The sequence below is a fragment of the Dipodomys spectabilis genome, unplaced genomic scaffold (genome assembly GCF_019054845.1).
Source record: "Dipodomys spectabilis isolate Male_0828 unplaced genomic scaffold, ASM1905484v1 ptg000727l, whole genome shotgun sequence".
Lineage (NCBI taxonomy): Eukaryota > Metazoa > Chordata > Mammalia > Rodentia > Heteromyidae > Dipodomys > Dipodomys spectabilis.
The window spans coordinates 602485-674573 of record NW_024871404.1 but is presented as its reverse complement, the minus strand read 5'-3'; the positions used below and the strand labels follow the sequence as shown (position 1 = coordinate 674573).

The window sequence follows — 72089 nt, the reverse complement described above, 5'->3', positions numbered from 1 at the left end:
CTCCCACCAACAATGAATTAAGGTTCCCTTCTGTCTACATCCCCTCCAGCATCTGTTATTATTAGACTTCTTGATTTTAGCCATTCTAACTCTAGTGTGGTGGTATCTCAATGTTGTTTTGATTTGCATTTCTTTTTGGGGGAGGTGGTCTGGTCGTGGGGCCTGAACTCTGGGCCTGGGAACTGTCCCTCAGCTCTTCAGCTCAAGGCTTGCGTTCTACCACTTGAGCCACAGCACCACCTCTGGCTTTTTTTTTCTTTTTGCTTATGTGGTGATGAGGAATCGAACTCAGGGCCTCATACATGCAAGGCAAGCGCTCTACCACTGAGCAACCTTCCCAGCTCCTGCATTTCTTTATGGCTAGGGAGGTTAAGCATTTCTTCATATGTCTATTGGCCATCCTTCTTTCCTCTTCAGAGAAGTTTCTCTTTAAGTCTTTAGCCCACTTGTTTCTTTGAAGATTTGTTGTTGGGGGATTTAATTTTTTTGAGTTCAAGGTATGTTTTAAATATGAGACCCTTGTCCGATGTATGGCTAGTGAAGATTTCTCCCAATCCGTCGGTATTCTATTGATCTTGCTAGCTATGTCCTTTGCCATGGAGAAGCTCTGCAATTTCATGCAATCCCATTTGTCCAACCTTTCTTTGATTTGTTGTGTTTCTGGGTCTCTATTAAAAAAATTTCGGCCTGTGTCACTGAGACCTAGGGTTTATTTCTACTCCATCCTGTAATGTTTTCAGAGTGTCTGCTTTGACTCCAATGTCTTTGATGGGATCTTGATTTTAATCTATTAGATATATATCCAAATGTAGAATTACTAATCATATAGAAGTTTTATGAGGCATCTTCATACTGGTTTCCATAGTTATTGCACCATTTTGAATTACCATCCAGAGAGCACAAAGGTTCTGAGATCTAGGTTCTGAATTCTCTATCTGATTGACAATAGTTGTTTTTACTCCTCTTATCTGTTTTCTTATCTTTTTTATAATAGCCATCTTAACAGCAATAATATCTTAAGATAATTTTAGTTGCCTTTACCTGATAATGATGGCGAACATACTCTCAAAGACTAATGATGATGATTTGTATGACTTCTTTGGATAAACATCTGTTTAAACTGACATTAAAAACAGTTCACACATATAGATTGCTTCTTTTTATTTTTCTTACAGGGAATATTTAAAGCAGAATAATTTGAGACTCAGGAGAGTCATAAAAGTTTACATTGCCATCCTGGACTCTGAAATTGGGGAAATACTACCAATTTTGCGTAAAAATCCCTTGAGTTTTTCTTTGTCCCCAAAATAGTAAGTGAAAAGAATTTCAACAGCATGTTGGTAAGAGCTATGAGTCAATTATGAATGGTATACATAATGGATAATAGCTTTTCCTGAAAACCCATGTAATGGTCATGGACAATATTAGAACAAAGCAAGTGAAAACCTTTGGATACTGTAAATCATTCGGAGCAAAGCCTCAGTGATGTTCTCATTTATTTATTTTATTTTTCTTAGGTTTCTATGGGAAACTTTACCAAAAGAGAATATTTTGTTTCATTTTAAAATAGAATGTTAACCATTCGTTTATCTATGCAAACCAAAAATGTTTGATAGATTTCTGAACCCTGAATAAAATATAATTTTATCATTATTCATCTCCTTAAAAAGTCAAAATCACTAGAGACAACATTCCAAAAGCTTTTGCAAATGTGCATTTGAGAAGAAAATTATTTCTCATTTCTCAAATAAAAAGGCTTAAATTATTTATTTTAGAAGGGAAATCCTAGGCAATTCCCATCTTAAGGCATTTAATATTTCAGAAAGTCTGGCTAAAATTTTAATTCAACAAAGTTTTATTTTTATATGTTTCATGGTTTTTCTTAAAACAGAATATTTAAAAACATACAAAACACAAAAACATGCATAGACTTATCAGGTAGCCACTGACTCATGTCTCATGCCTGTGATTGTAACTATTCAAGAGGCTGAGATCTGAGCATCACAATTTGAAGACAGCCAGGACAGAGAAGACTTTATCTCCAGCTAACTAGGAGAAGTTATATTTGGAACTTCTAGAGCACCAGCCTTGAGCAATAAGCTTATGGGGTAGAACCCTGGGCTTGAGTTCAAGTCCCAGTGCCCAGTGACAACAGCGCGTGCGCACACACACACACACACACACACACACACACACACACACACACACACAGATCATCTATGAATCAGCCACCTATAAAAAAATTAATTTTCCAGAAAACAGCTTTTATTTCTATTTCATTTATGCAAATCTTTGTTGCCCATTCCAATTCCTATGATAATTTGTTTTCCATATATCCCATATTCCTCTTCAGAGAACTACAATGAACTACAGTTACTCTTTATGGCTATATACACTTGTTTATTTCAACTTATTAAATATATATGCAACAATAGTGGCTGCCTTTAGTTAAATATTTTATCCTCACTGTTAACCCTACCATCTTGCTCCATGAGGCCCATCTGTCTTTCTTTCATCATTTTCTTTGATAAGAATTGGCTTTATGGAAACAGCCACTTTTTCACTCATTTGTTTTTATCATATCATGTCATTTTAGTTTGCTTTCTTGGCAGGCGCGTCTTGTCTGGACCAATTCTGTAGTCAGACTTCCAGCTACCATGGCAGTGCTTCATGAGCTGTACCTCTGAATAATGTAAATTGTCACCATCCTTTGTAACCTCACAGCATATAATAATAAAGAATCAAAATACAATATAACCTCCTCCTCTGTTCTGCAATATATAGCCTCGAAATTGTTTCTAATGCTTTCTTTTCATAAAATTTAAAGACAACATGTCATCAGGCAGAGCTAACTATTGTTCCCATAGCTAAAAATATGTTCTTCAAATTAGATTGAAAATTGAGAAAATGGATTTCCTTTTTCACTTGGATAGTTGACTTTTCTAAGACATAACTAGTTCTAAAAGTTGTAGGCTTAAAACCTAAAATGGGAGATTGAAATTCTTTATACAATCATTTTATTATGAGCACCCAACAGCCCAATAGCTTACCTTGGAGTATATGAAAAAGCTGAACCTTCAAAATAAATTATTGTTTTGTAATACCACACTTTCATCATTTGAAATTCTTTACTTCAAAAAGGTTCTAGAAAACCAGTTGCCTGTAAATTTAAGATATTCCTGTATACACATCCACCACTCTAACAAGGATGATAAAGGATGACAAATTTTAAGCTTATTTTATTTGGAAGCATTGTTAATTGAAGGCACTGAGAAACAATGACAATTACCAAGCAACAAATTAGCATAACTCTTTTAGATCTAGACGTTATTTTATAAAGCAAAGGTCAGACATTTGTTCAAGAGCTGAAAAGAACCAATCATTTTTTCTCTTTTCTTCCTTTTCCTTTGCTTGAGACATTTAAAACTACAGGGCTATCAAATGAAAATCTAGCTTCTGGCTTCTCCTCAGGAAAACAAAACCAAACGAAACAAAAGAACAAAACGCAGAAGATCTAGCAAGTCATATTTCCATGGGCAACAAGCAGCTTGGGATTGAGTAGCTGAGTCTTTCGGGTAAATTATGATTTGTGCCGTACTGCACAACAACCCAAACAAATCCAATCCCTGAAATTACTTTATCATTTGGTTTAGGGTCTGCTCTAAATTCACATGTTGTCTCACTAAGATCCTTTATTGACTACATTTCCAAAGAGCCTATGTTTAAATGAGATCATACTCCCAGGTACGCAAAGATAATAGAAGGGTCAGACTTTGTACCTATTTTTGAAGGTCACAATTTAAACCATTAAATATTTATTTATCTTTTTTACGGATGTAAGTAAATCTGTGTCCTATTTTTGTTTTAACTATTTAAGCTTATTTTCTAATTTAAAAGCAAGTACTGAATAAACTCGGGCTGTAACTGTGAAGTTTTACTTTGATTCTGAATCTAGGATCAGTGCTTGATTATCAACAGTTGAAGCCAATAAGCCACCTGTTAACCATAGAGTAAAGTGCACTGAAGGAACTCTTACCATCTAAGCCACATATTTTAGTTCTGAAATGACAGAGTAACTGTTATTTTTCTATCTTGGCCAATGTTTTTGAAGAGGAGTTTCATAGTATAATAGTCGGCTGGAAGGCTAATGCATCTTTGACTTTACAAAAATCCGTGACAAAGTACTTAGAAATTTAAAATGGCTTAACTTTTGAATAGCTTAAAATAGCCCATTATGGGAGTATTTACAGCACAAAATTTGGCAAATGCTGCAAATCAAGGTCCTTCCTCCCCAGAGTCACTACTAACTTCGGGTTATCAAATAATCTGTTGGTAGTTTGGAAATTTCAGAGAAAAGGTAATTAAAAACTTAATTTTTCTCAGGTACATTTCATTAATGTAAAATGCAAGAGCAGTTATTTTAGTCCCCAAACTAGTACTTCCTATTATTTTTCCTTAAGTGATGCTTAAGATCACTGAAGATAGGTATAAACTTAAAAAGATGAATTGATCTCAGAGAATAAATTTTTAAATCATTTGCCGGAGACTGGACTTGTTACCACACTGTTATTGACTACAGAAATAATGACCCAATTTCAGAAATTATTCATACTTTTCTGATGAACATGGCAATAGAAATATCACTATTCATCAGACATATAAACAATATTCCAGTGTAAAGTTTGAAATTCAATGTGCATAGGTTTATTTGCAAGCAAAAATAAAACAAACAGAATTAGATTTCCAATGCCTGTAATTCTAGCTACTCAGGAGGATGAGATCTGAGGATCATGGTTTGAAGCCAGCCTGAACAAGAAAGTTGTGTGATTGTTATTTCCAATTAGTCACCAAAACCTTGGAGTGGAGCTATCAAGTGATATAGCAGTAGCCTTGAGCACAAAAGTTCAGGGATAGTTCAGTCCCTGAGTTCAAGCCCAGAACCAATACACACACACACACACACACACACACACACACACACACACACAACCCATAGGCTGGGAATGTGGCTTAGTGGTAGAATGCTTGCATGAAGTTCTGGGTTCAATTCCTCATTGAAGGCCAGAAGTGTTGCTGTAGCTCAAGTGGTAGAGTGCTATCCTTGAGCAATAGAAGCTCAGGGACATTGCACAGGACTTGAGTTCAAGAGTTAGGACATGCAAAAAATAATCCACAATTAGAAATATTTACAAAATAGATTGTTGAGCAAGAAATATAGAAAAATCTATCCCTGAGAGTTCTGGGAAGATGGCGGAGGAGAAGCTGGAATTTGAACAAGCTCTCGCATAGAAAGCAATTTTAGAGTTCCAGTGAACAGTCCTAAGCCAGAGAATCACACCAAGTGTGCCATCACAGGACAGAGAGTTAGGCAAGAAAGCCAAGAGAGTTAGGGAAAGCCAAGGCAAGGAGACACATCTGAGCGCTTGCCAGCAGCAGGGTCACAGCGGAGACCACAGGGCACCCATACCTGAGCCACAGAGAGTCCGGGACGGAGGAGCCAGACCCAGTGGGTGAGCGGATTCTACTCAACACCAGCAAGAACCGACAAAGAGTGGACATCTTCATCCTGCAGTATGCAGACCAGAGACGACCCAGGAACCAAGACTTGGCGTGAGTAGAAGCCTGACGTCCTCACTCCTTCTCAGGGAGCAGAGGAGGGAAGGCCACACCTCCCCCCCAGCACCGGTGATCTCCATCTTGGATACCGACAAAGCTCGGAGGAGCTGCTAGCTCCAGCTCAGGCCTTGGAATAAAACGAGTCATTTAGCAGGTCACAAGAACTTAACAGTGAAGTGACCTGCCAGACTCAGCTCCATCCAGGGAAGTCACCAGCTCAGGCGCCAGCCATAGGAGAGGCTTTCTTCACTGGGTAACCAGAGCCAGAGGCTGCCCCTCCCTCTAGCAGCCTCCACAATCAATTGAAAAACAGAAACCCTGAGAATGGCTCCAGGCTAGGCTCTGTGAGTTTTTCACAAAATAGCCAGAGGGAAAAGCTACTGTTTGTTGAAAGGCCTCAACTCTACCCAGAAACTAGCCTCATCACTGCATCCCCCTCTTTTGTGATTCTCAAAGCAGATCACCGTCCCGTTAAACTAACCTGGGAGGAGGAATCTCAAAATCTTAGGTAAAGCAGAGCATTTTTCTGCCTGTTCGAACAAACTGACTTAAGAAACCAATCAAGCCACAGGACCTCAAGCAGACCAGAGACTCCAACAAGAGGTTGGTTACAGACACAAGGGAGATACAGGATTCTTCCCACCCCTCCCGAAAAAATTAAAAAAAAATCAAAGAACTTTTTTTTTCTTCTTCCTCTATTTTTTTGATATCTTATATATATATATATATATATATATATATATATATATATTTCTTTTCTAAAACATTTCAATTTTTAATTTTCACCTTTTTTGAAAAAAAAATTGTTTTCCAGTAACTTTTTTTTCCTCTTATAATTTCCACTTCATTCCCACCTAGTATTAGAATGCCTAGCTACAGCAATAAGACAAGATGCAGACATAAAGGGGATCCAAACAGGGAAATGAGAAATAAAACTCTCCCTCTTTGCAGAGGACATGATATTTTATTTAAAGAATCCCATAGACTACACTCCCAAATTACTCAAGCTGATTCAAAACTTTGGCAAAGTAGCAGGTTATAGAATTAACCCCAAAAATCAATGGCTTTTCTGTATGCCAACAATGAGAAAAGTGTGGCTGACATTAGCAAAGCAATTCCTTTTTTAATAGCCCCACAAAAAATAAAATACGTAGGAATTAACTTAAGCAAAGAAGTGAAGGACCTCTATGATGAAAACTTTAAAATCTTGAAAAAGGAAATCAACACAGAACTTAAAAAATGACAAAACCTCCCATGCTCCTGGATTGGAAAGATTAACATCGTGAAAATGGCAATACTTCCCAAGGCTATCTACAAATTCAACGCAATTCCTATCAAAATTCCACCCTCATTCTTCAAGGAAATAGAAGAGGTAATCCAAAAATTCATATGGAACAATAAAAGACCCCGAATAGCAAAAACCCTCCTCAACGGAAAGAACACTGCTGGAGGAATATCAATACCAAATTTCAAACTCTACTATAAAACCATAGTAATCAAAAGAGCTTGGTATTGGCATATGAACAGACCTCAGGACCAATGGAATAGAATTGAAAACCCAGAAATGAACCAACAGACCTATAGCCATCTAATCTTCGATAAGGGAGCTAAAACAGTAGAATGGAAGAAAGACAGCCTCTACAGTAAATGGTGCTGGCAAAATTGGTTAACTACATGTCGAAAACTAAAGCTAGATCCTTATATATCACCCTGCACCAGAATCAACTCCAAATTGATCAAAGACCTTGAAGTCAAAGTAGACACTCTGAAAACATTACAGGATGGAATAGGAGAAACCTTAGGTCTCCTTGGCTCAGGCAGAAATTTTCTGAATAGAGACCCGGAAACACAACAAATCAAAGAAAGGTTGGACAAATGGGATTGCATGAAGTTGCAGAGCTTCTGCATGGCAAATGACATAGCTAGAAAGATCAATAGAAAGCCCACGGATTGGGATAAGATCTTTATTAGCCATACAATGGACAAGGGTCTCATATCTAAAATATACTTGCAACTCAAACAATTAAACCCCCCAGCAACAAATCCTCAAAGAAACTACTGCTCAATAAATAAGTGGGTGAAAGACTTAAAGAGAAACTTCTCTGAAGAAGAAAGAAGGATGGCCAATAGGCACATGAAAAAATGTTCAACATCCCTAGCCATAAAAGAAATGCAAATCAAAACAACATTGAGATATCACCTCACTCCAGTTAGAACGGCAAAAATCGAGAGCTCTAACAACAACAGATGCTGGAGGGGATGTGTACAGAAAGGAACCTTACTTCATTGTTGGTGGGAATGAAAACTTGTTCAACCACTTTGGAAAGCAGTATGGAGGTTCCTCAAAAGACTTCACATAGAACTCCCCTATGACCCAGCAATCCCACTTTTGGGCATTTACCCTAATGTTTACAAACAAGACCACACTAAAGCTACCAGCACAACTATGTTTATTGCAGCATTATTTACCATAGCTAAGATATGGAACCAACCCAGATGCCCCTCAGTAGAGGAATGGATCAAGAAAATGTGGTATATATACACAATGGAATTCTCTGCCTCCATCAAAAAGAATGACATTGCCCCATTTTTTAGGAATTGGAAAAAATTATATTAAGTGATGTAATCCAGGCCCAAAGAAACATAGGTCCCATGGTTTCCCTTATTTGCAATATCTAGTATATATATGAGTCAAGCGGAAAAGGCCAGATAATGTGATGTCAGGAAAATGAACCCTTAGATATGTATTTTAATGCTTTTTTCTTTCATGCACGTGTTTCTAACGCATTTATAAGATTATCTCTTTGTGGCTTTGTATGTCCCTCCCCCACAGTATAACCCCTGCTTTCACTATATTGGATGTCAGTATAACTTGTGGAGGAGATGGGGAAAAACCAGTTGTTTAAGGATAAAGGTGGACCTGTTGCAACAATGAGAAGTACAAGTTGTCATGTCCAAAACGAGCTTTACAACGTCGGTGCGGGGGGAGAGGGGAAGGGGTGGGGAAAGGAGAAGAATTGGGATTGTGGGGGGGGGAGGAGGGAGGCTGGGAAGGGATGTGAAGGGTAAACAAAGGAGGAGGCTGCAATGCTTGGTAAGAAATGTACGCATTATTCTGCCCATGTAATTGTAAGCCCTCTGTACAGTATGTTCACAAATAAAATTAAATTAAATTAAAAAAAAGAAAAAGAAAAATCTATCCCTTTGTGTGGGTTTGCTCCTGAGAGGACCTAGCACCACAAAGCTCTTCCATTTTCAAAAAATACATAGCCACATTTCTGGCAAACCAACTACAGTTTAGCAGAATAAGTTCAAAATAATGATTCCATCATAAAATTGATTAAGTCAATCAATATAAGGATACAGGCCTGCCTGGTATCATTCCCCATTGCACCTTTCACAGGAAAAAAAATGTAGAGGTTTGGTTGTCACTGAGATGCTTGTTAAATTTGCTACAAAGTTAACAAGTACCATGCTCACAGGGAAACACAAAAATATCAATTATGTAATGATACTATTAAATGGACTTTATATTACAATCCCATGACAGAGCAATGGCTGTGGCATGCTCACAATGTGTGCTGGCATCAGGGTTGATGTGTGTGTGTATAGAAAGGTGTATCATTAGACATGTAGAGAAATCACACCCAAAGGCCTTCTCTGTGGAAGTGCTGTAAATTATCATCCTGATTTTTTTATCTTAACTCAGTATTGAAGGAAATGATTGAGATAGAAAAGATGATTTATATTTTATTATATCTGCCAGGTACTGGATTTAGTGAAGTAGGGATAGGTGACTGATGAAGCAGATAAAATGTCTTGTTCTAATGTTGGACCATGTGGAAGTAAACATAGAAACCAAACAAGAGCTTCTACCCTAAGGGAATCACAATTTCCTATAGTTAAGCTTGTTATTTTAGAAGACAGTAAGTAGTGTGGAAAAAATGAAGACTGTGAGCAGAGAGACAGAAATAGGGGTTATAGAAGGGTCTAGGGACAAGGTAGTAAGAGGTAAGGGAAGATTTCTCTGGGACGATTGCTTAGGTGCTGTGGAGGAAAATTGGTATATAACAGAGTACTGCTACCTGTTCCAAGGGCAGGTGATCACAGAGGTTTTGAAAAGTTAAAAATATTTGTTATAGGAGGGTGCCAGCGGCTCAGTCCTGTATTCTAAGCGGCTCAGGAAGCTGCGATCTGAGGATCACAGTTCAAAGTGAGCCTAGGTAGGCAAATCCAAGAGACTCTTATCTCCAATTAACCCACAAGAAGTCAGAAGTGGAGCTGTGGTTCAAGTGGGAGATCACCAGCCTTGAGAGAAGAATCCAAGCAAGAGTACAAGGCTCTGAGTTCAAGTCTCAAAGCTAGCAAAAAAAGTTGTCATAAATTCAAAATGCCAAAATACATGGCTTATGAATATAAGCATCAAAGATACGTCCATTAACTTTGATAGATGAAACCCATTGTTACAGGGTCCAGGAATATACTCCTGGTTCCATAGGTCCAGTCGGAGCATATATTTTCTTCTTTTTTATGTTTTTTATTGTAAAAATAGAATACAGCGGGACAGTTACATGAGTAAGGTAATGAATACATTTCCTTTCGAACATTGTTTCCTCCTCCTTTGTTTTTCCTCTACCATACCTTCCCTCCTCACCTCCCCAGCTCCTTCCTTCCCCCTCCCAAGTTGAGTACACATTTTCTTTAGCTTGATAGAGGAGGAAAAAGCAGTGGCAGGAGAGAAATGCATATTTTTTGTTTTTGTTGTTTTGTTTTTTGTTCTACTCTTAGGGCTTGAACTCAGGGCCTGGATGCTCTCCTTTAGCTTTTTTAGTCAAGCTAGCACTCTACCACTTGTGCCACAGCTCCACTTTGGGCTTTTCAGGGGTACCTAATTGGAGATAAATATCACTGACTTTCCTGCCTTGGCTGGCTTTGAATCAGGATCTTCAGATCTCAGCCTGCTGAGTAGCTAGGATTACAGGTGTGAGACACCAGCATCCAATAACAAATGTATAATTTAAGTCCCAGTCACACACGTGTTCATGTGGTGAGAGGTGGAAGGCAGTACTCATAGAGAGCCAGGCAGTTCATCATCTCAGGTTTTCTCAGCTGGAACCTGGATACAGTAAGTCATTGGTCTGGTAGGTGGATATAAAGTGGAATCTGAGATGCCAAGCTTTTATACTGCTTTTGGTTAATCTCTGAGCCCAAATGATAGTGCCCCTCAGACAAAGGGCCTTCAGACCTGTTACATTATTATGCTCAAAATGGCACAAAATATTAAGATTGGGGAACTCCAGGTTTCTTTTTGGTAGACGAAGAAGTGAGACAAGTATTTGACTTGCTAAGGTTTTGGATAATCGACAATGGTTATTAGAGAATCTCAGAAATTGGACTTTATTTTAAGCAAAATGCAAATCCTACAAACAGAATATGGGTTATGCTTTCAAAATTGATTATTACATAAAAATAGATTGGAAAGTAATTTGACATATCTCCCAATTGAAGCTTTCAGAGTTTGCAGTGTGTGCTAAATTATCTAGACCAGTGGAAAATTGCTTCATAATGCTGGGTCCATATATAGTCTAAAAGTCTGAAACAATAGGACAGAGTAAAAAAATAATCACTGCCCTTTCTAAGACCTAAAATTACAGCAGAGGAAATAAAAACAAAGCTATGGAACCCATAGTAAATGCTATAGAATTCAAAGTGAAATAGAAATCCAGGTAGGGAATTATAAATGCATCCTATCTCACAGTAGTGGCACAGAGAGGAGTACACTGCACTAAGGCACAAGCACCAAATTCTGGTTTGAACCCCCGGTCTGCCATTTAACCCGCCTCATAGAACTGAACAATTTACTTTGCATCCATTTCTTTCTGGAAAATTTGTAGTTATACCGACCTCAAAGCATAATGTAACTATCACACAGGTTAATAATACATGGAAAAATAACTAGAATAGCACCTAGTATAAAAAGGGATAAATAAGTAATAAGATTTCACAGTCTTTGTGATAACTTGATAGACTTGAAGTCATTAAAAATACATTAAGATGGACAGGTTCTGGTTCTCACACCTGTAATCCTAGCTATTCACTTTTTTTCAATTGATTCAGACTTATCCTGCTTGATTTTCTTCTTGTGTAAGTTTTGACAGATATTTTGGAAGAAATTGGTCTATTACATTTAGATTATCAAATTTGTGGCATAGGATTGTTCACAATATTCCTATATTCCTTTGTTATCTTTATTATCCTTTAACATCATTGAAATCATCAGAGATCTCTTTTATTTCTCATATTGTTAATTTATCTTATCCTCATCTTAAGTAGTATCTTACTGATTTTCTTGATCTTTTCAAAGAATTACTTTTGAATTTATCGTTGCAGGTTTCGGTGTATGGATTTTCTACAAGTTTCATTTATTTTTTCTGGGTGGTGGTAGTGGTATTAGAGATTGAACTCAGGAATTTTTCTAGTTAACTAAAATAGAAACTTGGTTTAATAACTTGAGATCTACCTCCTACTGTATGCATTCAGTGCTAGAAGTTTCTTTCAAAGCACTGCTTCTGATGCATTTCACAGTTTGAGATATATTTGTTCGTTTCTTTGTTTAGGTGACACTGGAGTTTGACTCAGGCCCTCACATTTGCTAGTCAGGTGTCATACTGCTGATCCATATCTCCAGTCTTTTCAGCATTGGTTATATACTTCTGAGATGTGTCTCACCTCCTTCCCATATGGATTTTCATCATAGATGAGATGACTGGTGCATACCATCTTCATTCCATTAAATGAAGTTTTGAAGACTTTTGTTTTCCACCCCGGCTAGCCTGGAGCATCAATCTGCCTAGTCTCAGCCTTTCACATAGCTAAGACAACAGATATGTACCCTGGACACCTAGCTGTGTTTAATCTTTAAGTATCTTTCTATTGTTAATTTATATTATGGATTACAAATTTAATTCTATTTGGTCCAAGAACAGGTATTATATTATTTCTATTGTTTTCATTTATCTTCTGACCTGGAATTTTCTCTGTCTCAATGAAAGCTCATGTGTGACCTTTTTTTTTTCATGTGTGAACTTGAATACAATCCCTTCTAATGTAGATGTCAATTATATTTATCTGACTGATGAAGAATAATTTCATGGGCTCAGAATTCCAGGTTAGTGATTTTTGTTTTTAGTAGAGTTTAAGTATTTCACTTCATATTCTTACTTGTTTGGCTTCTAAAAAAGAAATTCTTGTCTTTGTTCGTCCATAGAAAAATATATTATAATCCTTCTGTACAGTATTTTCACAATAAAAAAAGTAAAAAAAAGGAAAAGCATATTAGATAATCTATATCATGATTGGACTCTCTTACATGTATAAATTGATTATATATTTTAAATTATAGCTGCACATATTATATATGTATATAATATAAAATTATAAATCTTGAGCCCCTTCTAATAGTCAAAAACTTTCCTTTAGCAGTATTCTTTTTTATTTTTTATATTTTTATGCTCCCCTCCCCCCCCCCATAGCAGTATTCTTTTAGTTTGTTTTTCTGTGTGCCGGAATTGAGACTTGAACTCGGGGCCTTGGATTCTCTCTCTATTTATTTGAGATTTGAGGCTAGTATGCTACCACTTGAGACATACCTCTGGCTATTTGCTGGTTAATTGGAGATAAGATTTTCTGGTATTTTTCTGCCCAGTCTGACTTCTTTGACCTGCCATCCTAGGATCTCAGCCTCTTGAGTAGCTATAATTACAGGTATGAACCACTCGCAGTGTTACAATGTAGAAAATAGAAGCAGGTCCAGGGCATGTATATGGTCAGTAGTCAGCTGACTAACTTTGAGAATTCCATTTTCAGAGTTTAGGAATGCTTCCCATTTTCTTATTCTTATATTGAGTTATCAGTTCTTTCTTTCATAAATGCACTTTAAGCAGATTTTGCAGGAGTAAGCTTCATTTTAAGATTCATATAGCGTATAAGTAGTGTAATGACTTTGTCATCAGGGAAAATAAGGTATTTCAGACTCATTGTCATAGGAACCTCGTAATCCTCTAGAAAGTTCTGCTCTCATGGGGTCAAGGAAGGTTTCCCTCTGATTGTCATAGACATCAGGAAAGTGTCCAGGGACTTGTCATCACCTGTCATTGTACTACAGTTCTGCAAGATGCTTAGACCTTTTGGCTATTTTTAATTTATAACCATGAACTATTACAGCATACCACATATAACTGTTTGTGTGAGGATTTTTTCTTCTTTTGGGGGCCTTTATTGTTGTTTGCAGAATTCATTCTGGTAACTTGCTGTTTCCAGAGTTTCTCCTGAAAGTGTAGCTCATACCTGACATTAATTTGGGGAAAGTTCTGTCATTATTATTTCAAATACTTTTTCTATTTCTTTTCCTTTACTCCTTATGATATTCCCATCAACCATATGTAACGGCTTTTGCAGTTATCCCATATTCCTTTGGTATCTTTTTTTCATTCTTTGAAATGAAAAGGTATTTTACTATTTTAGGTTATACTATAAATCCTTTGTAAAATGATAATTTTTTATTAATATATTTTATAAAAAATAATTCATACTTTCATAAAATATAATTAAATCAAGATTATCTGCAACAGCTTACAGGCGCCAGGACGGTTCCTCGGGTCTTTTTTGGTAAAGATTGTATCGGTGGATGCAGCGATCTAGAAACTATGCAACAGAATGGGGAACTTTTCTCCAGGCTGAAGGATATGGGAGCTCTGCAGTAATTACAGAGCAGACTTCTTGCTGAAATCCCCCTGGAGAGCTGGACTACATCACAGAGGATGACAGCATTTCCTGGTGGATGGGAATTGAAGCAAAACCAACTTTGTTTTCCTTTTTTTTCTCAGTGTTAAAAATTGGACCAACTTGCTCCTACCCACAAACCAAGAAGGTTGACAGATTAGTTGGTTTTCTCACATATTGGCCCCTTGGGTTCCAAAAGACCATGTCAAGTTCTGGTTTAGAATTTGTCCTCTGATCCGAAAAGTGCTCTTTCTCTCTGCCACATGTTTCTTCTTAACCTTTTCTATGTGCCAGCATGCCTCTACCCCCAATCATGTTTATCCAGAAATCCGTCCTCCTACCTCCCCCCACACCAAGAATGAATTTATGGTTGATTTTCTCCTACTGGCCATCAGCTGAAATTATTTTGCTAAAATTGACTCCATGCAGTTTATATTATGAAATTGATGGATATTATGATTTATTTTTCTCAAAGTATACACATGCATCTTCCTCATCTCACCTTGAGAATTACTTCTCTGAGCTAATGTTCTCAATCTTACCATCTCTAGCTATCATTTGAGATAGCATTTGAGGAACCAGTTTGAGAAACTGTATGTAGAAGTAAAGCGTGATTGGTCCTCCACCACTGGAGATATGTGGACAAACATGATAGAGCATATGCATAGCAATATTGTGGATAGAGGATGGCTGTATAAATAATTCTGAAAAACAGTATGAATTCATTTAGAATACCAGAAAAATTAAAATATGAAATGTAAGGTTATCAAAATATCCTTGTAGGACTTTCCCCAGAAGTATATCTGGAAAAGGAAGCAAATTTGAGAAATACTGTCAGAATTCCCCAAATTCCCTTTGAAATCTAATCTCTTACTGTGAATTTGTCCTAGAATTGAAAGTTAATTTCCTTTTGTACTCTCTAATGAGTACAGTTAATACCTTTCTAATAAAAAAGTACCTATTGTGAAAAAAAAAAAATAATTCATACTTTCATAAAATATAATTGACTATATTTTCATTCTTCCATATTTTCAGTTTTGAATTGTCTTGTTTGTGAAATCCTCTCTCAGAAGTTTTTTCTAGGTGAGTTCTATATTCTCAGATCCTTTTATTTTTTTCCTGTCCAGACACTAACCTTAAATCATTTTCAACTTACTTAGACACTCATTAACCTGTGTGTCTAACAATTATGTTGCTTTCATCAATTTTAAGTGTATATATATAAATCAGCAAGAGAACCAAAATATTCTGGCAATCTATGTGATGAATTCCTCTTCATTAACAAATGATTAAACAATTAAACAGCTTTACTCAATGTTTCTACTAAAAATGTGCCATGAAAATTATTGCTACAGTACAATGACTATCAGTAAATAAATTATTCAATATGTGATTATAAGAGACTTCTGTAAAATCAAACTAAATGAATTCCAACTCACATTCTCCTTAGTTAATCTCAAAATAGTCCTAGCCACTCTAGAAAGTATGACAGACCTGAAGTGGAACAGACTAGAAGGCGAAGAAATGAATACAAGAACCCACAGCTATCTGATAAAATGTATGGTGGGAAAACACAGCCTCTTCAACAAATGGTGCTGGGAAAACCAAATGTCCATATATATGACCTCTCTCACACCTTAAATTAATATCAATTCAGAGTGGATCAAAAACCTCAATGTAAGATTTGAAACTTTACTACAGGAAAGAGTAAACATTAGAATGTATTGACATAGGCAGAAACTCCCTAAATATAACTCCAGGAACTTAGAAAATAGAAAAGAGACTTGGCAAATAGGATTGTATCAAGCTAAAAAGCTTCTGCACAGCAAAGGACATGGTTACTAACCTAAAAATACAGCCTGTAGAAGACCTCTAGCCAAAAAAGAAATGCAAATCAAAACAGAATCAAGATTCCATCTCATTCTAGACATAATGGCCATCATCAATAATACAAACAGCAACAAATGCTGGCAAGAATGGAGTAGGAGGGGAGAAGGAACCTTAATTTTTGGTGGGAATATAAATTAGTACAACTTTGAACAATAGTTTAACAAAAAGAATACTAAGGAGCTGAAACATGAATGAGAGGGATGGGAAATAAGGAGAAGTGAGTAGACAAATAGAGGGATGAATGGTGGGCAAATATAGTCATAATAGTCAATGTGCAGATGTGGAAATGGAACTCAGACATATTAGAAAATAGGCAAGGAAATGGATAGGTGGAGGAGAGAACGATGGAAGCAGTAACTGATCAAAATGCACTGTACATGTAAAGGGACACATTTAGTTGAAACTCCTTTGTACAACTATCTAAAAATAATTAAAAAGGGAAGAAAGCATGCCAAATGGCACAGGAGATATTGGATTAGAAAGATATACTAGTTCTATCCATTTGAATTTATATGTCTCAAAATGTATCAAAATTTTTGACTGGGTGACCACAGCTTTTTCCTCTTCCAGGATCTTGTAGGGCTCCCAAGAGGATAAGCTTAACCTTCATTAGATTCGTACAAACCTATCTCTGCAGATTTAAGTCACTTGACCCTCAAAATTATCTCTTAGCTTAGTGTTTTCAGAAGCCTGGGCAGCTCTGGAAAAATGTTTAGTGACTTAATGAAAGTGGTCAAATTTTAATCAATACAATGAGCGGGAAGTCCATCAGAGGTGTGGTAAAAACAATGTACAGAAGGGGATTTTTAATACACTAAATCAAGCAGTATTATAGTGTAAATGGTGTGTTAAGTCCTGTGGGTTCTAAAACAGAATTCCTGGCTGCCTCTTCTAAAATATCATCTGACCTTTCCCATGACTCAGTTTCCTCATCTGGAAAATAAAATAGTATATATAATTCTAGTGACTTTTCGTGTGTTACTATAGGTATTAGTTAACACAATCATTTTTGTGAGAAGTAAAATTATTAATACCTGTAAAGCTTAAAATTTCATGCCAAGTGTTTTATTGTGTGTGTGTGTGTGTGTGTGTGTGTGTGTGTGTGTGTGTGTGTGTGTGTGCGTGTGTGTGTGTGTGTGTGCGGTAAAATGGGGCTTGTTCACATGCTTGCTTGGTTTTTACTCAAGGATGGTGCTCTGCCACTTGAGCCATATCTTGGCTTCCAAGAGCTTCAATACAGAGTAAATATTTTAAAGGGTAACTATCTTTATTTTTCAAACAGAACATTCCCTCCTTTTCACAAATATTTTAAGGAAAACAAAAATAAACTATAATTCTTAAAATTAAAATGAAATTGATACTTGGAGTGAATTAAGTGATTCATAAACTAAAGATAAAAAACTTGATAAGAGCTGGTGTATGGATGAAGTGGTAGAATGCCACCCTGAGTTCAAACCTCAGTCAAACAAAAAAATGAGTTAATTTTACATTGAACACGGTGGCATATTTATAATCCTAGCTATTCTGGAGGTGGAGATAGGGAAGATTGCATTTTTTAATTGTGAAAGTACCCTATAGAGAGGTTACAATTACATGAGCAAGGTAATGAGTACATTTCTTATCAAGCATTGTTGCCTCCTTCTTTGTTCCCATCCCTTACCCCACATGCGCCCTCCGTCCCCCACTAAAGTTGTAAAGTTCGTTTTTCGACATAACGTCTTGTACATCTCATTGCTGTAATGGATCCACATGTATACCTATTAAACAATTTGTTTATTCCCTTCCCCTCCACAAATTATACCAACATCAAATACAGTGAAAACAGTGGTTATACTGTGGGGGAGGGACATACAAAGCAAGAAAGAAATCACCTTATAAATATGTTAGAAATAATCACAAGAAAGGGGCTGGGAAAGTGGCTCAGTGGTAGATCACTTGCTTGCATGCATGAGGCCCTGGGTTCTATTCCCCAGCACCACATAAGCAAAAAGAAAAAAGCCAGAAACGGTGCTGTGGCTCAAGTGATAGAGCACTAACCTTGAGCTGAAGAGCTGAAGGACAGTGCCCAGGCCCAGAGTTCAGGCCCCACAACCAGACCCCCCCCCCCAAAAAAAAAGAAAGAATCACAAGAAAGAAAAAAAAAAACATTTGAGTCCTTATCTTAGGGTTCATTTTGCCTAACATCAATTTATCTGACCGTTTTTGCTTGTCTCAGACATATACTGGTTATTGCAAATAAGGGAAACCATGGGACCTATGTTTCTTTGGGCCTGACTTACTTCACTTAATATAATTTGTACCAACCTTTCCATTTCTTAACAAATGGGGCAATGTCATTTTTTCTGATGGAAGCAGAGAATTTCATTGTGTATATATAGCACATTTTCTTGATCCATTCATCTATGAAGGGGCAGCTGAGTTGGTTCCATATCTTAGCTATGGTAAACAATGCTGCAATAAACGTAGTCGTGATGGTAGCTTTAGTGTGGCCTTGTTTGTGATCATTTGGGTAAATGCCCAAAAGTGGTATTGCTGGGTCATAGTGGAGCTCTATATGGAGTCTTCTGAGGAACCTCCATACTACTTTCCAAAGTAGCTGATATGGAATAATAAAATACCCCGAATAGCAAACACGATCCTAAACAGAAAGAATAGTGCTGGAGGAATATCAATACCAAATTTCAAACTTTACTACCAAGCCATATTAATGATACCAGCTTGGTACTGGCACAAGAACAGACTTCAGGACTAATGGGATAGAATTGAGAACCCAGAAATGACCTATAGCCATCTAATCTTCGATAAGGGAGCTAAAAAAATAGAAAGGAGGAAAGACAGCCTCTTCAGTAAATGGTGCTGGCAAAATTCGTTAATCACTTATAGGAAACTAAAGCTAGATCCTTATATATCACCCTGTACCAGAATCAACTCCAAATGGATCAAAGACCTGGGTGTCAAAGCAGACACCCTGAAAACATTACAAGATAAAAAAGGAGAAACCCTAGGTCTCCTTGGCACAGGCAGAAATTTTTGTAAAAGAGATCCAGAAACACAACAAATCAAAGAAAGGTTGGACAAATGGGAGTGCATGAAATTGCAGAGTTTCTGCAAGACAAAGGTCATAGCTGGCAAGATCAATAGGAAGTCCACTGATTGGGAGAACATCTTCACTAGCCATACAACGGACAAATGTCTCATATCTACAATATACCTGGAACTCAATTAAATCCCCCAACAACAAATCCTCAAAGAAACAACTGCCCAATAAATAAGTGGGCTAAAGAATTAAAGAGAAATTTCTCGGAAGAGGAAAGAAGGATGGCCAATGAAGAAATAAATGCTCAACCTCCCTAGCCATAAAAGAAATGCAAATCAAAACAACATTGAGATTCCACCTCACCCCAGTTAGATTGGCTATAATTAAGAACTCTATTAACAACAGATGCTGAATGGGATGTGGACAGAAGGGAACCTTACTGCATTGTTGGTGGGAGTATAAACTTGTTCAAACACTTTGGAAAGTAGTATAGAATATTGCATTTTGAAGCCAGCTTGGGTAAAATGTGAGTTTCCAGATCAACCAACAAGCAGGGATAATGGTACACATTATAATTTGATCTATGAAGGATGAGTATGTAGATGATTGTGATCCGAGGCTGACCCCTGGCAACAACAGAAATGGATACCTAAACCTAACATGCTCAACGTTATCTTTTGCAAAATGTGGAAGAGAAGCCCTTTAAGGCATGTGTGTGTGTGTGTGTGTGTGTGTGTGGTCTATCTGAATGCCAAGGGTTGAAGTGTTGAAGTAGCATGGAAAACAAAAACATGGACCTCTTCTTGTAGAACTGAGCAGCATAACGTAACTTCTTCTATGAACTCAGGAATGCAGCTCAGCTGAATCCCAGCTTTGAGATATTGTAATGACAGACTTTCATCAATTTGTCCTGCTACTGGAAAAAAGATACTAAAGAAATATTAGTGCTTAAGTCCCAAACACCTCTCTTTCTCATCCACTTCAGACTTTACATGATGGAGAATGATCAAGTTTTCCTAGGGGGACAATGCTCACCAATATGGGGCAGGATTTATCAGGCAAGTGCTGACTAATATCTGAGAAAGCAAGATTGGAATAAAGGGGATATTTGGGGGTTTTCTCTTGGGTGGTATTTTTTGTTTGGTTTCGTTGTGTTTTTGCTAATCCTGGGGCATGAACTCAGGGCTAGGGTCCTGTACTTGAACATTTCTGCTCAAGGCTAGTACTTTACCACGTAAGCCACAGCCCTATTTCTGGCTTTCTTTGGTGGTTAATTGGAGATAAATTTCTCAGGAAGTTTTCTTCCTGGCCTTTCAACTGCAATCCTCAGATCTCATCCTCAGCTGAGATAACTTGTGTGAGCCACCAGCAACCAGCTGGAATACTTGGATTTTCTTGCTCTTTTTTATCCTGTGGGGCAAGCCAGACAAAATGTAACATTTTCTTTTACCAAATAAGAAAGAGAAACTTTTAAATCCAACTGTATGTGATCTGTTAGAATGAAGAGTTTTAAATTTTATAAAAACTTCATATATTCATTGTGCTAATGCACAGAATCTTCAAAATCCAGAAAATATTGGTTCTGATTATTATTATTATTTTATGGTCTCAAAAAGAAATTGAAGCATTCCTAAATGGTCATGTTATTCTTTCCCATACTCTCTTTTAAAAGGTCTTTGATGTGCCTCTAAATGTTACTGGTTTCTGCAAGATAAAAGAAATTCCCTAGTACCACTTGAAATGTAATGCTCTCCGTTAGAGTTTATGAGAAATTTCTAACTTCCACATCAATTATCACTTCAGTTAACTCTATTAGTGTAAATTGTGTCTCTCTTAGGAGCCACAGATTTGCTAAACATTAGTCAAAGAAATAATAGAAGCCATTCTTATAGGAAATGATCAGTTAAAACAATACTTTTGTTTCTGAGTATGTGTGTTGTGATTTGGAGTTTTTTCATAGAAGTAGTGGGGATGGAGCACAGGGTCTTGTGCACACTTCACAAGATCACTACCACTGAGCTGCATCCCTATCCCCTCGTGTGCTGTTTTGAAATCATGATGTCACAAGCCTGTAATAGGAATCAGTATAGCAATTCTGGGATTTGCCATGCATTTATGGAAACGCTGAGGAAAGATGAATTTATAAATGTTCCTGGATGTGGTTTTCATATCCTAACATTAGGGAAACATTGATAAAGAACAAAAAGTTAGTAGGTTTCTTGAGTGCTGAGAACAACCATTATCATTTGGGTTTTTTTTGTTGTTGTTGTTCTTTTGTGCTAGTAATGGGGCTTGAGCTCAAGTCCCTTAGCCCTTTTCACACAAGGCTGGCTCTCTACCATGTGAGTCACAGCTACAATTCTAGTTTTTTTTTGTATATAATTGGAGATAAAAGTCCTGACTGGATTAGCTGCAAATTGTAATCCTCAGGTCACAGCCTCCTGAGTAGCAAGGATTACAAGCATGAGCCACTCATGTTGAGCTGTCATTTTGGTTTTTATCAGCCCATGAAACACATCTTTAATACTAATTTTCATGTTTTGACATTTTAAATTGTGGTGAATTATAAATAACCAAATTTCCAATATATAAGTGTTTAAGTTACATTGCTCATATTCATAGTGTTGTGCAACCACAACCAGTATTTAAATTTTTTATTGCTTCAAACAGAAACTGTAGAGCACATGGGCAGCAAAGATGGCGCTGGGAGAGAGTAGAGTGGGCAGAGCCCAATTGACCTTCTGATCAGTGCCTAACCAGTCCGTGAAGGCCTAGGTGATGATAGGGTATGATCTTGACAGTGATTGGTTCTTCTTCCTCCCTTGCCATGCTACCCGCCCTTTTTGTCTTTAAAAAGTGCTGCTCTCTGTTAATAAATGAGTTTTCTACCTGCTGGATTTGGCTCCCCCCCTGTGTCTGATTGTTTCCAGGGCTGAGGGAGGCTGGGGAACGGGTGAGCGCCGCACTTACCTTTCCTCAGACCCCGTCAGTCTTTCGTGGGACGGACGAAGACCCAACAGAAACTGTATTATCATTAATCAATAAATTGTCACTCATCTCTTCCTCCCTCTAACTATGGACAATCTCTAATCTGCTATCAGTTTCTGTTGTATATTCTAGATATTTCTTATAAGTACAATCCTACATGAGCTATGCTTTTGTGTCTGGTTTGAAATACTTAGTTTTATAATGTTTTTCAAGGTTGGTGCAGTCCATGTTACAGCATGTACAGAGTGTCATTTATTTCTTGTGGCACATTAATTTCCACACTATGAGATGCCATATTTTGTTTATTCATTCACCTATAAATGAACATTAGGAAGGTTTCTATCCAGTATTTATAAATAAGGCTATAATGAAAACTGGCATCCATGTAAGTTCTATTGTCCATTGTTTGTTTGTATCTTTACAAATAGAATTGTTGAGTCATATTGTAATTCTATGTTAGACTCTTTGAAGATTCACCAACCTGTTTTCTATGTGGTTGTAACATTCTACATTCTCATTAGCTTAGCTGTGCCAAAAGAGTTCAACTCCTCCTCTTTTCTCCTAGTCCTGGGGCTTGAACTCAGGGTCTGGACACTCTTCCTGAGCTTCTTTTGCTCTACCACTTGAGCAACAGCATCAGTTCCAGCTCTTTCATTTTATGTGGTACTGAGGAATTGAACCCAGGGCTTCATGCATGCTAGGCAGCACTCTACAACTAAGCCACATTCCCAGCCCATTTCTGTATTTTTTTAAAAGTCACAATCATTGTAGAAGGCATGAAGCAGTATCTTCCTGTGATTTTGATGGCATTTTCCTAGCAACATTGGGGTTGCTTAGTGGTGATTTAACTCTCTGCTTTGAAGAAATGTTTGTTCAAGTTCCACAACTATTTTAAAGTGAATTTCCTTTTGTGTTACTTGATTGAGTTCTTCATATTTTCTCTGAGGTTAAAATCTATAATATATAGTTATTTTCTCACATTATTTAGGTTTACTTTTAGCTTTCTTGGTAATGAAACTTGGTCTGTTTAAGAATAGTATCTAATTTTTTTCTTTGGATAAAAAGGGATACAAAAGTTCTTAAAATAATAATAACAGCCATAATTAAAAATGCCATGATTTTTTTCTCTCAGAGGATCATTGTTCTTAGTGTATAATAGATTAATTAACCTCTTTTCTCGTGTGTGTAAATGAAAGCTGCTTTTAGTTAGGATCTCTAGAGTTTTTCAGAGGTTAAAAAATGATAAAATTTGAGAAAACTAAGTATTTATTTCACTTATAGAACAACTTTCTCTCCTCAACCTGAGTAATTATTTATACTATACTATTGGAGTTAGCTAATATTAATTAGAGGAAGGACTTTTGTACCAAAGGAAGGGATTGCATAAGTTGTGGGAATACAAGTTGTATTGAGGAATACTTACAAGCTTCTGATATATTTTAGAAAAAAAATTAAATTTAAGAGTATCTTCATCAGGCTGGGAAGTTGGCTCAGGGGTAGAGTGCTTGCCTGGCATGCCTGAGGCCCTGGGTTCAATTCCTCAGCATCACATAAGCAAAGAGAAAAAAGCCAGAATTGGCGCTGTGGCTCAAGTGGTAGAATGCTAGCCTTGAGCTGAAGAGCTGAGGGACAGTGCCCAGGCCGAGTTCAGGCCCTACAACCACATCCCCCCCCCCCCTCAAAAAAGGAGTATCTTCATCATAGGATCTACAGAAGTTAAATGAGTCGTGAACAAAGTTGAAATTTGTCCAAACGCACAGAGTACAGAGATGAGACCAAAGTGGGTAAGTACTATCTGGATCTCCTCTCTGTGAAATATCCTCCACATATTAATGGGATAAATGGAACTTTTCCCAAGCACACACAATTCATACACTCAGGATAGAAGCGATTCCATTCAAGTATAGGCTTTGGAGGAATTTAACATTCAAAAATAATTTCAAGAGATTCTTGATTATAGTTGACAAAAAGGATTATATTGACCTTTCAGTCGCAAAGCTTTATCCCTATTAGAAAATCTTCAAAAAATGATTTTGTGACTTTGGAGAAATAATTAACTATAAAGCTTCATAAATTATATTAGGAAAATAAGTTCATAAAATGAAGAGTTGATGCAGAGTTATGAAAGACTTCATACTATTATTCAAAGTCTCTTGGAATCAAAATCTCTTCTCAGTAAGTTTTGAGAAAGTAGAAATGTATCTAGTGTTAGAATCATGGATACCTAAAACATTGAGTCATCCCAAAATTCATTGTATCCCTGAAAAGTACATAGAGTTCTAGTATCTTAATGGCACTCTCATGTGGAACCCAACTATTTGTCTTGGCATTTAAAACTGGGGAAGTGTTTTCCAGGGAATGAACCTTTAAAATATTCTTTTCTAAATAAAACAAAGGAAAAAATCCTTCTTAAATAATTCTTTAAAAGGATTCATCAGCTGCAGAGATCTGACCTTATGGGTATCCGGGATGTGCAGGTACAGCAGTGCCCTTGTGGAAGGGCTCTGGGAAAGTGGGGCCACACTGAGCTCCTGGCTAGAATATGCTGCCAACTACAGGCAGAGCCCTGTGCAGTCAGGTGACCTATTGAAGTCTTCATTTATTTATTTGTTATTGAAGGCAACTTTGAGATAGTGGTGCAGGCCCTGAAATCAGCAGGTATGGCTGCTCTGCAGATGCACTGCCCCTCACTCAGGGACGACAGCTTGAGCCCTGGGTAGCTCCTGCAGGTGTTAAGCCTAGCCAGGACAGGTTAGCTGTGCAAGCTGGAAGTGGCCCACAATGTGCGGCTACATGCTGGCATGTGCAGCAGTTGTTAGCCCAGGTGGGATTCCCTCATCTGACTTCACTCATCCTCCCCATCAAGGCCTTTGACACACCCTTCACTTCTGTCCCAACTTCTAAGGGTGAAGACTGCCTCCTTGGCTCCATCTCCTGAGAGCTCAGTCACATGACTTACCTGATAGAGCTGAGTGTGGCCCTCTCCATGCTGACAGTGAAGATCCAGATTCTCCTAGGGTGAGTCTCAGAGACTGAAAGGAAGAGGGATGGGTCAAGCACTCTGGTCCTTGGCTTCACAGGCTGTAGGGGCACTGAGTGATATGTAGAAGAACAGCTTATTCACAAAGCCCCAAGCTCAATGCTCTCTGGAGCTGCACATAAGAGAGCACAAAATAGAAATAAAGAAGTTAGAGGACCAGGAGTGATCCAGAATAGTGAGGGACCTCAGGGGACTGCTTCTAGTTAGAAAGAGACAATGTGTAAGGTAGACATCAAAACCAGGCTTGCAATCCCAACACTCAGAAGCCTGAGGAAGAAGGAAAGTGAGTTCAAGTCCAGCCTGGATAACATAGGGAGACTGCCTCAAAAAACAAGGTCTGGGGGTTGAAGGTGTAGCTCAAATATTAGAGTACCAGCCAGTGAGCAAAAGCATCAGATACTGAGTTTGAATGGGGTCTTGGTCTTCAAAATAAGTAAAGAAAGAGAGAAAGAGACAGACAAAGACAGAGAGAGAGAGAGAGAGAGAGAGGAAGAAAGAAAGAAAGAAAGAAAGAAAGAAAGAAAGAAAGAAAGAAAGAAAGAAAGAAAGAAAGAAAGAAAGAAAGAAAGAAAGAAAGAAAGAAAGAAAGAAAGAAAGAAAGAAAGAAAGAAAAATAAGGGCTAAAATGTGCCTTGATGCTACAGTGTTTGACTAGCACATGAAAAACCCTGGCTGTAATTCCTAGCATAGATAGGAGGAAGAGTGGGGGAAAGCAAGAAGAGCAGGACAGAGAGGGAAAGCGGGAGGGGGAAGGGAGAGGGAGAGGTCTCTGTGAAAAGAACATGCTAACTAATGGGTCTAGAATGTTGCTTTATAAGGGAGAGCTAACTATAGTGACTCCTGTAGTTGTCTATTGTGGTGCAAAAAAAGTTCCCAACACTGTGTGACTGGCATTATCTCAGGTCAGGTATAGAAATCTGGCTCAGCTGGTTGACATGAGGTTGTTGTCAGCTGACTGTGGGACTGCAGTATCACCCTGGCCTTTCTGAGCAGATATTAACCCAAGATCATTAATGGGAATTGGGGGAATGCCTGGCCTCCTCCACAAGCAGGATTCTCATAAGGACTTAGCTAATAGTTTCACCCATTTGCAGCTATGATATCAAGAGGGGTATGCACAAACAGACAGTGAGGGACTCAGTCAGAGACAGGGTCCAGCTGCCCCTTTGCTGATGCTTGCTGCCAACACTGTCTAAATCAGAATTATTGGATTGTGGATATGGTGCCTCAGTTGGGGATATCTGGCTTTCCCTTCGGGGCTCTACAGTAATGGATTCTTCTATTGTTAGAATAATGGCTCTTTTTTCTTACTAATGCCTCATTTCCCCTGTAGCAAGCTCTCAGAGTGAATGTTCTCTCCAAGATCATGTACATAACTCCTTTCATATGAAAATGGTTGTTGATAAAATCTGCCATTTAGGTGAGATGAAGACAAAGGTTTCATTGGTTCAGGATAATTCTGAACCACACAGCAAGCCCAGCAGCTGTAGACTGTGTGAAAGCAAGGGAGCCAGGCTGCATCCCAGTGAATCATATTTATGGACACAGACATTTGCATTTCATGTAGCACCATTTGTCGAAACTATTTTCACAGACTCCATGCAGTCAGGTAAGAACAAGACTTGCCCTGCAAGTCTTTGTTCTCTGTGACAGACAAGCAGATGGATTGCTCACATCCATTGTTGCTCACATGGAACTCCTCTGATTTGTGCTGATTACTCCATGTTCTACAGCCCCTTCAGGACATGATTGAGAATGCTGGACCTGGCCAATTGTGCTCTGAACCATGTGGACATGAACTTCTTGGAAGACTGTATCCATGCTGCCCAGCTGGATGTGTTGCACCTCAGTAGACACAATCTGCTTCATTTATATCCCTCTACTTTCCTCAAGCTTCGGCAACAGGTTGCCCAGATAGTGCGGGTGTGGACCCCAGTGGAGTGTGCTATTACCCATAGCTATGTGGTCATGATGATCCTGGGCCTATGTTCCTGCCACTATCTCTAGGAGCTCAAGTTCCTTGCTAACCTGCTGTCAGTCTGCACCCTCAATTGCCTCTTCTCTGCACTGTGTAAACTCCCTGAACTTCATTACATGGAGTTCCTGGTGCCTAAGGAATGCTACCTGGAGAGTACCAGGATGAGCTGGCATGTCCACATATGATCAGTAGAAATATGCTTGATTGCAGAAGAGCTGCATGCCGTGCTACTATGGGCCAAGCAGGAAGACATCCCCACCTCCCACCACTCTTCAGGAGTTTTCACCCAATAGTTAATGAGACCAGCAATGACCTTTGTGCTTTCTTTCTTCAAGCTTTGAAAACTGCTTTAGAAAACTTTCCCAGAACACTAAAACAAGTAGAATAGGCCCTTGAATTGTGCTAAGGAAATGTCTTGCATTTCAACCAGCCCTGTTGCCAGAGATCAATCCCTATATCAGATCCTAAGCCTGAGATGTAAGCAACTGTAGTTTCAATGAAAAACCCTTGTTAGAGAAAGCTGTAGATACACATGACAGACAACGTAGGAAGAAAACATGCCTTCTAAATGTGACATCGGAGGCCCTGGGGTTCAAGTCTTTTTCCTTTTTTGTGTCAGTCCTGGGGCTTGAACTCAGGGCCTTTGCACCGCCCCTGAACTTATTTTACTCAAGGCTAGCACTGTACCACTTGAGCCACAGCACCACTTCTGGTGTTTTCTGCTTATGTGTTGCTGAGGAATCGAACCCATGAATTCATGCATGCTAGGGAAGCATTCTATCACTGAGACATATTCCCAGCCTCCTGGGATTCAATTATAGGACTAGGTGAAGCTGTTACAGCAGAGGTCCAGGCATTGTGGTAGAGTGTTCAATTGGACCTAGGGCAGCATGTGTTGGAAGCAGTAACATGGAAAAATCAGATCACTTGTCACAGAATACAAATAAAAGGTAATGGGTACATTTCTTATCAAGCATTGTTGCCTCCCACTTTGTTTCCTCTTACCATCCCTAATAAGAAATGTACTCATTATCTTGCTCATGTACTCATGTAATTGTAACTTCTCTGTAAGGTATTTTCACAAATGTGTGTGTGTGTGTGTGTGTGTGTGTGAATACAAATAAAAGAGATCTCATAGAAAAACAAACAAGAGAAAAAGACTGAAAATGAAAAGTAAAATGGAAAGGGAACCCGACTTTTGGGCCTAGCAGAAACTCAGCAGATCTGGTAGGAATTGTTCTGCATGGTGTGGCAATATTTCCTGGAGAATGTTTGCAGGGAATAGAAGCAGGGCTGGTTTTTGGTTGTTACCAGTGGCTTTGTGCTTGTTTTGCTCTGCATCCAGCTTAGTGTAAGCCTGAATTGAGGGTGAGTGAAAGATTGACTCCTGCCTAATTCCTCCAGCTCAAGCAAGACACCAGGTATAAGTAAACAGGCGTGGCCACATGCCTGTCAGCAGGCAGTTTCCAATCAGTGCCTGGCCAAGGATATAACACTTGGTCCCCAGGGGACAATAGCCCTTCATCCAGAGTAGAACATTCAGCTTGTGGGCCTGGTCAAGGACGTCTCCTTGTGGCCTAAGAGAGCATAAGCCACTTTTTATTTTCTGCTTCCTTGTGAAAACAAGCCCTATATAAGTCCAGCCAAAATATAGTCCCTCGAACAACCTCCAAACCTGAAAGGTCTGTGCACCTTGCTGGCAATAAACAGTCCTCACCTGTTGATCATCGAGTCTGGCCTATTCCTTTTCTGTTTTCCTCCATTTTCCTAACAGTGAGAATGCTGAAATAGGTATGTGGGTTCAGGAGACAATCATTCCCAGGTTGCCAATGGATGTTCATGGCTACTTCTAGATTTTAGGTCTGCTCCTACTCTATTCTTACTTTGAGGTTACCTGAGATATCCTTAAAACAAATTCCCCTCATTAGTGTCTAAGACAACTTAATCACTGTTATTTCAATTCTTACAGGTTCTGAGAATGAGTCCATCAAAGCGGGCTTAGAGATTAAAGAAGTTTGTTAGGTGCTACAGAAGTTGTCCTGCCAGGGACACAGTGTAGACTTGGGAGCTAGCACTATGACCCTAAACATGGACACAGCCTAGGATAATGAAGGCAAAAAACACAAGCTGGTACAAGCTGCAAAGTTCTATTAATATGATAACATCAACTTTTTTTTTTCAAACTAGGGACTTTAACAATAGCAGTTTCCTGTTATTTCATTCCTCAGTTTCAAGCAAGAGATTATTGCATTCCTCAGTTCCCCATAAGAGGTTAATATCCTGACTCAGTGTCCTTGCTTGGTCTTGGAGTCTTTTATCCTAAGGGATCCTTACATTCCCCCTTCTTTTTGTAACTGAGTCAAATTCTTGACTCTTCTTCCTGACTCAGGAGGCTGTACTGGGCCCGAAGGGCCATCAGCTTGACAGTCCCAATTATTTTTTCTATAAGTGATATCAAAGAGTTAACCACACAGGATCCAGTAATAACAAGTAGAAGAAATAGTATAATTGCTGGTGGCTAGGGATACTAGCCACCAGGCCAAAAGGCTTTGAACTTATACTAGAGCTAGTTTAGCGGATGGGTGCTGGTGGAGTCCTTCACACAGTTTATCTAGAACCTTTATGTTTTCTTCTCCAGCCGTGATTCATTTACACAGTATCAGCACTCTTCCCTTAGAAAAACGTAGGTTCCCTCTTTGGAAGCTGTGAGAAGGTCTAGTGCCCTATAATTCTGCAAGGCCACCCCCACTAGAGAGTTCAGTTGTCTTTGTATGCATGCCAGAGACACTGAAGAGGCATGAGTATCCTCATCGACCCTCTCCTCAAATTCCTGAGCTAGTTTTAAACTATGTCTTACAGCACCTCCAGTAAAAGCTGCTCCTCCAACAGAGGTAACCAGACTCACCCCTAACAGTATAGGAATAAAATCTGTCCTGTTGGTTAAGAGGTGGGATAACAATCTCTGAAAATTTTCACTTTTGGTATAAAGATTTAATTGGGGAACTGCTGTTATCAAAATCCAAGAGGCCAAGGTTGGATTAATGTATGACCATAGGCTTCCATTGCACCAGAACATAGTAGGAGAAGGGGTGTGACATCAAGATGCCTGAAGCATTTTGTCATATTCCACAAGTTGAGTTGGTTGGTAAAATTAAATTGCTACAATCAGGGACATTACAATAGCAGAAGTAAGAAAACTGTCCCCTTGTCTCTTTGATTCTAAACTGCCAGTGGTAGTTAACACCGTTTAGAGCACAGAAGCATAAATCAAAAATTATGATGAGATAAGTCTTAGCTTGAGAGGCTTTTCAGGGTCCTTATACACCATCCATTTGCCTTTTCTGGTAGCCGGGCCACCTTAAGTGGTGAAGCGTGGATCCAGGACCAGATCCCATTCACCTTGACAGTGGTTGGAGCTGTTAGGATAGCAGTATAAGGTCCTTTCCACTGAGGAGAGATAGTTTGTTTTTGATGTCATATGACCCACTCAGTGTCTCATGGTCAGTAATTATGGCCAACTACAGGAGCTGCCTGCAGGAGTGCCTGAAATTGGGAATGGAGTTCCTTTTGAACAGTCTGCAGTGCCTGTAAAGACTGGAGCAGTCATCTATGTCAACATTGCAGTTTTTAATCGAGGACACAAGAAGGATGGTCTGCCCAACATCATTTCACAGGGCATAAACCCTTTGGAATAGAGAATGCAATGGGAGCGCAAAAGGGCAAAGGGAAGGAGTCATTCAGTCCTGGTAAATTTAAGAGAATCCCCTCTCACAATGAGTCTACCTGGATGCTCTAATTAGCTAAACCAGCATCTAGATTGAAGTGAGCATATCCTTCCTCCCTACCATATAGATAAACATAAAAAATAGTTCCACATCAGTTCACCCATCCTGACTCTATGTATATGAAAGCTAGCTTAATTTCATACCAACTTACTCATAAGCTTCATTTTTAAGACATACTCCTACCATTTATTACATACTTAAACTTTCTGGGGTTTGTCTTCTTCCCCTTTTCACTGTGACAAACATTTTAAGACAATCCTTATTTTTATATCCTTTTTTTTTTTAATCCAGAGGAGATTTTTTTTTTCAATTCCTTTCTAAGGCTTTCTTTACTACACTCTTTCTTTCCCTGAGTTTCTTTGTGGCTTTTGGGCCCATTTTGTTTCTTTGGCTTGAGGAACCAGATTACCAGAACTGCCTCAAGGCATCCCTTGGGTGGAGAATTTTGTTAGATTTTTATTTCCAATAGCTGGGGTGAGTTTCATTCCTCTTACTACCTCCATTGATAAAGATCTCTCCTTTATAGCCATTTTTGGAAGCGGCCTTTTACCACACCCGAACCAAGCAAGGCTTTGATTGTAGAGTGGATTTCTAGTTTCCTAATCCTTGAAGTGCCTGAGGCAAGCCAGTGATATCATCCTTGCCCTCAATATCTACTGTGGGAATAGAGGGAGTTACTGGATATCACTGAAATAATTTGCCACAGACTCAGTTTCAGCAGATCCAAAGCAGCTTTCCACTGAGAAGCAGTCAGAGGTGATGGAGTCAGGCAGGAGTCCAGTCCACTGTCACTATGGTCAACATGGTCAGGATGACAACATAGATTTCCTTCCATATGACTATCAGGCCGTCCTTGAACTTTATCCAGAAGGGTGGGTAGAAGCAGCAGCAGGGTCCCTCACCGGCTCAAAAGGATTATCACACATTTTTCTGAGCTGCAAATTTCTACTAAGACTGGTTAAAGATATGTGGCATAGGCTTGATAGGCGGGTGTCCAGCTGGTTTTTAAGGCAATATTTGAGGCAGTGGCCCAGGACAATTGACCAGGGTGACAACTTTTATTAATTAGATAGTTCTTTTAATAAGGCTTGTAACCATTTCCAAAATGTGCAGTCTCCACGCTTACACACTGTTAGCACTATGTCCCATGCCTCTTCCTTTTCAGGTAAGGAAAAAATTATTTCCAACCCCTTTTTGTGGTTATCAGTACTTTAATACAAGAACACATACACAAAGACATTAGAGAGGGATATGATACAATTCAAATAACATCTGGAGCTAGATAATATTGTGCAAATGTGAATGTCTTAGAATCAGTAAATGAGAGTGGTTATATAAGATGTTAATAGTATGTTCATAGTAAAAAAGCAGTGAAGTATGTGGGAACTCTCACTACTCTTTGCAACTCTTCTTTGAGTTTAAAATAATTTCAAAACAAGAAGGCTTTCAAGACAAGATATGGCTTAAGTATATCCATCCCATTTTTTTGGTTTTGTTTTTGAGAAAAGTGTTAAATCTTTGAAGAGGAAGCATTCACCCAAAGGGAGACAAAACATTCAAATCCAACTATGACTCCCTAACCTGTGGCATATATCTCTGAATTTTTTATTTCCCTATAACTCCTCAAAGTTCAAGATAGTTCTCAATTTGACACTTCGAGATTTGACTCATGGAGTTAGTTGGCACCAAAGGTGAGCATGTAAGAAGCAACATTAGCCAGGCACCAGTGGTTCACACCTGTAAACCTAGCTACTGAGGAGGCTGATCTGAGGATCACAATTCAAAACCAGCATGGGCAGGAAACTCCCTGCGATTCTTTTTTATTTTGGGGTGGGGGTCGGGTCATGGGGCCTGAATTCTGGGCCTGGGTGCTGTCCCTCAGCTCTTCAGCTCAAGGCTAGCACTCTACTACTTGAGCCACAGCGCCACTTCTGGATTTTTTTCTGCTTATGTGGTGCTGAAGAATCAAACCCAGGGCCTCAAGCATGCAAGGAGAGCTCTCTACCACTGAGCCACCTTCCCAGCCCTCCCTTCGATTCTTATCTCCAAATAATCACCAGAAAACCTCTCGCCCTCAGCTGAAGAGCACAGGGACAGCGCCAATCCCAAAGTTCAAGCCTTACTACCACCAAAAAAAGAGAGAAACAACATTAAACCTGTTTGTTTTTTGGGCTTTGTGTATAAGCTACACATCCCTCAATTGTGAAATCAAACAGTTTGGCATAATCTCCACTTATTTATGATGCATTAGGCTTTGCAGCAATAAATAAGCCCCATGATGAAAGTACCTCATTCTGTTCACAGCTTTGTACCCAATATTCAGGACAACACTTGATATTCACTGAAAAGAAAAGAGGCCATTATAATAAGAGATAATGCCTTGATAAAAGACATAAGGTCTGGGGATATCAACTTCCCACCCCCCCCTACCTCGAGAGCCCTCAAACAAGCCCAGATGAGCTGGTTTCTAAGATGATGTCCAGGTCCAATAGGCACTTTGGGCAGGTGACCTCTCTCCTGGGGACAAAGCAGCCAAAGTTTTGCAAAACTATTGCTGGAAACTTATTTTGGAACTCTTGGGGCAAAGGAACACTGAGAATTGCTTTGATGTGCTGATGTTTTCATCATTTTCTTGGTACTTCAAAGACATAATAGTCGAGAAGCCAGCAGCAACAGCTAGCTCTGCTCAAAGCTTCAGGGTAGTCCGTTTGTATGACACTTCTAGCTCCACTAGGATTAAGGTGCACTCCCATCCATAGATGTTGAATTTGCCAACACAATGCTACAAATGACCAGACTTCGTTTCTTTAGACAGCCTAAGAAGTTTGTGTGTACGTAATAGGTAGCTACCTCTTACTGTCCCCTCCAATGTCCAGGGAAACATCAGCTTTTGATGTCACATTGGCAATATAGGAATTGTCTACATGACCAAGGGTGGAGCCACAAAGAGGGCACTCCAGCCCAGGAATGCTAGCTAGTGAATGGAGAGGCCTCATGGAGGGAAGACCATATTCCAAGCAATTTCCAATCTATGACTCTTTCTCTAAGCTCTTTAGGGAGGTCTTCCATTTCACTGTTGTCATTTTCATTCATTCCATATTAGCTGCAGCTCTGAGTGCCCAGTCAAAATCCTGGCAGATGGGATTGGGCAGAAACCTGAGTTACTGCCCAAAGAGGTATTATGTCTCATTCTCCCTGGAGACAGAATGCATCTTCCAAGAAAGCTTGCTCAGCCTCTTGGAGAGGAGTACACATGAGCTGAATCCTGACAACAGGAGGAAGAAAACAGAGGAGGTTTCAGGAGCCAGGGGGCAGAAAAGTCTTTTTTGTTTGTTTGTTTTATTATTAATGTTTTATTGTTAAAATATTGTACAGAGGGGTTACAATTACATGAGCAAGGTAATGAGTACATTTCTTATTAAGTATTGTTGCCTCCTTTTCTCTTTTTTTTCCCTTACCATCCCTACCAGCCCAACGCGCCCCTCCCCCCCCCCCCCCCCCCGCTGAAAAGTCTTTACGTTACAAGGGACAGTCACTTCCATAGGAAGTGTCTAAAGACTAGAAGTACCCGTGGACAGTGTCAGCTGGCAAAGGCAGACTCAACCATCAGTTGATTTCATTCAGGCATAACATCCCAGTACTTGTAATATTCAGTTGTTGAAACTCAGAGGTTTGAGGACAACACAGGACTTACATCCAAGTTCACTGTAGAAAAAGCAACTGAAATGTGCTCTTTCCTAAGGTTGTAAACAAGTAGCCTTATTCAAACACCAAACAATAAAACCAGATTACATTAAGTCAGGAAGCAGGTGCAGGTAGTTCTCTTTTTTTATTTCTTTTCTTTTAAAATTTATGTGTTGTCATGCGTATTTGTGTACATGCACAACAGACCTGGGCCTGTACATGGTCCCTGAACTTTATTACTTAATGCTAGCGTGTTCTGTCACTTGAACCACAGCTCAACTTCTAGTAGTTAATTGAAGGTAAGGTTCTCGTGGGCTTCACTCTTACTAAGCTGACTTTGACCCACAATCCTCAGATCTCAGACTCCTTAGTTGCTAGGAATACAGGCTTGAGCTATTGGAATCCAGAGGTTCTTTAACTGCCAGGAATGGGATTGATAGATGACTAGTTCCAAGGTAATGATGAGATTATGCATGTCTGGGTAGAAGGTGAGAAAAGGGAGAAAGGATGTAAAAAGATTGGAGCTAGAACATGGCAGGGAGATGCCTCATGTGGTGAAGGCTTCGGTAGGGTCTAGTGGGAAGAAATCACAGGCTTTGAGACTGTAACTTTTAGCTGCCTCCATCTTGAAACCATGGACAGAATGGGTAAGCTTTCTATGGCTAGAAAACTTTTGGGTGATGACACAAACCATAGGAGATGTATGAAGATAAGAAGTCACCCAGGGGTGGCTCACACTTGTAATCCTAGCTACTTGGAAGGATGAGATCTGAGGATTGTGTTTCAAAGCCACCCTGGGCAGGAAAGTTCATAGCCTCTTATATTTAATTATCCAGCAAAAAATTGGAAGCAGAAGTGTGGCTAAAATGGGAGGCTGACAACCTTGAACAAAAACAGCTAAGGAAGAGCATGAGGCTTTCAGTTCAAACTCCAGTACTAGTACACAAAATAGAGCATAGATAGACAGGCAGAGAGATTACATAGATAGATAGATAGATAGATAGATAGATAGATAGATAGATAGATAGATAGATAGATAGATAGATAGATAGATAGATAGATAGATAGATAGATAGATAGATAGATAGATAGATAGATAGATAAATAGTTGGATGGATAAATGGATGGATGGATGGATGGATGGATGGATGGATGGATGGATGGATGGATGGATGGATGGATGGATGGATGGATGGATGGATAGATAGATAGATAGATAGATAGATAGATAGATAGATAGATAGATAGATAGATAGATAGATAGATATAGATAGATAGATAGATAGATAGATAGATAGATAGATAGATAGATAGATAGATAGATAGATAGATAGATAGATATTGGACTAATGGACTTCAGGTACTGTAAGGAATATCCTATCTCAAGTTGGGAGACATGGACTGGAGATTGGGGTGGTTAGTCTTCAGTGTGCAACCATAAAGCTTCCCTGTCTGATAGAAACCTGGTGGGAAGACAAAGCCATGCCAGTGTGTCAGGGTGATGTCAGGGCCAGCTCTAAAGCAAGAAGGCTATCAGAATCTGTGTTCTGCCTATGAAGAAGAGAACTCATTGTTCTAGAAAGTGAGGGAATTGATACCTAAATTACCCATCTTGAATAGAAATGGAAGTGCAGTTGTTTTTACGATAACTTAATATTCTGTCTAAGAGCTATTTCTGTACATACTACCTCCTAAATAAAAGCAGGTTTATTCACAAAAATACCAGTTATGTAGGATTATACATTTCCATAAAACAATTGTAGTACTTAATACTTTATTCTGAATATAATGTTCTGAAAATGTTATTCCCTATTTTTACCTGATACATAGTGTACTATATGCTACCACATGATGTTCAGATGCATGTATAACATGGCATATTTTTTAAATCAGAGCAATTCTAGTGTGAGTTAGTGCAAAGTAGTCAATCAGAACATGTAGTCTATAGAACTGGCAGATGGCATGATCAGCTGCTAAACCAAAGTTAGCTGACATGGATATGGGGGAAGAGGGCTACAGAAGAATAAAGAGTATGCTCAAAATGTTGAGTACATAAGGATGGGGCAATAAATCTTTGAAGTCATAACATTACAAGAACAAGAAAGGATAGCCACCAATCGGAAAGCCATCTTCAAGGACTACAATTCTCCCTATTTAACCCAAGACCAATCTCTGTAATGAGGAAGATGGCCAAGATGGGTGACCTGGGCCGAATTGCCTTTTTCTCTGTGGTGTGTCTATAATATGTTCTCTTTGTCATTTTTCTCGTCTACTAAACCCTCCGATCATCTTTACATATGTTTTCTTCTTACCTAATTCTCCTTATGCTGGATGCAAGGACCCAGGTTGGATAGCTGTCTTATAATTTGTGGTAACATGTAATGGATTCGATTAAGTATGTTTTATTCTGATTTAGGCTCAATGAATGGACACAATTCTATCTGTCTGTCTGATCTGTTCAAATACATCATTTATAGTGAACACAATAAAAATTCTGTCTTCAAGCCTTAAATATTTGTCATTACCTATCTGTCACCCTTGTATGTGAAGGTACACCTGAACCTCTTCTTCCTAAGTGTACTTTATACAAACATTTGGGACTACATAATTTCTTGAGCATGGTTCTGGTTGGATGAAGACAGCTATTTGTCTTTAGAAAGTTTTTCAATATGTTGCTTAGGTGAGTCCTGAACTAGAGTTCAAGTGAGCTTCTGGCTTTAGGTTCCAGAGTAGCTAGAACTATAGACATATGAGACAAGCAGAAATGGTCAGATAAGTTGATGCTAGGCGAAATGAACCCCAAGATAACTCTATTATTTTTAACACTTTGTTTTTGTTTTGCTTTCTGTGTCAAGAATACCTTTTCCTTTCAATATGCATGCAGTATTTTAAGAATTGCTTTCCAGTTAGTTGAATACATTCAGTAATAATTTTATCACCTAGGTTATTTTTCCAGACCTTGCCTAGGAAGGACATATGGTGCTGAGGCATGCTTGCCCAGAATATATTCCTCTCTCTGTGACTTTCTTTGAGGAATATTCAGATGGGTCAAAGATGAGGCATATTTCATTACTTAATGTATTTTGTCAAGCTGTCCACAAAACATTTAATTAATTTGCTCTCCCAACAATAGATTCTAATTTCTTGCTTTCTCTGCAAATCTCACAGTATTAAAAAAAAAAAAAGAAAAAATTTCTGCCAGGTGCTGGTGGCCCACGACTGTAATACTTGTTACTCAGGAGGCTGAAATCTGAGAATTGTGGTTCAAATCCAGCCCAGGCAGGAAAGTCTGTGAGACTCTTATCTCCAATTAACCACCAGAAAACTGGAAGTGGAAATTTGGCTCAATGTGGTAGAGCTCTAGTCTTGAGCAAAAAAGCCCAGGGACAGTGCCTGGACCCTAAGTTCAAACTCTATGATGAACAGCAACAACAATTCTAATAGACACAGAGAACTCTGATATTTGCTAAAAGCATATTTCTTTGTCCCCTTGCTTATATGTTACACCTCAGAAAGTGAGACAACTGAGAATTAAGGAATTTAAAATTAAAAGAGAACTCAACCTCATAGGATTTCTATCTTGCCACATTAGCAACACTGCTCCACCAGAGCCTTGCGTTACAAGAGAGATAGTATATACAAAGAAACTTGTGTGAAATAAGGAAGGCAGAAGGAGGCTGTCCTCTGCTGCCCTACCAGCATCCCAGAACTTGACTCCTGGTAAGCAGAGACACATCAGTGTGGAAGACAGATGACTTCGAGTATTTTTATTCTCTAGATAGAACTGGAGTATAGGGAAGTGGGCACTGAGCATGGAGCTAGTTAGCTGGCAGGCAGGAAAAGAGAATTTTCTTATTTCAAGGTCAGACAAGACAAATGAAGTGTAAGTTCACAGCTGGAGTCATAGATTCAAGTGCCAGCAATGCTGCTTACCAAGGAACTCAGGCTCATATCTCTGAGCCTCAGTTTATTTATAGAGTGTTGAGTACAGTGTACTGTATCATCCTTGGCATTTGGGTGAACTGTAAAGGGAAACATGCAGGTAGGCAGAATCCAGGAGGCACATCAACTCAGTGAATGATTTTATTTCACAAATCAAGTGAGGCTTAAATTGAGGGCTTCCACATGTGTGCACCTCCTCTTCTAAGATCCCTAACAAGGGGCTAGGACATCTCTGTGTCTCTGTGGCCCTTTCGATCCCCTCTGTTTTTCCTTTCAGAGTCTTTTCCAAGACAAGCTCTAGTGCATTAAGCAGCCTTAAATGTAGGCAAAAGAAACACTGAGAAGAAGTTCTGAAATCCCACAAACCAGCTATTCCCAATGCTTAGACAAGAATCTCCCACTGGCATTACTGATGATCTTGTCTAATGTAAAATCTCACCTATCCCCTATGGTCATTAAGGCCAGCGATGGACACAGCTAACACCATCACTTTGTTGCATGTATTTTCCATGTCACATATTAGTGAGATACCCCTTCAATTGTTCTGCTATCTTGGGGAGGGCAGAGATACCTATGCCAGCAACAAAGAAAGGTACTTTCTGCTTTATTAAGCTGGCACAGGGAGGAGCTTCTCTGCGGAACAAGTGGCCAAGGATGCCACTTGCTTCTAATGCAACCCAACCTGCAGCCAGCATTCAGAGTTAGCTCTGTCTACCACATTTCACAGAACTGAAAAATGTGGCAGAATTTCTGTTATTTCTGAAAGACCAGATTACGCTTTAATCACTGGTTGTAATAGCTAATCTGAGAGGGTGATCTATCCCACTGCCCAGGGGCCTTGAAAAATTAGCTCAACTTCAAGGGTTACCCACAATGATTTCCATGGTGTCAAGTAAGTACAAAATCAGCAGAGTGGGAAACAAATAAAAATAGATGCATTTGGGGCTATTCCAGTTTCCCATCCAGGAAACACGAATTCAATCAATCTTGAAAATACATTCTTAAAATATGGCTGCAGAATTTTAGCTCAAAAACATGAAGGAGAGATGGGAATTCCATTGCTTATTTGCCCAGACTTTTGATTGGGGCTGATGAGCTGAGGGACAGGCCCCAGCCCAGAGTTCAGGCCTCATGACCACCTGCCCCCTGCCAAAAAAAAATAAAAACAAGTAAATTTTTTGTATTTTCTTCCCACTATGATATATCCCCTGTTGTCACTGTATTTGATTTTGGTACTCTGGTATTTTATATACATTTATCTGAATAAGGAAAAGGAAGGGGAACAACAGAAAGGAGAGAAAAGATGACAGAGCAGCAATATACACAGAATAATATGTCAGAAATGATTGTACAACTTGGGGGGAAAGTGTAAGTGGGGAGGGAAAGTATGAGAAAAATGAGGGAAGTGGTAACATGTTTGACAAGAAATGCACTTTCTACCTTACTTAGGTAAATGTAACACCTCTGTACATCACCTTGAAAATAAAAAAAAAAAATTAGTAAACATATGAATGATTAAGTGTTTGCAGCTGCACTAGTTCAAAAGACAGTTACCTTGATGGAATGCCGTATGCATTAAATAATTGATGGTGATGTAATTAGCAATGCAGATCTGTAGAAGGTGCATTTCTCCAATGTTTCAATTAGAGAAGATGGAAAAGGTTTCAAAGTAGATCACTGCACAACATCATTACTGTACTAAATTACATGGAAATGCACATTTTAAAATATCTAAGTTGGTAATAGTAGATCTAATATGTGATCTTGTCCATATTTATTGCAATCATTAAGAAAGCTGTAGGTCCACCAATGATGAATGGGTAAAAGAATAACACAATCCCTATATATGTGTGTGTGTGTGTGTGTGTGTGTACACATTTTTGGTTATGGGGCTTGAACACTGGGCCTAGGCACTGTCCCTTAGCTTTTCAGCTCAAGGCTAGCACTGTACTTGAATCACAGTGCCAGTTCGGGTTTATCTTGTGGTTTATTGGAGATAAGAGTCTCATGGACATGGAGTTCCGGGAAGATGGCAGAGGAGAAGCTGGAGTATAAACAAGCTCTTGCATAGAAAGCAGTTTTAGAGTTCCAGTGAACAGTCCTAAGCCAGAGAATCACACCAAGTGTGCCATCACAGAAAAGAGAGTCAGGTCAGAGAGAGAAAATCCAGGCTAGGAGACAGATCTGAGCTCTTACTAGCAGCTGCGGTGGCGGCGGCAGCGGCAGCGGTGGCGGCGACGACTGCAGGGGCCATACCTGAACCACAGAGAGTCTGGGATGAAGGAGCCAGATGCAGCGGGCAAATGGATTCTATTCAACACCAGCAAGAACCGACAAGGAGCGGACATCTTCATCCTGCAGTTCGGAGAACCAGATGTCTCTGACTCGGCGGGAGTAGAAGCCTGACATCCTCACTCCTTCCCAGGGAGCAGAGGAGGGAAGGTCACCCCTCCCACCCCCCCAGTACTGGAGATCTCCATCTTGGATACCAACAAAGCTCGGCGGAGCTCCTAGCTCCAACTCAAGCCTTGGAATAAAACAAGTCATTTAGCAGGGCAAAAGAACTTAACAGCAGCATCACCTGCCAGACTCAGCTCCATCCAGGGAAAAGTCACGCAGCTCAGGTGCCAGCCCTAGGAGTGGCTTTCTTCACTGAGTAATCAGAGCCAGAGGCTGCCCCTCCCTTTAGCAGTATCGACATCAGTAAACAGAAACCCTGAGAGTGGCTCCAGGCTGGGCTCTTTGAGTTCCTCACAAAGTAGCCAGCGGGAAAAGCTACTGTTTGTTGAAAGGCCTCAACTCTACCCAGAAACTAGCCTCATCATTGCAACTCCCTCTTTTGTGATACTCAAAGCAGATCTGCCTCCCATTGAACTAGCCTGGGAGGAGGATCGCCAAATCCTGGGTAAAGCAGAGCATGTTTCTGCCTGTTTGAACAAACTGACTTAAGAAACCAACCAAGCCACAGGATCACAAGCAGACCAGAGACTCCAACAAGAGGCTGGTTACAGACATAAGGGAGATACAGGATTTTTCCCACCCCTCCCAAAAAAATCAAAGAACTTTTTGTTTTTTCTTCTTCTTCATCTTCTTTTTTTTTTTTTTTTGGTAACTTATATAAAAAAATTTTCTTTTCTAAAACTTTTTTTAATCTTTAATTTTTGCCTTTTTTGAAAAAAAATTGTTTTCCACTAACTTTTTTCTCCTCTTATAATTTTTATTTTAGGGATACGTGAGTGTGCGTTTTTCTTTCTTTTTTGGTTTTCTTTCTCTTTTTTTCTTTTTTAATTAACTTTTTGGTTTTTGTTTAGCTCTACTGGACTTCTGATCTTTTTTTCTTCCTTTCTTATCCTTTTCACCTTTTTCTCTCTTTCGTTCTTCTTTATGTGACTTAATTTTGTCCTGCACATCCTCTGATAAACCCATAGTTGAATATTAGACCCTATCCCCCATTGTGTACACACTTAATCCACAAATTTATTACTCAATTCAAAACCTCTAAGACTAAAATTCCTTAATAGCAGTACTACCTCTTTATACCTAAATAATATTTTAAGCATTTTTATTTTTAAGTTTTTCACATCTCCTTTACATCCCTCCCCTTCTCTCAATATATTCACGTTCTTTTCTAAATAGATTGTCTTCGTTCAGCATAATATTACTAATTTTTACTTTTATATTTTTTCTGGTCTCTTTTCTATTCCCTTTCCATTTCTCTCTCTCTGGTTTCATCCTACACAACCTATTTCCTGCTTTGAGATTAGGACTTAGTTAACTCTCCCTGTGCCTTCCACATCAATCTATTATTTTTTTAATCACATCTCTCCCTAACCCTAATAATTTCTGGTTGTCCAAATTCTTCTTCACGGTTCGTAGCCCATTAACATATAGTTGTTTGATGTTGAATAGATGTATCTGTTGAACTAAATTGTATCTGTAGACTATTGTCTGTGCAAATTCAGACTTTGGTTGATGCTTGCCTTAAGATAGTGTACTAGCACAACACTGGTGCTCTTTTCATCTCAAATGGGCAGAATAAGCCGGAAAAACACAAGAAAAATGGCAAGTCTGGGTATCTCAATTCCCACTCTTGATAATGAGGGGACAGAACAGATAATGAATAATCCAGAGAAGAGTTTCCAAATAGCTCTATAAACACTGCTGGCAAACATGATAAATGAAAAGATTGAAAACTTAAAAGGAATCTGTATGAACGTGATAGGGAGAGAGAGGAGGCAATCCAAAAGTTTAAACAGGAATATCATAAGCATGAGGAAGCTACCCAAAAATTGATACAGGATTTGTGTGAGCAGCTTGAGAATACTCCAAGAGAAAGGCAGGAATGGCATGAGCAGGCTCAGATTACTCAAAGAGAACTGCAGGAATCCCAAGAAAGGGAGGAAGCTAACAAAGAGTAATACAGGAATTGAGAGAGCAGGAAGAGAATAAACAAAGATCACTAAAGGAATTCATGGAATCCATTAACAAAGAGCTGAAGGAAGTCAGGGAGACCGCAAAGGCAATGCTGAATGGAACCCAACAGAAGGAATGGGAGTCCAAGGAAAACATAACAAATCAACTAAGTGATTTGAGAATAAACACTGAACACCAAATTAAGGAAGTAAAGAAGTTCATACAAGATCTAAAAGAAAGCTTCAACAAAGAATTTGAAGCCATCAAAGCTGACCAGTTAGAAGGAAAAGAGATAAAAAACAAAGTAGAAAGTCTTGACAGCAGGTTAGACCATCTCAGGGATTGAAGACAGCCTAGATATTATAGAGAAAGAACATACAACCATCAAAGACAAGTCCAAGAAATATGATAGATCTATCCAACACTTGGAAGACACCATCAGAAGGCCTAATCTAAGGATAATGAGTGTAGAGTAGCACCTAGAAACAGAAGTTAATGGTCTAGGAAATTTGTTTAACAGGATCCTAGCAGGCAACTTTCCAAACATGCAAAAAGATAGGCCTATTCAGATACAAGAAGCCTTTAGAACACCATATAGACCAGACCAGAATAGGACATCCCACCGTCACATTATAATCCACACAGGATCAACTCAGATCAAGGAAAAGATCTTTATAGCTGTCAAGGAGAAAAGATTAATCACTTATAAAGGGAAACCAATTGGAATAACCTCAGATTTCTCAGCAGAGACAATCAAAGCAAGAAGAGCCTGGAATGATGTATGCCATGCCCTAAAAACAAACAACTATCAACCAAGAATACTCTACCCAGCTAAACTCTCATTCATAACTGAAGGCCAAATAAAAAACTTCCATAGCAAAGAAAAATTGAAACAATATATCTCCACCAAACCAGCCCTACAAAAGATTCTTAAAGATGTCCTACACATAGAAAACCAACAAGACCACAATAAAGGCCAAGAAAATGCAACCAAACTGAGAATCCAAGAACCATAGGAAGAACTCAGTTTTCGCAGCCCCCAAGAAGGTGGATAACATGGCAGACACTCCCAAATACCTCTCAGTCCTATCTCTTAATATTAACGGACTTAACTCTCCAATTAAGCGACATAGACTGTCTAGTTGGATTAAAAAACAAGATCCTTCGATCTGCTGCCTTCAGGAGACACATCTTGCCCATAAAAACGAACACATTTTCAATGTTAAAAGACTGGTACAAAATCTACCAAGAAAACAGACCCCATAAACAGGCAGGAGTTGCACTCCTAATATGAGATAAAACAGACTTCAAATTAAAATTCATAAGAAGGTCGCTGCACACTAATTAAGGGATCTCTCCTTCAGGAGGATATTACAATTCTAAATATCTATTCACCAAACAATTGAGCACCCAAATGTTTCCAAGAAACCCTACTCTCCCTCAAAACCCACATATATCCAAAGACATTAATTGTTGGGGATTTTAACACACCACTCTCCCCACTAGATAGATCAACTCGGCAAAAACTCAACAGATAAACCGCCGATCTAAACAGCTGCATAGAACAACTAGATTTAACAAACATCTACCTAACATTTCACCTAGCAGAATCAGAATACACGTTTTTCTCAACAGCCCATGGAACATTTTCTAAAATAGACCACATTTTAGGCCACAAACAAACTCAGAAACATTGAAGTTATACCATGCATTGTCTCTGACCACAAGGGAATAAAATTAAAACTCAACACCAAAAGCCACCAAAGAAAGTCTGGTAACACATGAGGCTGAACAACACACTGAAGAATCACGAGTGGGTCATGGAAGACATTAGAAAGGAAATTCAAATGTTCATGCTATTCAACAAAAATGAACACAAAAATTAACAGCTCCTCTGGGACACAGCAAAGGCAGTACTCAGAGGCAAGTTTATAGCTCTGAGCTCCTACATTAACAAATTGGAGAGATCTGAAACTAACAATTTAATGACACATCTAAACCTCCTTGAAAAAGAGCAGCAAGATAAACCCCAATCCAGTAGAGGGAAAGAAATAATTAAAATTAAATCAGAATTAAATGAATTAGAGTCAAAAAGATCTATAGAAAGAATCAACAAAAGAAAGAGTTTGTTCTTCAAAAAAATTAACAAAATTAACAGACCCTTAGCAAATCTTATCAGAAAAAGAAGAGAACACACCCAAATTAAGAAACTCAACGATGAGAATGGAAGCATCACCACGGAAACAACCAAGATACAGAACATTATAAGGGAATACTTCTCAAAACTTTATGCTAATAAGTTTGAGAACTTGACAGAAATGGACCTTTTCCTAGCAAATATTGACATGCCAAAACTAAATCAAGATGAGTTAAACGATCTTAACAGGCCCATATCAAGCACTGAAATAGAAACAGCAATAAGAGACCTCCCAGCTAAGAAAAGTCCAGGACCAGATGGTTTTACAGTGGAATTTTACAAGGCCTTCAAAACACACCTCACACCAATACTCCTCCAGCTCTTCAATGAAATTGAAAGGGAAAGTTCACTACCGAACACATTCTATGAAGCCATCATAACCCACATCCTAAAACCAGGCAGGGACTCATCAAAGAAAGAGAACTATAGACCTATTACTTTGATGTACATTGATGCCAAATTGTTCAACAGCCGGGCGTTGGTGGCTAACGCCGGTAATCCTAGCTATTCAGGAGGCTGAGATCTGAGGATCACAGTTCAAAGCCAGCCCCGGCAAGAGAGACTGTGAGAGTCCTATCTCCAATAAACCACCAGAAAACCGGCAGTGGCACTGTAGCTCAAGTGGTAGAGCGCTCGCCTTGAGCTGAAGAGCTGAGGGAAAGCACCCAGGCCCAGATTTCAAGCCCCACAACCGACAAAAAAAAAAAAAAAAAAACTATTCAACAAAATTTTGGACAATCGACCTCAACAATTCATCCAAAAATCATAAACCACGATCAAACAGGATTCATTTCAGGGATGCAAAGCTGGTTCAATATATGCAAATCAATTAATATTATTCATCTCATCAACAGGAGCAAGAATAAGAACCACATGGTTATCTCAATAGATGTAGAAAAAGCATTCGACAAGATCCATCACCCCCTTATGATGAAGGTTTTGGAAAAATTAGGAATCCATGGAACATTCCTCAATACAATAAAGGCTGAATATGACAAACTTACAGCCAGCATTATATTTAATGGTGAAAAACTAAAGCCATTTCCTCTTAACTCAGGAACAAGACAAGGATGTCCACTCTCTCCACTTCTCTTCAATCTAGTATTAGAATGCCTAGCTACAGCAATAAGACAAGATGCAAACATAAAGGGGATCCAAATAGTGAAAGAAGATATAAAATTCTCCCTCTTTGCAGATGACAGGATCTTGTATTTAAAGATCCCATAGACTCCACTCCCAATTACTCAAACTGATTCAAAACTTTGGCAAGGTAGCAGGGTATAAAATTAACACCCCAAAATAAATGGTAACAATGTGAAAAGTGTGGCTGAAATTAGGAAAGCAACTCCATTTGTAATAGCCCTACAAAAAACAAAATACCTAGGAATTAACTTAACCAAAGAAGTGAAGGACCTCTATGATGAAAACTTTAAAATCTTGAAAAAGGAAATCAAAACAGAACTTCGAAAATGGAAAAACCTCCCATGCTCCTGGATTGGAAAGATTAACATCGTGAAAATGGCAATACTTCCCAAGGCTATCTACAAATACAACGCGATACCTATCAAAATTTCAACCTCATTCTTCAAGGAAATAGAAGACGCAATCTAAAAATTCACATGGAACAATAAAAGACCCAAAATAGCAAAAACGCTCCTCGACGGAAAGAACACTGCTGGAGGAATATCAATACCAAGTTTCAAACTACTATAAGCCATAGTAATCAAAACAGGTTGGTATTGGCATAAGAACAGACCTCAGGACCAATGGAATAGAATTGAAAACCCAGAAATGAACCTACAGACCTATAGCCATCTAATCTTTGATAAGGGAGCTAAAACAATAGAATGGAACAAAGACAGCTTCTTCAGTAAATGGTGCTGGAAAAATTGGTTAACTACATGTAGAAAATTATAGCTAGATCGTTATCTATCACCCTGCACCAGAATCCACTCCAAATTGATCAAAGACCTCGAAGTCAAAGTAGACACTCTGAAAACATTACAGGATCAAATAGGAGAAACCCTAGGTCTTCTTGGCTCAGGCCGAGATTCTCTTAATAGAGACCCGGAAACACAACAAATCAAAGAAAGGTTGGACAAATGGGATTGCATGAAGTTGCAGAGCATCCGCATGGAAAAGGACATAGCTAGCAAGATCAATAGAAAGCCCACGGGTTGGGTGAAGATCTTTACTAGCCATACAACAGACAAGGGACTCATATCTAAAATATACTTGGAACTCAAAAAATTAAATCCCCCAACAACAAATCCTCAAAGAAACAATTGCCCAATAAATAACTGGGCTAAATACTTGAAGAGAAACTTCTCTGAAGAAGAAAGAAGGATGGCCAATAGACACATGAGGAAATGCTCAACATCCCTAGCCATAAAAGAAATGCAAATCAATACAACATTGTGATACCACTTCACTCCAGTTAGAATGGTAAAAATCAAGAACTCTAACAACAACAGATGCTGGAGGGGATGTGGACAGAAGGGAACCTTACTTCATTGTTGGTGGGAATGTAAACTTGTTCAACCACTTTGGAAAGTAGTATGGAGGTTCCTCAAAAGACTTCACATTGAGCTCCCTGATGACCTAGCAATCCCACTTTTGAGTATTTACACAAATATTTACAAACAAGACCACACTAAAGCGACCAGCACAACCATGTTTATTGCAGCATTATTTACCATAGCTAAGATATGGCACCCACCCAGATGCCCCTCAGTAGATGAATGGATCAAGAAAATATGGTATATGTACACAATGGAATTCTATGCCTCCATCAGAGAGAATGACATTGCCCCTTTAGTTATGAAATGGAAAGACTTGGAAAAAATTTTATTAAGTGAAGTAAGCCAGGCCCAAAGAAACATAGGTCCCATGGTTTCCCTTATTTGCAATATCTAGTATATGTATGAGTCAACCGGAAAAGTTCAGATAATGTGATGTTAGGAAAATGAACCCTTAGATATATATTTTAATGATTTTTTCTTTCATGCATTTGTTTCTAATGCATTTATAAGATTATTTGTTTGTTGCTTTGTATGTCCTTCCCCCACACTATAACCCCTGCTTCCACTATATTTGATGTCGGTATAATTTGTGGAGGAGATGGGGAAAAACAAGTCGTTTAAGCAAACAGGTGGACCTGTTGCAACCATGAGAAGTAGAAGTTGTCATGTAGAGAACGAGCTTTACATCGTTGGTGCAGGGGGGGGGAGAGGGGGGGGATTGGGTAGGGAGGTGGGGGGAGGGCTGGGAAGAGATGTGAAGGGTAAACAAAGGAGGAGGCTGCAATGCTTGATAAGAAATGTAGGCATTATCCTGCCAATGTAATTGTTACCCCTCTGTACAGTATGTTCACAAAAAAAAATGAAAAAAAATAAAATGAAAAAAAAAAGATTAAAAAAAAAAGAGTCTCATGGACTTTCCTGCCTGGACTGGCTTTGATCCTCAGATATCAGCCTCCTTAGTAGCTAGAATTACAGGCATGAGCCACCAATGCCTAGCATACAAAAATATGTTTGTTAATATCTAAAAATTATAGTTCAAATATTTTATCATAAGTATGAACTTAACCATGGTTATTTTTTGATAATGAGGTTCCATTTAGTATTGTCACTACGTGTGCAACATGGACTGATCAGGCAGAGGAGTCTGTGATATTCTTACCTCCAATTAAGCACAGACAAGTTGAAGTGGAACAGTGGTTCAAGGAGCAGAGTACTAGCCTTGTGCAATAAAAAGCTCAGGGACAGCACCCAGGCCCTGTCTAAGTCACAGAATTGGCACACACAGCAAAATCTCTCCCAGTTTTTGTTTCAGCTGAGTTGAATAACTCGTGTTGTAATAGCCAGAATTCATCTTTGCCGTTTACATTTTGTCAGATGAACTTTTCCATTGACACTCTAATAAACTGAGTCATCTAAGGAGACCCACAAACACTCACTTGTTGCCTGCTAATTCATTTAAGTACTACTATTGTGAGTAATCAAATCTCTACAACTTTATACAACTTTGTATTAAAACTTAAAAACACAAACCTTCAGTGTTTCTCAGGCCTTTTGCCTCTGTGCATCTCCATTGTCTCCTTTTATGTCTGCTAATCCTGAGGCTTGAATTCTGAGTCCCTAAACTGCTTTGATAAAAGCCTAATGCCCTATAACTTGAGCCACAGCCCCACTTCTGCCATTTTTGGGCTGTTAATTGCAGATAAAAGTCTCATAGACTGTCCTGATAGGGCTGGTTTTATCTATGATCCTCAGATTTCACTTTTCTGAGTATCAAGGATTACAGGTGCGAACCACCAGTACCAAGCTTATATGTCACTTTGATATACAAAATTTAAGTCAATTAAATCCCCGAAGTTGTAGGGGTTTTTAATGACAGCAACAAAATTAATGCACATACTATAATTAGAATATGCAACCAAAACTTTTAAGGAGAATAATGATTTGTTCTATTTCTGCATATAAATGAATGTGTTAAGATCTCTATAATAAAAGCTTTCAGGATACTGATGATATATTCATAAATCCCAGCTACTCAGGAGACTAAGATCTGAGGATCATATGTATAGCCAGTCTGGGTAGGAAAGTCTGTAATACTCTTAACTCAAATGAACCATCAACAAACCAGAAGTGGAGCCATGTCTGAAGCAGTAGGGCACAAATCTTGAGCAAAAATGTATGAGGATATTGTCTAGGCCCTGAATTCAAGCCCAGGAAAGGCACAAAAATTAAAGTTAATTAATTAAAACTTGAACCCAGATATTTTGTAGACTTTTTTATTGTGAAAATACTATACAGATGGGTTACAATTAGATGGGCAAGATAATGAGTACATTTCTTATCAAGCATTGTAGCCTCCCCCTTTGTTTCCCCTTCCCATCCTCTCCACACCCCGCCACCTAATCCTCCTCCCCCATCACAGTTGTAAAGTTCGTTTTCGACATAACGACTTGTACATCTCATTGTTGCAATGAGTCCAATTGTATCCTTATTTAAATGATTTAAGACACACAAATGCTTGAAATATATGGGCCTACATTGCTGACTGTCTTTCTAATAAAGACTGAAATAATAGTTTATTATTCTACTATTATTCAATTATGCATGTTAACTTAATAATGGATATCTGCTGCCTGCTGGCTGTGTGTGGACAGGATGTTAGCTATGTTTGGCAATATGGACATAGTTTTGCCAGCTTTGGATGTCACATGTTTGTGAAGGGACAGATAACAAATTAAAGAGTGATAAACATGTTTTTCCATCACTCATATCTCTTCAAAAATCAGCCTTTATCATCCTTAGAATATTTTTTTTTAATTTCTACTAAAGCAGTCCTCTACACAGTTCCTGCAAATCCAATCTACATTTAATCTACATTTCCCCAAAATCAATTGATGAGGCTCACCCTTACCCTTCTTCTCTAATTAGCTTATCTGGGGGAATGGAAAAGGACAGCCAACAATTTGGGTTTGCATTAGCCAATAATCTCAGCTACTTAGGAAGCAAGGCAAACTCAGAAAAAATATTATCAAGATCCTATCTCAGGATCAAACCCACCTGTAAATCCAGCAACTCAGAAAGATAGATAATAGGATAATGATTTGAGGCTTGCCTTGGGGTTGTAAACATGGAACCTTATAGGAAAAATAACTAAAGTTTAAAAGGCATGGATCAAATTGCTAGAGTGACTAACAACAAGGTGTAAAACCCTTCATTCAAACCTCAGAACTACCAAAAAATAATAAAAGACAAAAAACCGGACAGTTCTGACAATTCTTCAGTGCTGATGATGTAGGTTTGATCCATACTCTGAGAATCACTGTTCTAATTAAAAGCAATTAACTTCCAAAAATGACAGATTTACCAATTTTTTATCATTGTGGTAAACACAGTCAAGGGCAGCTTTGTCCTTTGATGAATCTGGGATGATTCCAGAGAGTCTGCCACATTGTGGTGGAAGCATGTGTTAAGAAAAAGCTACTCAGCTCATGGACCAAATAGGAAGCAAACAGAGCACGAGGATAAATGAGAGGAACAGGCCAGGAAAGGATATCACTTTTAAAACCCCAAGTCTTTCAACTAGGTCTTTTAACCTTCAAAGATTCCATCGCTTTAAAAGTCTACCAAATTAGGGACTTAACAATGGGTTGACTTACTGATGAGGACAGAGCACTCAAATGCAATTACTTCACTGAAGCTGCATCTCTGAACATTAATCGCTACTATGGATGACTATCCTTTTTCGAGACATTCCAGGTCCGAACCATAATGAATATGATTTTAATGAGTAGCATTAAAAATTGGAAAAATTATGTAAGTATATCCTAATTTCTATTTAAACAATATTAACTAATACACCTTAGAATCCTAACGACCACCTCTCTACTCCTATCCTCACCAAGTTTTTAATCTCCTGTTACTTGGGGAAAAAATTTCAAGCCCCAACTTTTTCCATGTATGTCTATCAAACGATGAGATTTGTCCCACCGTCAGAGATCTGGTTACTGATATCACTGAATGCCAAAGGAAATCAATCAGAAGACCACAGAGACTGCCATTGAAAAGAAGAGGGGGGACCGTGAATGCACAAAAAATAGAAATTTAAGGCTTAAAAATAGTTTAGAGGTCATGCACTCATTCTCACACCTGTAACCCTAGGTACTAAGTCTGAGATCTAAAGATAAGAGATTGAAAACCAGTCTTAGGAAGAAAGTTTATGAGACTCTTATTTCCAAGTAAGCACTGAAAAGGTGAATAAGCTACATCACAGTAAAAGGTCCTGAGTCCAAGACCACATAACAGCAAACACAAAATAAAGTGATTTAATTGGAGGACAGAGGACTGTGCATATGTGGGACTTGCCAGGGGAAGAGAGGATCTTCTCAGCGAGCCTGTCCTTTGCTCAGGATTGGGAGAGATCTCCCGGGAAGTAGTTCCTAGCATACCTACAAGTTAGTCTCTGGCATACAGTGCTAGCATCCTGCTTACCTGTGTGTGTGTGTGTGTGTGTGTGTGTGTGTGTGTGTGTGTGTGTGTGTGTCCCACTATTAGGTCTTGAAAAATTGATCTCTCATTCTTACTGGGGTTCTTTGTTTTATTTTGTTTTGGCTTGTGGCTAGTGCTATGCCATATAGTTATGCCTCTAGTATCATTATTTTTGCTAGTTAATTGGAGATAACAGTCTTGAAAACTTGTCAGCCTAGGCTGACTTTGAACGTTGGTCCTCAGATGTCAGCTTCCTGAGTAGCTAGAATTGTATCCATGAGACAATAGTGCCTCGCATAAAATGTATGTTTAATTATGTGCTCATTGTCTTCTGAGGCTGAGTAATATAAAAATGAATATGACATCATCTTTTCCTTCACTAACCTAAGAAACTATTCTTGTTTGACAGTGCTTTCATAAACGTGATTTTTCACTCCCAGTCTGCTATGCAGAAATTTTCCTTTTATTTATACATTTTTATTTATTTATTTTTATTGTCAAGATGATGTACAGACAGTTTAATGTTACATAAGATAATAAGTACATTTTTTGACAAACTTGTTACCCCATCCCTCAATTTTCTCCTGCTTTCTCTACCCCCATCACCCAGCCCCAAGTTGTACAGATCATTTCCAACATATTGTTTTGTTTATATTGTTGTTGTATTGGTTCCCCCTTTGACCTTTGTCTCTTCATTGTGTTACCAAACGTTTCTTCTAAAAACGGTATTTAAAGAAAAAGGTCACTAAGCATGGAATTTTCTGCACTTCATCTGGTCATGTGATTGTTCATTACTCATTCCTGTTGGCAGCGAGGGCTGGTGGTGAGGGTGCCTGGGTACACAGGGTCGGAGAAGCTTCAGAAATTCCTGCGTGGATTTGACCAGAGCTAGCGCCACCGGTAGCCACTGTCAAAAGGCAGAAGCCACATTCTCAAGCAGAACTCATGAGGGAAGGAGATCATTAAAAACACTGGCATAGCTGGGTGCCAGTGGCTCATGGCTGCAATCTTAGCTACTCAAGAGGCTGAATCTGAGGATCAGGGTTCAAAACCAGCCTAGACAGAAAAGTCCATGAGACTCTTTTTTGTTGTTGTTGTTCCATCGTGGGGCTTGAACTCTGGGCCTGGGCGCTATCCCTCAGCTCTTCAGCTCAAGGTGAGCACTCTACCGCTTAAGCCACAGCACCACTTCTGGTTTTCTAGTGGTTTATTGGAGATAAGAGTCTCACTGACTTTCCTGCCTGGGCTGGCTTTGAACCACGTTCCACAGATCTGAGCATCCTGAGTAGCTAGGATTACAGGCATGAGCCACCAGTGCCCGGTCTGTGAGACTCTTTTTTTTTTTTAATTTATTTCTTTATTTTATTTTATTTGTGAACATACTATACAGAGGGGTTACAATTACATGGGCAGGATAACGCATACATTTCTTACCAAGCATTGCAGCCTCCTCCTTTGTTTACCTTTCACATCCCTTCCCAGCCTTCCCCCTCCCCCCCACTCAATCCTTCCCCCGCACCAACGTTGTAAAGCTCGTTTTTGACAAGACAACTTGCACTTCTCATTGTTGCAACAGGTCCACCTGAATCCTTAAATGACTTGTTTTTCCCAATCTCCTCCACAAGATATACTGACATCAAATATAGTGAAATCGGGGTTATACTGTGGGGGAGGGACATACAAAGCAACAAAAAATAATCTTATAAATGCGTTAGAAACACATGCATGAAAGAAAAAAAAACATTAAAATACATATCTAAGGGTTCATTTTCCTAACATCACATTATCTGACCTTTTCCGCTTGACTCATACATATACTAGATATTGCAAATAAGGGAAACCATGGGATTACAGGCATGAGCCACCGGTGCCGGATCTGTGAGACTCTTATCTCCAATAAACCACCAGAAAACCAGAAGTGGCGCTATGACTCAAGTGGTAGAGCATTTGCCTTGAGCTGAAGACCTGAGGGACAGTGCCTAGGGTCAGACTTCAAGTCCCATGACCAACAAAAGCAAACAAACAAAACAAAACACCACTAGCAGAGTCCCAATTGTTCATTTAGTCCACGGAGCTTCTCCCATTCTGTGAGTGTGTGAGTGTGTGTGTGTGTGCGTGTACGTGTGTGTGATGGCACTAGGGCTTGAATTTTTGGCCTTATACTCTCTCTTCACATTTGTGCTCAAGGCTAGGGCTCTGTCACTTGAGATACACTTGAGGGTTTTTGTTGGTTAACTGGAGACAAAAGTGTCAAAAAGAGTTTTTGGCTACGGCTGGCTTCAAACCTCAAACCTCAGATCTTGTCCTCCTGAGTAGCTCAGATTTCAGACGAGCCACCCTTGCCAATATCTTTTTATTTTATTTTATTTTTTTACTTTTTTTTTATTATGAGAATTCCATACAGAGGAGTTACAATTACATGGGCAAGATAACGAGTACATTTCTTATCAAGCATTGTTGACTCCTCATTGTTTCCCCTTCCCATCCCTTCCCATACTACTCCCCTCCCCCCAACCGATCCTCCCCCAAGTTGTTAAGTTCGTTTATCGACATAACAACTTGTACATCTTATTGGTGCAATGGGTCCACCTGTATCCCTAGTTAAACGATTTGTTTTTCCCTTCTCCTCCACAAATTATCCCAACATCAAAAACAGTGAAAGTATGGGTTATACTGTGGGGGAGGGACATACAAAGCAACATAGAAATAATCTTATAAATATGATAGAAACAATTGCATGAAAGGAAAAAAAAACAAAACAAAACCTCTGAATACGTACCTTTGGGTTCATTCCCCTAACATCAACTTATCTCACCTTTTCTGGTTGACTCAGACATATACTAGTTATTGCAAATAAGGGAAACCATGGGACCTATGATTCTTTGGGCCTGGATTACTTCACTTAATATAATTTTTTCCAAGTCTTTCCAATTCCTAACAAATGGGGCAATGCCATTCTTTCTGATGGAGGCATAGTATTCTATTGCGTATATATACCACATTTTCTTGAACCATTCATCTACCAAGGGGCATCTGGGTTGGTTCCATATCTTAGCAATGGTAAATAATGCTGCAGTAAACATAGTTGTGCTGGGAGCTTTAGTGTGTTGTTGATTGTGAACATTTGGGTAAATGCCCAAAAGTGGGATTGCCGGGTCATAGGGGAGCTCTATGTGGAGTATTTTGAGCAACTTCCATACTGCTTTCCAAAGTGGTTGAACAAGTTTACACTCCCACCAACAATGCAGTAAGGTTCCCTTCTGTCCACATCCCCTCCAGCATCTGTTGTAATTAGACTTCTTGATTATAGACATTCTAACTGGTGTGAGGTAGTATATCAATATTGTTTTGATTTGCATTACTTTTATGGCTAGAGAGGTTGAGCATGTGTCTATTGGCCATTCTTCTTTCCTATTCAGAGAAGTTTCTCTTTACTTCTTTAGCCTACTTATTTATTGGGCAGTTGTTTCTTTGAAGATTTGTTGTTGGGGGATTTAATTTTTTGAGTTCCAGGTATATTTTAGATATAAGACCCTTGTCTGTTGTAAGGATAGTGAATATCTTCTCCCAATCCGTGGGCTTTCTATTAATCTTGTGAGCTATGTCCTTTGCCATACAGAAGCTATGCACTTTCATGCAATCCCATTTGTCCAACTTTTCTTTGATTTCTTGTGTTTCTGGGTCTCTATTAAGAAAATTTTGGCCTGTGCCAAGGAGACCTAGGGTTTCTCCTACTCCATCCTGTAAAGTTTTCACAGTGTCTGCTTTGACTCTGAGATGTTTGATCCATTTGGAGTTGATTCTGGTGCAAGGTGATATATAAGGATCTAGCTTTAGTTTCCTACACGTAGTTAACCAATTTTGCCAACACCATTTACTGAAGAGGCTGTCTTTCTTCCATTCTATTTTTTTTAGCTCCCTTATCAAAGATTAGATGGCTATAGGTCTGTAGGTTCATTTCTGGATTTTCAATTCTATTCCATTGGTCCTGAGGTCTGTTCTTGTGCCAATACCAAGCTGTTTTGATTACTGTGGCTTTATAGTAGAGTTTGAAAATTGGTATTGCTATTCCTCCAGCAGTGTTCTTTCCGTTGAGGAGCGTTTTTGCTATTCGGGGTCTTTTATTGTTCCATATGAATTTTTAGATTGTGTCTTCTATTTCCTTGAAGAATGAGTTTGGAATTTTGATAGGTATCGCATTGAATTTGTAGATAGCCTTGGGAAGTATTGCCATTTTCACGATGTTGATCTTTCCAATCCAGGAGTTATTTGTCACTTTCTAAGTTCTGTTTTGATTTCCATTTTCAGGTTTTTAAAGTTTTCATCATAGAGGTCCTTCACTTCTTTGGTTAAGTTAATTCCTAGGTATTTTATTTTTTGTGGGGCTATTCTGAATGGAGTTTTTTCCCTGATTTTAGCCACACTTTTCTCATTGTTGGCATATAGAAAAGCCATTGATTTTGGAGGGTTAATTTTATACCCTCCTACTTTGCCAAAGTTTTGAATCACAATGAGTAATTTGGGAGTGGAGTCCATGGGATTCTTAAAATATAAGATCACCTCATCTGCAAAGAGGCAGAGTTTTACTTCATTTTTCCCTATTTGGATCCATTTTATGTTTGCGTCTTGTCTTATTGCTGCAACTAAGCATTCTAATACTAGATTGAAGAGTAGAGGAGAGAGTGAGTATCCTTGTCTCTTTCCTGAGTTTAGAGTAAATGGCTTCAGTTTTTCACAATTGAGTATAATACTGGCTGTAGGTTTGTCTTATACAGCCTTTATTGTATTGAGGAAAGTTCCATGGATTCCTAATTTTTCCAGAACCTTCATCATAAAGGGGTGGTGGATCTTGTCAAATGTTTTTTCTGCATCTATTGAGATAAACATGTGGTTCTTATCCTTACCTTTGTTGATGTGATGAATTATGTTTATTTATTTGTGTATATTGAACCAGCACTGCATCCCTGAAATGAATCCTGTTTGATTGTGCTGTATGATGTTTTTGGATGAATTGTTGAAGCTGATTTGCCAAAATTTTGTTGAGAAGTTTGGCATCAATGTTCATCAAAGATATGGGTCTATAGTTCTTTGTTTGATTAGTTCCTGCCGGGATTTGGAATGAGGGTTATTATAGCTTCATAGAATGAATTCGGTAGTGAACTTTCTCTTTAATTTCATTGAAGTGTTGAATGAGTATTCGTGTGAGTTCTGCTTTGAAGGCCTTGTAGAATTCCACTGTAAAACAGCAGAACAGAGTTCTTTGATTGCTGTTACTATTTCAATTCTTGATATGGGCCTGTTAAGATGGTTTAACTCATCTTGGTTTAGTCTCTGCATGTCGATATTTGCTAGGAAAATGTCCATTTTTGGCAAGTTCTCAAACTTATAAGCATAAAGTTTTGAGAAATAGTCCCTTACAATATTCTGAATCTTGGTTGTTTCGGTGGTGATGTTACCATTCTCATCTCTGAGTTTATTTATTTAGGTGTGTTCTCTTCTTTTTCTGATAAGATTTGCTAAGGGTCTGTCAATTTTGTTAATGTTTTTGAAGAACCAACTCTTTGTTTTGTTGATTCTTTCTATGATTTTTTTTGGATTCTAATTCATTTATTTCTGATTTAACTTTCTTTATTTCTTTCCATCTACTGGATTGGGTTTATCTTGCTGCTCTTTTTCAAGGAGGCTCAGCTGTCTCATTAAATTATTGGTTTCAGCTCTCTCCAATTTGTTGATGTAGGAACTCAGAGCTATAAACTTGCCTCTGAGTACTGTCTTTGCTGTGTCCCAGAGAAGCTGGTAGTTTGTGTGCTCATTTTTGTTGAATATCATGAACAATTGAATTTTGTTTCTAATCCCTTCCATGACCCACTGGTGGTTCAACAGTGTGTTGTTCAGCCTCCATATGTTACAGTACTTTCTTTGGTGGATTTTGGTGTTGAGTTCTAATTATATTCCCTTGTGGTCTCAGAGAATGTCAGGTATAATTTCAATGTTTCTGAATTTGGACAAATTTGCTTTGTCACCTAAAATGTGGCCTATTTTGGAAAATGTTCCATGTGCTGCTGAGAAAAACGTGTATTCTGATGCTGCTAGGTGAAATATTCTGTAGATGTCTGTTAAATCTAGTTGATCTATGCAGCTGTTTAGGTCTGCGGTTTCTATGTTGAGTTTTTGCTGAGTTGATCTATCTAGTGGCGATAGTGGAGTGTTACAGTCCCCAACAATTAATGTCTTTAGATCTATATGAGATTTGAGAGAAAGGAGTGTTTCTCGGATAAATTTGGGTGTTCCGTTGTTTGGCGAATAACTATTTACAATTGTTCTATCCTCCTGAAGGAGAGATCCCTTCATTAGTATGTAGCGACCTTCTTTATCTCTGCTAACTAATTTTAATTTGAAGTCTATTTTATCTGTTATTAGTATCGCAACTCCTGCCTGTTTATGGGGACCGTTTGCTTTGTAGATTTTGTTCCAGCCTTTCAAAGTCAAAATGTGTTTGTTTTTATAGTCCTTGCCCAATTTCTATACAAGACTGCCCAACACCTTGCTACCTTGTTATCATCTCCACTGGGTGAGAAGCACATGTGAAGGCTACTCTGATCTAATTCCCTTAGTAAAGAAAGGCATATGCAACGTGAGTAATTTTCTACATTCTGGAGTTGGAAAGTTAAGTTATAAATGATTCTTGATTTTTAGATCCGTTGCTGTTGGTGAGAAGACAAACATACTCATGAAATGTTTTTATTTATTATTAGTATGATCAATGAATTAATTCAGATCAGGCATGAAGAAGCACCAAGCTCTTCTCCATGAGTGGTACAGGGCTGACGCTGGATGTGATGGAAAAAGATGGGGTCAGCTGAAACAAAGAGGCTACCCCTCTTGATCTTTGCACTGTGTAGTCAGTATGTCTGAAAGAAGACCCCTGTCTCTGCCAGGTGCTTGTGGCTCATGCTTATAATCCACGTTATTCATAAGGCAAACATCTGAGGAATGAGGTTCAAAGCCAGCCTGTGTAGGGAAGTTCATGAGACTCATCACTAATTAGGAGCCCAAATATCTGGAAGTGAAACTGTGGCCTAAGTTCTGCTCTTGACTAAAAATCAAACAAACAAGAAAAAATAAACAAACAGAAAAGCTGACTGAGCCAGTCCCTGAGATCAAGCCCAAGACCAGCACAAAAGATGGAGGAGGAAGAGTAGCTCTCTTCCATACTAGAATCCGCACTCCGCACCCCCATAGAGAGTTCTCAGAGGGCTGGAGCTGACTCCTCTAGCTAAGTGGCAAAGAGTAGAAATGGAGAAAATGAGCATTTCTGGTGAAAGGAGCACTGGTGCAACAGCAAGCTTGGGCAAAAGAGAAAGGCTCCAGCTTGGCATTGCCAATTACACAGCAGTTATCCCAGGCGTTTTTATGTCTGAGGCCTCTGGACATCTCCAAGGCAGAATATCTCTATTTTAGATTATAAAAAATACTGTGATACTTCATCAGCTGAAACCTTTAAAATGGAGATATTTGATAACTATTTTCCTATACACAAAGATGATATCTACTGCTCATTTAAAAACAAATCCAAGGAAAGAAATATAATTGCAATGGGAGAGTGCTTGCCTTACATGCATGATGTCCTGGGTTCCATCTAAAGCACTGGAGAAAAAAATGAGAAAACATGGAAAAACCGCCCAGAGTTATCAGAGCATAAAAAGAGCATGTCTGTGCAATGGAGGCAAAGTCTCTCTCCCAGAGAAGTTGTCTTTTACTTTGGCCTTGAGCCGTCCTGTGTGCAGGCTCCTTGACATCATATCATGGCCCATCGCCCCTGGAACAATAAACACTGTGATGAGGTGACTATACCCCAGAGGTAGGTACCAAAATTATAACCTACTCAGAAGGAGTAAAGAATGCATAAAGATCTTGGGTTGGCTTTGTGGAGCTTCGGACTAGGCCTGGGGAGTGATATGACCTGCAGACTGTCCAATGGTCTTGAGAGACATTTAGTTCATTCCTAAAGACACCTCATTAATACTTACATAACCCACATCAACTAGTGCCTTCCCTCACATGGGCCTGTCCTGTCTAGCAAGGGTTCTGATGGTCTTTTCCTTCAATAAAGTTATTCTGTCTTACCTCTTCCTTTTTGCTGTAGACTCTTTCCTCAAACAAAGGAGACAAAGGACCTGATCCAGGTGTTACATTTTATTTTTCTTGTCAGTCGAAAGGCTTGAACTCAGGACCTAGACACTGTCCCTCGTGGCTAGGGCTTTTCCACTTTGAGCCACAGGACCACTTCTGGTTTTCTGGTGGTTAATTGGAGATAAGTCTCAAACTTTTGTACCTGGGCTGGATTGAAACTCTGAAGTTCAGACCTCAGCGTCCTAAATAGCTAAGATTACAGGTGTGTGAGCCACCAGTGCTGGACAAATGGTTGTGTGTGTGTCACTGTGTGTGTGTGTGTGTGTGTGTGTGTGTGTGTGTGTGTGTGTGTGTGTTGGTCCTAAAGGTTAAATTAATGCCTAAACCTTGACTTGGATTTTTTTTTTTTTGCTGAAGATTAGTGCTCTACCACTTCAGTCATAGCTCTACTTCGGGATTTTTGGTGGTTAATTAGGGATAAGAATCTCAATGAATTTTCTTGCCTGGACTGGCCTTGAACTTAGATCCTCAGATCTTAGTCTGCTGAGTATCAAGAAATACTAGCTAGAGCCACCACCACCACAGCTGAGTATTGTATTTTATTCCATTCTCTGCTAACTCATGATAAAGAGGCTCTTTCCTAAATTCCCATAGATTTTAGAGTGCTGTGTGGAACACCAGCTACGCACAAGTAATGAAAGCTGAAAATCTCAATGGGAAAATGGTGCCCTTCTATGGATATTCTGCATCATTCACTATAGTACTGAGCAGTCCCATATGCAGACACTATACATCCCATCACCATGGTACTGAGCAGTCTTGTGAACAGAGCCATAGACATTGGATCAATATGGCCCTGAGCAGTCCTGTGTGTAGACCCCAAAGATATCAAATAACCATGACCTTGATAGTTAAGCATGTGACCCCTACATTAGGATAAAAACCCAACAGTGAAGACTTTCATAGGGGAGGCTGGACGTGAGGGAAGTGTTTATTAGAGGAAAGTGACTGCTAACAGATCTGAAGTGGGTGGGTGACATGGTGGAGTAGGGTCTTGGAAAGCCTCTACTGGGAGGTATGTGTCCATGGTGTCTTCAAGGAGCAGATGTGTCAGTGTTAGGGAAGAAATGACTAAAAGAAGGATTGTTTCCCCTGTGGTCTATGGAATTCATTTCCTAGGAAAAATCAGGATATAATCTGTGTATGAGAAACAAAGGTTTCACCTATCATCTACTCAATGCATGGTCCAGGGAAACCTTGTGCTGAGTGGCTGACATCACTAAGTCACACATCTGTGAGTACCCATCATGTTTGCAGACTCAACACCTAGGTATACCATGTGTGATTGAAACAAACGCATTCCAGGTGTGTCCCTTGGGCACTGATGATACTCTAGCACAGGTTTGGTGGCAAAACAAAAAAGGCTCAAGATAAAAGCATTCAGGATCTACCAGCTTTGGTGCCCAGGAAGTAGAAAAAAATGTCTGTTTTGAAGCAGGCCATCATGTTGATACTGAAAACCTAATAACTGAATCATATCTTTTGTCTCTGTGATCTCAAAGAATGAGTTCATGGATACAGAGGGAAGAATAAAACAGCAATGATTTATTGAAGAAGAGAATATCAAATGTCTTGCTAGACAGGAGGGGTCCTAAGGGAAGGTACTTACTGGGATGCTTTGTACAGGGTTTTATTGTCTGTAGGAGAGAGCTATGTGACTCTCAAGGTCATAGGACAGTCTGTGGCCATATCCATCCCAGACCCAATCAGAGATGTCACACAGCCTGTATGAGATATCTGCATCCTTTAGCCCTTTTAATAGATGTCTGGTCCAGCAGACACCTATGAGGCTCAATCAGGTCACTGTTCACATGGAAGTCTACTAGTGGCTCAATTGATAGAGCTTCTCTTTGAGCTTTGTGTTGTGTGGTGTGTGTGTGTGTGTGTGTGTGTGTGTGTGTGTGTGTGTGTGTGTGTGTGTGGTTAATTGGAAATAAGAGTTCCAAGAACTTTCTTTCCCTTCTGGGCTAACACTGAACCATGATCCTCAGATCTCAGCCTCATGATTAGCTAGGATTACAGATGTGATCCATAAACAAAGGGCTGAAAAAGTAGTCTTTTAATAAATTCATTTAAAGGAAGTATGAAACAGCACCATTACTTAAAATTCAATCACCCCTCAGTATCCTCATGGAATGGGCTCGAGGACCCCCACCAATAACAACATCTTCACACACTCAAGTTCTTTATATAAAATAGTATTTGTATAGAACCTACAAATAATCTGCCACACACATTCAAGTGTCTCTACATGACATCATGCTTATTAACAGGTACATCCTATGTAGCCAGTGGTTTTACTATAGAGTACAGTACAAGTATATGAGAAGAAAATAGTGTATAATTATTTCCCTTGATAAGCCACATTTGGCGGAATGTACAGTGTTGGCATGTGCAGAGACAATAGCAGGTGAATTAAAGGTGAACCTGAAGATGAAAACTGGCAGGAATGGAGACGAGAAACATGCGAGGAGGTGGAGAAGGAATGGGTTAAGGCCTGAGGCATTTGGAACTTGCGGACTGGAGAAGAGGAGCCAGTGGCCCAATTAACAGTACTGGGGAAGGAAAAGGGATGAAGAGGAAGGATTAGTTCACATATATTTGTTCTTATCCTGTCAAGATTTATTTAGCTTCCTTCAGAATTGAAGTTCTAAGAGAATTATCAGAATTCTCAAGTCCATTACTTACTAAGTCAGAAATGGATTTCATCTCACAACAAGATGGTAATCACAAAAATATTCAACATCTCCATGGAAGTTTTAAAGGGTAATATCAATCAATGACTTGAATTACCTTGACAAGGAAGACACCTGTAAGGGTTTATGGGAGAGTAACTTTAAAAACTCCAACAATGACAACTGGCTCTTAACAGCCCAACACTCATCATGAAGCAAGGAGCTCTTCCTTCAATGTTGTCTTTTCCATTTTTTGTGAAGCAAGATTACCATATTGTTCCTCTGTAATTTAAGAGACAGTGTCGAGAAAGAGAATGGATAAGTTTGAATCACCTCTTGATGACAAGAAAGCTGAAGCAATTTGATTGTCTCATGACTGTCTCATTGACCAAGGGGCAAAAAGGGTAGTCACAGTTGAGTGGCATTTTCCATCCACACTCCAAATGCATTTCTACTTTCTTCTGCCTGTTCTGAATCCACATAAGCTAGCTTATATTGACAGCATCAGTAAAGACTGACTAGCCCTGGAGGATTGGCAGGGATGGGATGGTGTGCAAAAGGCGGAAGTGACCAGGAGGCCTGAAAAGAAGGGAGGGCTGAAGTGAGAGAACCACTGCAAATCCCTCTTCAAAAAATCCCTCAATGGCTGAACCAATCTTTTCTGTTTCTATGTCTCAAATGCTGTAATTTCTGTAATGAATGCTGAGAGTCACTTAAAATCATAAGCTCTGCCCCTAAGTTTCTTGTCAATTATAAGCCTACGTCAACTCTTGTCCCCACAGGCAAAAAATATGTTCCTCGGGCCATCATGGTGGACCTAGAGCCTGGAACCTTAGACTCAGTGAGATCAGGACCATTTGGCCAGAGCTTCAGGCCAGACAACTTCATATTTGGTATGTCATCATGGTCTATGGGTCCTAACATCCAGGCACTCCAGTGCTGGGCTGAGCCTTTATACACCTAGATATTGTCCTCAGCTAACCCACCTATTCCAGTCTACTGGAGTCATGCCCCTGGCCACTCAGACAGCTCAGATCAGTGCCACTCTGCAAGCACTCTATGACAAAGTAGCCTCTAAAGGGAAAGATCAGCAATCAGGGAAAGCCTCCAACAAGGTTTCAGCACTGCTGGTCATTTCAAAGGCCCGACAATAACAGAGAACTACTACAGGACACCAGAAATCAAAGCACAGCTATGTGTGAGCAAGATGCAGACAAGTGCTTGCAGCTTAGCTTTCCTATGATCACACTGTGCTCCTGTCCCTCCTGTGAAAATAACTACATTTCCAGTATTGAGGCAGGCTCTCTGTTCTTCATTTCTACAAGTAGTTGATTTGGGTTAAAATGTATCTTCCTCCACATTGTCTTTATTTCTTTAGAACCTGGGTGATTTGTAGGGTCCCAGATACATTGAAAACATTTCCTTTATTTCACCAAAGTTATCTAAAGTAAAAGCAAAGGTTGGCTCAGAAGAGTCCTATTGTCTTCACAATACAAATGTCACAGTAAATATTCTTGGAGTGTGTGTCTCATCATGTCTGATAGGCCAGAGCGGGGCAGCCAATAACTGGGCCAAGGGCTACTACACAGAGGAAGCCGAGCTGGTGGAGCCGGTACTGGATGTGGTGAGGCGGAAGTCAGAATGGTGTGACTGTCTACAGGGTTTCTAGCTGGCCCACTCCTTGGGAGGTGGCACCAGGTCAAGTATGGGCACCCTGATTCTCAACAATATTCAAGAAGGGTACCCAAACCGCATCATGAACACCTTCAGTGTCATGCCCTCCCTGAAGGTGTCAAACACAGTGCTGGAGCCCTACAACACGATCTTCTCTGTCCACCAGCTGGTGGAAAATGCAGATGAAATTTTCTGCATCGACAACGAGGTCCTGTACAACATCTGCTTCTGTAACTTGAAGCTGCCCATGCCCAACTATGGCGACCTGAACCACCTGGTGTCAGCCACCAACAGCGGGGTTACCACCTGCCTGTGCTTCCCTGGCCAGCTGAATGCAGACCTGCACAAGCTGGCCTTGAATCTGATACTCTTTCCCGCCTGCACTTCTTCATGCCTGGCTTTGTGCCCCTGACCAGCCATGCCAGCCAGCAGTACCATGCTCTCTCAGTGGCCGAGCTTCACCCAGCAGATATTTGACGCTAAGAACTTGATGGTCACCTGTGATCTCCGCCATGGCTGCTACCTGACAGCGGCTGCCATCTTCCGAGGCTGCATGTCCATGAAGAGGTGGATGAGCAGATGCTCAACGTGCAGAACAAGAACAGCAGCTACGTTGGAGACTGGATCCCCAACAATGTAAAGACGGCGGTGTATGACATCGCCCCTTCCCTCCCTCCCTCCACATGGACTCATGATGTCGGCCACCTTCATCGGCAACAACATGGCCATCTAGGATCCCTTCAAGTGCATCTCAGAGCAGTTCAGTGCCATGTTCCAGTGCAATGCATTCTTGCACTGGTACATAGGTAAGGGCATAGATGAAATGGAGTTCACTGAAGCTGAGAGCAATATCAATGACCTGGTGTCCGAGTACCAGCAGTGCCAAGATGCTACTGCTGATAAACAGGGGGAATTTGAAGAAGACTTGGTGGAGGAACTAGTTTAAGACTTCTCATTGCTAGCAGTGCAACAGGAGTGTCAGAGCCTGCCTACTTCTCAAATTAATGGTGCTTTCCTGAGCTCCTGTTGTCCTGCAGTGGGATTCTTGCTGTGTATCATTATGCACAGCCTTTCCTGTCAGGAACTCACTGGTGGTGAATGTAAAAATACAGATTACTTTTAAATATGATTGTATGAAAGCCTTATTTATATAAATAAAGAAGTATACATTTTATACTCTTAGTCCTTATTCTTCTTAAGAATCCCTTTTATTCTTTCAATGTATTTGAAATATAAAGTTGGCCAGCAGGATTTAATCTTAGCAATATAGGATTGGTGCTCAAGAGGAGTTTCAAATTCATGGTGTTCCTGCTATTTTGAAGAGGAGGATGACAAACGCCAATATTTTTTATTTTCCCTGGCCCAGTTTTAAAGTTAGCAATCTCTCAATAGCATGCCAGTAGCAAAAAAGCAGGTTGAAGAGAAAGAAAACCAAATCTAGGTGTTACAATTTTCCTAGTACCAATTTAATGTTTGGAGTACTGAAAGGATTGACGTTCAAGGCTTGTCTGGGCACTGAGGTAGCAGGGCCTCTTCCTCCTTTATTCTGACACAGGACTGGCTATACCTGCCACCCATTACACATTCCACTTTGGGAATGGAACCACAAAAGGCAGTTATGAATACTGGCCATTACAGATCTACTTCTCCTTCACACAATGGTAGGTTCTTGTCTCATGCCCCATCAGAGGGATTGCAGTCACATTCCCCAGAAACAGTAGCAGGAACCCCGATCCCTGTGCTTACAGTTCAGTTTACAGTGAAGCAGAACTCACAGGATGAGTGCAAGATCTTGGTTGCCAGGGTAGTTTCTCAAGGCATCTGGCAACATTAAGGACAGAAGTGAGTCTAGCTGTTTGAGGGAGTGAAAAGCTGACCAGCCCCATAGTGTATCAAGAACTGCTTGATTCTCTCCTTCCAAGTGAAGGAGAGAAGGGGAGACATGGCCCAATGACCCATTCTCATACTCACTTTTCCAGCATTCAAAGCTATCTGAGGCCCACGGGGAGTTGTAAGGACAAAAGGGATGCATGGAGCTAGCCTGTTGGGTATGGTTACTTTACATGAGTAAGATAGAAATCACAATTGCTTAGAACCTACAATGGCCAGAAAGAGGTCGAACACTTCTGTTTTCACTGGAGGCCAAATCAGTCAAGGGTTCTTTTTGCCAGAATCTTTCACTCCTCTTGCAGTGAGGCTTCAGGTAGGTTGTCTGTGCCAGGCATTCCTCCATGGCCACCAATAACCTGTAATCCCCATTTTATTCAGAAACAGGACCTATGGGAATCCAGCAACTTTTAGAAAGCTCTAAGAAAAAGATACTACTGGGTGAGGTGGAAGTTCCTTGCTGCTAGTAAAGTTGGGAAATAGTAAGTTCCCTAAGCTTTCCTCTACCAGGCCTGAGGTTGGAGTAGGGTGGAGATGAGTGGGGTATAGATCTTTAAGCCAAGCTGATCTCACTTATTAGAAATTAAACTTCCCCAGGGGGTGATCTGTGACTAGAAGCAGGATGTTTTCTGTCCTTGCCCCAAGGCATATCAAAGTGCAAATAGCTTCCAATGTGGGAGTCCTAGGGAGTAGGTGTTGGCCAGCAAATTGACATTCCTGGGTCTCTAGTCCTGGAACTGATCAGGTTGGATGATCCCCAAATCCAATAAGGCTGCTGGGTCAGAACTGAAGGCAGGTCTGGCCAAGGCACTCTCACTCCTCAGTGGGTTAAGGACTGAGGCCAAGCTGTGATGGAGGCCCCACCTAGCATATCTACCAGTATTTGACTAAGAATATTTTTGTTTTCTCTTAAGTACTTATTTATGAGCCTTTTCTGGTGGCTTTGGATTATTACTTTACATTCTTGACGAAGTAGTTCTTGTTTCACAATTAATGACTCTTGCCTCACCCCTCAGAAAACTCTTGTTGATAATTTTATCAGTAGATCACCATATATTTCTCAGGCATGGTTTTGTTTCCTCCTAGCCAGAGCTATGCACTAATTGCCACACAAGCCAACATTGAGGTGACTCCTATAGACAGGGTGATTATTTTGTCCAAATGCTAAGTGCAGCATCTCACTTATTCTCATGTACCTTGGTAACTGTATCAAATACTTAATAGAGTCCTTGACTAGTATGATAACCAAAGCTCTGGGTGAAGATGCAACTCAATGGTAGAGTACATCCCTGGCATGCACAAGACTCTCTGTTCCGTCCCCAGCACCAAAAGGAGGAAAGGTAACAAATGTTAGAAAAGTGGGGTTGAAATTAGGAAAGCAACTCCATTTGTAATAGCCCCACAAAAAATAAAATACCTAGGAATTAACTTAACCAAAGAAGTGAAGGACCTTTATGATGAAAACTTTAAAAACGAAAAATGAAATGAAAACAGAACTTAGAAAATGGGAAAAACCCCCATGCTCCTGGATTGGAAAGATTAACATCGTGAAAAGGGCAATACTTCCCAAGGCTATCTACAAATTCAATGTGATACTTATCAACATTCCAACCTCATTCTTCAGGGAATTAGAAGAGGCAATCCAAAAATTCATATGAAACAATAAAAGACCCCGAATAGCAAAAACGCTCCTCAACGGAAAGAACACTGCTGGAGGAATATCAATACCAAATTTCAAACTCTACTATAAAGCCATAGTAATCAAAACAGCTTGTTATTGGCACAAGAACAGACCTCAGGACCAATGGAATTGAATTGAAAACCCAGAAATGAACCTACAGACCTATAGCCATCTAATCTTCGATAAGGGATTTAAAAAAACAGAATAGAAGAAAGACAGCCTCTTCAGTAAATGGTGCTGGCAAAACTGGTTAACTACTTGTAGAAAACTAAAGCCAGATCGTTATCTATCACCCTGCACCAGAATCCACTCCAAATTGATCAAAGACCTCAAAGTCAAAGCAGACACTCTGAAAACATTACAGGATGGAATAGGAGAAACCCTAGGTCTCCTTGGGGCTGCCTGAAATTTTCTTAATAGAGACCCAGAAACACAGGAAATCAAAGAAATGTTGGACAAATGGGATTGCATTAAGTTGCAGAGCTTCTGCATGGCAAAGGACATAGCTAGCAAGATCACTAGAAAGCCCATGGATTGGGAGAAGATCTTCAGTAGTCATACAACGGACAAGGGTCTCATATCTATAATATACTTGGAACTCAAAAAATTAAATCCCCCAACAACAAATCCTCAAAGAAACAATTGCCCAATAAATAAGTGGACTAAAGACTTAAAGACAAACTTCTTTGAAGAAGAAAGAAGGATGGCCAATAGACACATGAAGAAATGCTCAACCTCCCTAGCCATAAAAGAAATGCAAATAAAAACAACATTGAGATACCACCTCACACCAGTTAGAATGGCAAAAATCAAGAACTCTAATAACAACAGTTGCTGGAGGGGATGTGGACAGAAGAGAACCTTACTTCATTGTTGGTGGGAGTGTAAACTTGTTCAACCACTTTGGAAAGTAGTATGGAGGTTCCTCAAAAGACTCCATATAGAGCTCCCCTCTGACCCAGCAATCCCACTTTTGGGCATTTACCCAAATGTTTACAAACAAGACCACACTATAGCTACCAGCACAACTATGTTTATTGCAGCATTATTTACCATAGCTAAGATCTTGAACCAACCCAGATGCCCCTCAGTAGATGAATGGATCAAGAAAATGTGGTATATACACAATGGAATTCTATGACTCCATCAGAAAGAATGACATTGCCCCATCTGTTAGGAAATGGAAAGACTCAGAAAAATTATATTGAGTGAAGTAAGCCAAGCCCAAAGAAACATAGGTAACATGATTTCCCTTATTTGCAATATCTAGTATATGTATGAGTCAAGCAAAAAAGGTCAGATAAGGTGATGTTAGGAAAATGAACCCTAAGATATGTATTTTATATGTTTTTTTCTTTCATGCATTTGTTTCTAACGCAATTATAAGATTATTTCTTTGTTGCTTTGTATATCCCTCCCCCACAGTATAACCTCCGCTTTCACTATATTTGATGTCGGTATAATTTGTGGAGGGGAAGGGGATAAACAAGTAGTTCAAATAAGGATACAGGTGGACCTGTTGTAACAATGGGAAGTACAAGTTTTCATGTCGAAAACGAACTTTACAACTTGCGGGGGGGGGGGGGATTGGGTGGGGGGGCAGGGAGGATGGGAAACGATGAGAAGGGTAAACAAAGGAAGAGGCTACAATTCTTGATAAGAAATGTACTCACTATCTTGCCCATGTAATTGTAACCACTCTGTATAGTATTTTCACATTAAATAAAATTCATCTTTGCAGCAAGAAAAACATAAAATAAAAATAAATTGTAAAAAAATAAAAAATCAACAACAAAAAAAAAACAAAAAACAAATGTTAGGCTCAGAAGACAAAATATTAGGACTCATGGAAAAACACACAGATTGGCACTGAAGAGTTGTGTCATGAGGGAACACTGGTAGAATGTTTGTAGGGGGAAAGAAGAGAGCCCCTTGATGTATGTACCCTTTTAGAAAGCAGAGGTAGGAACAGGGAATGAACCTCTCGTAGTCATCCTAGGCCATGGAAGGAAGAAGCTCTGACATGTATGTTGCTCTAATGGGACCAGAGTCTAAAGTGGCACCACCATACCAGGCCACGGCCCAACAAGAACAGGTTTGTCAGAAGGACCTTCTTGCACTGGAGAGATTTCTTTTGACCACTTTGGCCTTGTTAATCATATTTCCTTATGCTGTTTCCTTTTTCCTTCCACCTTGTCATACTTATAGCAGATCCTGTCCAGGAGACCCATTCTCTAATCTCATTCTCTAAAAGTCTCCCAGTTTAGAGCTGTACATATCCTAGACCAAAAAAGTAGGGGGTGGTTATTCTGTCAGACATAGAATGAAACTAAAAGGTATCTTTGAAGTAGACTTTGACAAGGTTCTCATATGGACAGTGTTTTGTTGATAAGTCCTGGAATTGCGACCTGCTTTGGATCTAATTCTGAGATGATAGTGGAAGACAACTGGTGATAGGACTTCATGGACCACTGTGATTTCAAAACCTTAGCAGGTACATCCCCATTCATGGATGTGCTATCAGCCAACATACATATGTCTGTTACAGGAGTGATGACTGTGAAAAGGAATTTATTGGCGACAGAGGAGACCAGCCTTTAGACAAGTTGTTGCCTTTCAGTGTGAGGCAGACAAAGAGTGCCTATGGATACAGAGTAATTTCAGGAAGCTTCCTCCAAGTCTTGTTATCACAAAATCATCTGAGAATAACTGTAAACCCAGAGGTGAGAGACATGTGCTTTGTGCTTTTGCACCACTGCTTTGCTGCGTGGCTCTTTATGCTCTTCTGAAACCCCCTTCTGAGCTGGTCCACAATGTTCCCAGGAGGTCGGAAGCAGAGGGGACTTGGCAGCTAGGCTGCTAATCACTCTGGCCACACTGACTTGGGCTGGGCATGTGCTGGGCATCTGCTGCATTCTAGTGGTATGTGCCCAGTGGGAAATTTTGCTCTTTCTAAGAGCAATTCCTCTGTCCTTGGGCCATCTCCCAGGTCAGGATGTCTTTATCTGCAGAGGCTGAAGCTTTGCCATAGCTCTCATCTTGACAGGTGTCTTTCTGTTTTTCAATTTTCTCTTTCTTCCTTCCTTGCTTCCTTCCTTCCTTGCTTGCTTGCTTGCTTGCTTGCTTCCTTGCTTCCTTCCTTCCTTCCTTCCTTCCTTCCTTCCTTCCTTCCTTCCTTCCTTCCTTTCTTTCTTTCTTTCTTTCTTTCTTTCTTTCTTTCTTTCTTTCTTTCTTTCTTTCTTTCTTTCTTTCTTTCTTTCTTTCATGTCTCTCTTTTTCTTTCTTTCCTCTCTCTTTCTCTTTCTTTCTTTATTCTTTGTTTGTTTGTTTCTTTTTTTTGTTTTGTTTTGTTGGTCATTGGTCTTGAACTCTAGGCCTAGAAACTGTCTCTTAGCTCTTCGGCTCAAGGCTAGCTCTCTATCACTTGAGCCATAATGCCACTGCTAGTTTTCTGGTGGTTTATTGGAGATAAGTATCTTAAGGGCTTTCCTGTCCAGGCTGGTTTTTAACTGTCATACTTAGATCTCTGCCTCCTGAGTAGCTAGGTTCACAGTCATGGGCTACTGGTGCCCAGCTTGACAGCTTTCTTATTTGTGCAAGATAACAATGGCTATGTTGTGTTCT

At 39.5% G+C, this 72089-nt stretch overlaps 2 pseudogenes; both read left to right on the top strand.

Annotated features, from left to right (window-relative positions):
* Positions 1–24081: 24081 nt before the first annotated feature.
* On the top strand, positions 24082–27718 carry LOC122102045 (annotated as a pseudogene).
* Positions 27719–30827: 3109 nt separating this feature from the next.
* LOC122102044 lies at positions 30828–65843 on the top strand (annotated as a pseudogene).
* The last annotated feature ends 6246 nt before the right edge of the window (positions 65844–72089 follow it).